At 45.8% G+C, this 71,331-nt stretch overlaps 2 protein-coding genes and 1 long non-coding RNA gene across 3 annotated transcripts; all 3 read right to left on the bottom strand.

The window, feature by feature from the left end:
* Positions 1 to 588: 588 nt before the first annotated feature.
* Positions 589 to 1,885, bottom strand: LOC117893855 (cysteine and histidine-rich protein 1 homolog). The gene is made up of 2 exons (XM_034800622.1): positions 1,017 to 1,885; positions 589 to 953 (listed from the first exon to the last, which is right to left on the bottom strand). The coding sequence occupies exons 1-2, from the start codon at positions 1,776 to 1,778 to the stop codon at positions 630 to 632; spliced, it is 1,086 nt and encodes a 361-aa protein (XP_034656513.1). The 5' UTR covers positions 1,779 to 1,885; the 3' UTR covers positions 589 to 629.
* An 8,075-nt stretch (positions 1,886 to 9,960) lies between these two features.
* LOC117893666 lies at positions 9,961 to 28,603 on the bottom strand. Its single transcript, XR_004648810.1, has 5 exons — positions 28,593 to 28,603; positions 17,048 to 17,051; positions 15,881 to 16,386; positions 14,689 to 14,695; positions 9,961 to 9,971 (listed from the first exon to the last, which is right to left on the bottom strand). It is a non-coding gene; the product is annotated as an uncharacterized LOC117893666 (long non-coding RNA).
* A 23,552-nt stretch (positions 28,604 to 52,155) lies between these two features.
* Positions 52,156 to 70,976, bottom strand: LOC117893305 (UNC93-like protein). The gene is made up of 5 exons (XM_034799883.1): positions 70,728 to 70,976; positions 70,470 to 70,666; positions 70,202 to 70,410; positions 55,875 to 55,883; positions 52,156 to 52,193 (listed from the first exon to the last, which is right to left on the bottom strand). Exons 1-5 carry the CDS (start codon positions 70,929 to 70,931, stop codon positions 52,156 to 52,158), a joined length of 657 nt encoding a protein of 218 aa, XP_034655774.1. The 5' UTR covers positions 70,932 to 70,976.
* Positions 70,977 to 71,331: the final 355 nt, after the last annotated feature.

Here is a 71,331-nt window from a genome sequence, read left to right as displayed (position 1 = left end):
CGGACTCTCGGCTCGGCTTCAGCTCGGTTTCAGTTGCGACGCAAAACGAGGTGTAGTTGTGAGCAGTTTGGTCTAGCTCAATCAGTACTCAAGTCTACGTTCCTCCGTGAAGATCAACTTTGAAGCAGTAAAAACTAAAACTAAAAATGGCAAAGATTGCTTTGATTTTCTTCCTGTTCGCCCTTGTCGCCGTAAGTTGTGATAGGAACTGTAACTGTGACTATGGCTGATGGTTTCTGGTGCTTTATAGGTGTGCATGTGCGCTCGCGTGACTCGTGAGGAGCCAACCAAGTCGGAGTTTGAGGTTCAGATCAGCGATCTGCTGGCCAAGGCCAAGGAACTGTTCAACGAGGAGAGCGTTAAGGTAAGGCCTTGACCATGAGCTGTAACCAAAAAATGTGTGCCTAATGCACCCGCTTTTGCTTTTGCAGGACTTCCAGGAAAAGGCCAAGGCTGCCGCTGCCGATGGTATCGCTGCCTTCCAGAAATTCTCCAACTCCCTGAACGAGCAGATCCAGAAGTCGCCCAGCCCCTAAGAAGGTAGCCCAAACCATCAAGTCAACGAGAAAAGAAAATCAAGACAAAAGATGTTGTGCCCAATAAAGGTTTAAACTACAATTTAAAAGCGATTAATAATGCAAAAACATCCACAAACGGAGCTGGATCTCGCTCATGGCAAACAGCCGGTACAGGGATTGCGGTCCCTCCAGGGGCAGTTCTCGACGCCCTTCGCCATGGTTATTAGCATCAAAGAGTTGGCGGTAAAGCTGCAAGCGTATGTCGTGCTGCTGCTTGACACTGCCCACACCCTGCGGCATCCGGATCATGTGGTCGACCATCAGAGCCCCTCGCGGGGTACTCAACAGCAGCAGCTGGCAGCTGAGAGCGCGTCTCTCACCAGCTGTCGTCAGATGCAGACGCAGCACCCACTGCTCCTCAAAGGCGGTGATCGTCTGTGGGGAGAGAGGGTCAACAGTTGACTTTGCGACTGGTTATGGTTCTCCCCGAAAACTCACCTCAGATTCGAGAAGCACGAACTCTCTCAAAAGTTCCGAGCTGATTGAGTCCCTGTTGGGTATCCTACTCATTTTCACGTTCCTAAAGTTGATGCGACTGGCACTCAACTCCCGGTGGAGTTTCATCAGGGGCACATTGGACAAACGCACCTTGTCACTGGCGAGCTGCAGAAACTTCAGAATATCTTTGCCATTCCTCTGGGGAAACCCACAGGCGGCGTCATGCGACAACTCTCTGTCCTTGAGAGTGCCCTCCCAGGAGCAGCCCAGGCATTGGTACTTACAGCGCACCACACGCAGCTCACAATCGAACTTCAAGTGTTTTGGGAGCTCTTTCGCTACCGACAGTTCGACAGCGCAGCTCGCACATTCGATGGGCAGCTCCCAGAGGGCCTGGCGCACCACAAGATTCTGCTCCAGATCGTGGCAGTTAATGAAAACCCGACAGGAGGGGCAATGGGCATCCTTGTCCGTGATCATGGCATCAGCCAGTATGTGGTTCGTGCAGTCTTCGCACATAATGTGCCCATGTTTGCACTGATAGCTCTCCTCCGGATGTGGCACCTCCCGGCACACAACGCAGAGCAGTAGATTATACAGCCGCTTGTGAAGATCAGAGGCGCCACCTCTTACACTGCTTTCCATGGTACTCAAAGTCCCATTTGGTTCATTTTCATTTGTATTTTTAACATCGGATAATCGCGGCCTCTTGGCGGCTGGTGGCTCGTCGTTGTTGTTGGGATTGGCGCTGGCATTCGACATTATGCATTGGCTTTACAAAAATTACTATCTATATATTTGAGTTTTATTCAACAATTTTCATTGCCTGAGAGATTGCACAAAGTGTAAAGAGTGAGTGAGAATGTTGCTTGCTAGGCGTTTACTTTCGAAAACGGTTATTCCAAGGCCAAGCTGATCCCACAAAAAACGCAAACCAAATGTAAATCAAATGCTCCCCTGACATTAATCTAGCCAGCCTGCCTGCCGATGGGGGCATTAAAAATGTACAAAATTCCGTACAGGAAATACCAACTCATTTGGCAATTATTGGAGGAGGCACAACGCGATTTGTGGGGCCAAACAAACGGCTGTGACATCTGTGAAATATTTGTCAGTTATTTTGCACACCTGTCTGAGCAGCAGCAAGAGAGGGTGTGGGACTAACATGAATAATGTATGGATTTTGCTCCATGCCAGCGGAGCGAAGGATAATGCCAAATTGTTGCTTAGACACTTTCGATACACGGAATACTGACAAACACTCGTGCAGAACTCTTCCACACTCAATGTGTAAATACTTACGAAAATATATACGTGGATACACAGGATGGATTGGCATTTTTCTGTGCAATTCCGTATGGCATTGTTGTGTGAAATTTGCTGCTCTCTTCGGGGGGCTTTTCTTATGCAAACGCTTCGAGTGGAGCCTCTTACTCATCCTGCTACGAGCTTTGATGTTTGCTCGGTGCTTGTAGCAGGTGTAGTAAAATTTGTCACACGAACGGGCAAATAAATTGGCCTCCTCTGAGCTCGAAACAGAACCCAGAGAGAGGGAGTAAATATATGTGTAGGGAAATGTCGATGCGAGTTTCATTGCCCAAATGATTTATGTATTAAAATTGTGTGTGAAAATCCTATTTAAGTTCCTATTTAAGCGGCACTTTGAGTGTCAGCTTTAAACTGGCTACCAAACAATTGCCAACAAAAAAGTGGCTACAATTGAAATAAGAGGCAGGCAAAAATCACGCAGACGACATGTGCAAATCCATTGAAAGCCATTTGATTTCATTTTTACTTCACCCTTTTGCTTGTCAATCCGTTGGCCAAAGCAATTCGAATTTAATTAAAAATTTATTAAATTCTGCGACAGAATCACAAAGGAAAGGCAAAAAATAAGGCACACAGAGTGAGAGAGGGAGATAGAGAGATGCGAAACTAGTTCCACATTGAACAATTCCCAAAAGCAGCAATATGGTTGCCCCTTTCTCAGTGTGTGTGTGTGAGTGCATTTAAATGCTAATTTAAAAACCGATAAGCTCAGCAACAATCGCAACAAATATGAAAACAATTTGGCATTCAGTGATTTTGTCATCTTTTCACAACGCTGTTGCTGTTATTTTTAGAGTTCTAACCGGGTCCATTCGCCAAGCAGTGTAGTTCCAGCTCCTCTAAGGAGTAGAAATCAAATATGGAAGAGGCAGACATCCCTTTATTGCGGTGGGATTCCGAAATGTATCAGAAATATCAAAGCTCCCCATTCCTATCCGTATTTTCTGTTTCCATCAGCTCCAAATCGAACAAAAGTCCTTCTGTTTTCAGTAGCATTTTATGCTATTTATTTTCTACTTTAAGCTGCAAGGAGGAAAAACATTTGTCTTCTGATTTTATTCCAAAGAGTATTAAGTCTTCATCGGGGATCAGAAATAAGTTTATTTCCTAGTAGTTTCCCTCCCCACACACTCACAGTTACACACACACACAAAAATAAGCTGCATTAGCGTGCGAGAGAGAAGGGAAAAAACAAATAATAAAGCCACATAAAGAAGGAAACACACACAAAACCATAAAAAAAACTACAACAAAGTAAAAAAAAAGTTGCGCATTCTGCGTATGCAAGCATGGAAGCGGTTCGGAAGGGGGTCGCACTAGCTAGCTGCTGGCATTATCCTTTCTATCACTTGTCACATTTTCGCATAATGGCGTCATTGCTGTTGTTGCTGCCTGCCGCCTGTTGCCTGTTGGCGTTGCTGCAGTTCGCGAACAATGAATACATTTGTAATGTTAATGGAATGCAGCGGGAACAACATGGAAGCCAGAACGAGAACAACGCCAACCATTTTCCGCTTGCCATTGTTGTTGCTGCTGCTGCTGCTGCTGTCGCCTATATTTGTTTGTGTGTTTATCAGCCATTCGCTTTGCTCTATAAAAGCAGAGCGAGCGAGCTCTCTCCTTTGCCTACAAAGGATCAACAATGTTCTGGTTTGCCGGATTCATAGCGATGGCAGCGTGAGTCGTTAGATACTAGAGGAAAAAGGAGAAGAATTACGAGAGCGTTAGGTAAAGGTTCCAAGAACTAAAACAACTCTAGGGATGAAAGAAAGCGACAAAGGAGAAGCAGAGTGATACCAAAAATATCATAAATATCCATTGGCATAAAAGGGTTCCATAAACTGAATCTATCAACTGTATAGACTGTCATCTCTGGAATTTCCGATCTCTTATACTCATGTGCCTAGTGCAGTGCATCGAAGCATAAAATAACGTAGAAATTTTTATTAGAAATATAAACAGCAAAAAGCAAATGCAAATGCACAGGCACACACACACACACGCGACGCACAATGTGGCAGCCACAAAAAGAAATAAAAGGCTCAGCAGCATAAAGGGGCAGGAGCAGGAGCGGCAGCAACATAAGCCTCATCGTCGTCGGTGTTGTCGTTGCGACATCAACAAAAAGCACAAAAGCATTTGCATTGCAAATGCAACATAATGCACAGCAACAACATTTCACAGACAGACAGACAGACACATTTGCTTGCCACTTCCGAAGGATGTTGCTCCGTGCAGCAGTAGCAACACCAGCCAAAGTATATGCCAGGACGAGCATTTAAGTTCCTCCCCAGAAATGCATAAAAATACGAATGAAGATGTAGCTGTGTGTATGCGTGTGTAATTTTTGTGTGCATTTTAATGCATTTGAAAATGCTGGGACGCCGATATGTAAGTCCATATATCGAGCAATAAAGGAGAAAGCTTTCGTGCAGGTGCAGCAAATAAATTTGAATATTATTGCCACAAAGAGGCAGAGGACCACCCAACTATGATTATCAATAAGTGCGAAAAAAGATGAAGATGCAGATGCAGAATGCAGAGATGCTTTTTATGCAAATAAATACACGGAGAACCTTAAGCATTCATTGAGATATGGGCCCGTGTCGCTGCGTCTTGGCCCTTGATTGCCTTTTTCGCCAAGAGCAAAAGAAGAAGCAAAACCAAAAACCTTTTGTCTCATCAAGTGAAGTTAGTTAAGTTTGGAGGAGTCGCGACTTGCATTGGCCTTTTGCATATTCATGTATTCCAACAGCGGAAAAATTGATGGCAACATCTGCCTTAACTCTAAGACTGCAATGGCACAGACAGCTCCCTGCTCTCCCTTCCTGTCGTGCTAGAAGCAGGAAGTTCTCGACGACATCGTTGGAAGCACTCAACTGTAGCCGCGTTGATTTGCAGTCAAGACCGAGCCCTTCGCCACAGCAATCCCCAATGGTTCGTTTGTTCTGGCTGCCGTTTTGCATGAATATGCATGAGCAGTTGAGCAGTTACAAGCCATCAAAACATGCCACACACTCCGAACACTCGCAAACACTGGGCAACACACTCGCAGCAGAAATGGAAGGGGGGCGAAAATGGAGGAAAGACAGAGGGAAGGCGAGAGCTTTAAGGCTAAAAAGATGCTCCAGCGTTTGGCATTCGCTTGCCATATGAAATTTAAACGCGAGACTAACGAGTATATCGTTAGAAGCGCGATCCAGCCAAGCCCAGTATGAGCCAGCCAGTATGCAACCCCTCCATCAGCATCAGCAGCAGCACCAGCACCAGCACTAGAGGCATTGCCAATGCCACCACCACCAACACCGACAACATGGCGAATACTTGATGTCCGCTTCTGTTGTTTGACGTGTTGCGTTTAATTGGAACACTCTACGACGTCGACGAGCGACGAGCGACGATAGCGACTCTGACGATGCAAGGGCCAGTGTGGATGGAGTCCCCCCTGTGCCTTTTGATGTTGCAAGCTCCCCTGACATGGCCCCTGCCATGTGGCATTAATTCATGCAGCTTCAGCTTCAAAGCTGCCAGCGCACAAGCAACGAATATTCATTTAGTTGTTTTTTTCCAGCTTCACCTTTTTTTCGCACACACACACACGCACACAAAAGGAGATGCTTTTCAGTGTTAGTTAGCGCCCAGACGCGTATGCAGTTTGGTCATCCTTTTTTTTACCGCTCCATCATTAAGGCAGGGCAACGGCTGGCTGGCTGGCAGGCCTGAGTTTGAATAGGAGGGGGAGCTCTTTATTAAAATCTAAAGTTCATCGCAGAGTTTCTGCGAGAAGATAGAGAGAAGTCGAGGAGGAGCGGATATCAAGTTTATAACATGAACAATTTTATTAATCTAAGTGTTAAAGGTGAAGTTAAACCAGAGAAAGATTCAACCCATTTTACTAGTATGGTAAAAATAAACAACCAACACTCGGCACAAATCTGTTGTCATAAATGTTTAAACCAAAGTGAAACTATTTAATTTTTAGTTAATTTAATTTTACTTTCCACCTTTTAAATTCGCATTGAACTGAATCGCAGGATGTTTCTACCCACACAATCAAGATGAATTAATTTGTCAGCAAAGGGAAGAAGTGAAATACAAATTGGCACTGGATATTATTATGTGGAGTAACCGGCATCGACGACAAAGTGACGACAATGCGACCAGACAGGCCATAAAAAGGACCTCGACGGCCCTGCGGCTGCCTGCAGCAATAACTCAGCCGATAATCATAATAAAAGAAGAGCGGAAGGGAAGTCACACGTAAGTATGCAGCAGAAAAAATAAGAATAGCGAAAAGAAAAAGAAAGCCCAGGCTGGCGCTCCTCGACCGGAGAAAGTCAATTTGTTAAGCTGCAGTCAGGCCTGGGAACAGGACCCAGAGACAGAGCCACAGCCAGAGGCGGAGGCGGAGCAGACCCATGCCACGGCAGGGAACAGTGGAAGGACAATAGAAAGTGTGCAAAGTGGGACGCACAAATATGCTCCAGGAAAAGAGCAAAAGAAAGAGCAAAAGCGAAGCAAGAGCCTTGCATGCGATAAAGATGAAGAGGACGCCGCAACTTTTCCCTCACTTATTTTATTAGAATTAAATTGATTTCTTGCGGCAGCGTAAGGAGATCCACGGGGCAGGACGTCGCCGACGACGACGCCGAGCGAAGACAGGCGTTGGCTGGCATCAAAATTAATATAAAATGAAAAGTTTTGAAATTTATTACAAATTGAATTGATTTATGCAGCCAGCGAGCTGCGAATGAGCGCGAAGAGGGGAAGGTGACAAAGTGGAAAGTTCTGCCTTGCGCGAGAAAACTAAAGAGAAATGGCGGGAATTTTTTATGCAGCCGCCAGAGCGCGCGTTAATCAGATAAAAAGGTTCAACCTCAGCCGGAGGAGCAGTCGCCGAAGCATTCCCAGTCGGAGTAGCAGTCTCAGTAGCAGTCGCAGTTTCAGCCTAAAAGTTATGCGAACTCACGCAGCACACGATCCGATCCGATGGCGTGCGAGTACTTAAATTAGTGCGATGCACACACCTTCATGCCACACACGACCACAAGCAGCGAGATATGCGTGTGTGTGTGCATTACATCAGCAACAACAACAACAGTCAAAGGGAAATAACAGCAGCAGCAATAACAACACAACACAACAACACACACGGGTGGAAATGTTTTGGGCACGTTGCAGTTGCACGCAATTAAAATAACACTTGTTAAAATATTTATTTTATGTAGCGTGGCAAGTGTGGCAGGCCAAAAAAACCATTGAGAAAAATATTTGCGAGCATGTAAACGCGGAGAACGACGGGTATTTAAAACGCTGACTATGACAGGTCAAAGTTGAAATGCCCAGCACCTGGCCGGGTCCGGCCGCGGGACACGCAGCCCAACGCCCGATGGCATGAATTTAATGAATTCTGATAAGGAATTTAAGGGGAATTTAAGGAGGTGACTCGGGATTGCACTCGAAATGGTTTTAAATCGTATTTAAGTATTACAATAATTGCAAGAATGTTTAGTATCAATAATTTAATATTTATTAACATTTTCTCTGGAAGAAAGGATGTTTCCCACATCGAAAATATTACATGAGCGTTAATAAAGTGAGCGGCAGACAGTCTTTGGCAGCCCATTGACCATTGGTAATTTCCATCACTTTCCATCACATTCCTTTATAGTAATGATGGACAGCAGCAGAGTAGAAGCGCAAAAAAAACAAAGCCGGAACTGTGTGTAAAAAGTCGGAGCAAAAGCCATAGTGTTTAATTGGCTGAACCCAATGAAAATGAAAAATGCAAAAAATGTGAACAAAATTGATTTCGTTGGAATAAATAACAGGCCTTTGTGCTGGGCAGTAGAGCATGCCTCAATGATAATAGTAAAATAGTAATAAAGGACACAAAGGGAATCTGAAATTCATTAAAATAAAATTTGTTCGGCCTGCTGACATTCTTGCCCCAAACCGAAGAAAATCAGGCACACAAAAAAGGACACTTGGGAAGGTAGATAAATGAAAATGAATTGCATTTAATTAATTGATTTTAAACATGCATAAAGCAATTTAACGTATTTGCATTTAGGTTTTTCGAGTGCATATTTAAGTGCATCTGCCAGCTGCTGTTTGCCCATCTAATGGTTATGACTCTCTGTGTTGTTTCTGCTTAAAGATTGGCCCAACTCAATAACGCAGAAGGACGTCCCTTTGCTCCAGAGATTTTCCCGAACGATTCCCGACCGTAACAAACAGGAAATGGACGGAGCATAGCGGCCACGTTGATGGAGAGAGGAAAAAGCGGCAAGAAAAAAAGAGAAGAAGTATATTTCAAACGGAAATGTGTTCAATTTTAAAAATAGCACAAATACACAAAAAACACTCAATTCAATACTGTTGAGGGGCACGGAACACACACACACACACCTATGCCACAGGAAGCTGAAATGGAGAAGACGACCGACCCCATTGGACTCATAAGCGAATCGAAAATACACTACAAAAAACCGTAAGTAGCTCCAGAATTTATTGAATCTTTTGTAAGACTTCTAAAGCTGATAGCCAAATTAAAATTAAAATCATTTACCATGGAATTCTCTTGCTAAAACGAGTAACTGGACCTTAGTTCTCTGTAGTGTGTGGCAGGGAATGGCAGCAGGTAACATCAGCGGCTAAAACGGGACAGGCAGTGGCAGCCAACAAAGCGCAAAACAAACTGCAACAAAATGAAACCAGCAGAAAACAAACCGAGGCCAACACGCTGAGCACGTAGACTGGCCAAAAGAGCCAGCGAACCGAGCTTGAAAAGTTAACAAAAACAGAGCAAAAAGAGAGGAAAGAGACCAGACAGACAGACAGACAGGCAGACAGACAGAGAGAGAGAGAGCGAGAAAGAGAGAGAGAGGGAGTGAGAGTGAGGGACAGCGCTTCAGTCGAGACATTTGCGACCATTGTTGGCCATGACAGAGACCAGCCAAGTGGCGGTCCATTGTGTGGCCTGAACTGGATGACTGGACGGCACTGTAGAGGGAAGAGCACTGGAAAGATGACTGGAACGAGTTGGTATGGTAGCCGGCAAACGGACGTTCACATGAACGCCATCGTCGAGCATCCGCTTGGCTCCCTTCCATGCACTCCCATGTATGTCGCCCCCGCACTTGGTATGTCAATTGAATCATCTTGGCCCGGAATGGAATGCTTTATGCAGCTTTTTCCCAATTGAACTTTTGAAAGTCTGTTTCGGCAAACGCAATTAGAATGCCACAGGTCAACAGAACAGGACACACGTGCCAATGCCACCGTGGGGAGCTCTCCACAATGAGAAACTATGAACTATGACCCATGGCATTGGGGGTGTCTGCGTCTACCATCTGCCATCTGGAAAAGTGTCGGGGCACAGCGCAGATTGTCATTCATTATGCAATCAATATTGATTGCTTCACGGCTCGCGGAAAATGCTGAAAAGTGACTTGCCAATTTTCACAACGCATCGCATCGCATCGCCTCGCCTCGAAGAGGAAAAGTTATTCAAGTGTCCCGATGGAGGTGGTGGGAAAGAGCTTACAGTGAGCTTACCCTTTACTGCATACATCATTCGATGGATTGATGGAGATGGAGAATATTCCTGGGTATCTCTTGGGTCTGTACAACCTTCAGTATGGGGGTGCCGGCACTTTGATGCCGCACTCCACTGACATTTTTCATGCTGTGTCGCGTACGCTGATTGATGAATGAATAAACGAATCAGCGAATGAAGGAATGAACGAGCGAATGGCACGGCATGGCACAACTTTTCAACCGTAAAAATATGTCAAGTGGACAGGCAGAAGAAGTTAACGCCTCTCCCCCCAACCATCTACCACAGAAGATCCAGCGCAGAGCCACATACTGGGCTTCAAAATAAATGACTTTTCGATTCGTTTTCTCCAATCAAATCACATGTGCGTTCCCTCCCATCCCGTTCAGCAACACACACAACTTGCCTCAAAAACTAATTTCCAAACAAGTGACAAAGGAAAACAAAATTCATTTTCCTGTTTTATATATTTCCCCCCCACGCAGCTGTGACGCCTTCGCAGATGTGGCCATGACCAGGAGGAGACCATAAATCAATCCTGAACTACATCAAACTGTGGGATTCTGGGCATCTGCAGATGCGCCTCCTCTACCACTAAACCGAATCTAAATTGTCTTCATGATCCTGTTATCTCCGTTTTCTCCGGGAGATCCCACCAGAGTTTGCTTATATTTTTCCTAGAACTTCCATTCAATCTCCTCTATTGGTCTTGCAATTTCTGCTTTGAAGAGATCAAAATCCTTTTATATAAACTAATAAGATAATCCAACGTCGTTCAATTATGTTTGTTTTAATTTTACCGATTTTTCCACCAGATTAATACCGTGAGATGTGTTCAGAGCAAATGTGTTCAAAGAAATTATGTCCCAGGCGAATCTTCTGAATCATTTATATTCATTTGAAAATATATAAGTAGCCGAGTAAAAGGCCGAAGGGTATCGTCAGCAGCTTATCATTGCACGGTGCTGACCTCATGAAGATTCTTAGAAATGCACTCATTAATAGGATAGGACTTCCTCTATGAACTTGTGTATACTATAATTAAAAGAAGAAGTGACTCAAAGCCAGATTAAAAATATGCATTGACTACGGCTAGCAACTGGTACGAAATCTGCAAAGACCGCAGTACATATATCATGATTATGTTGAAGGCAGAAGGCAATGGCCGAGGTTGTGGTGGGGTTTATGGAAAGGGAATATCAAAATACATATGGAAACGGAAAATGTATCCCACGCATTGAATGCATGGGGGGAAAGGCCAGAATTCAATTTGACAGTTGACAAGACAAGAGAATGCCACACAATGCAATACAAGTACAGACTCGATGGGGACTCGACCTGAGCCATGTGTCTCATGGGGTCCCCGGAGAGTTTACGCTTAATTGGATTAAGCCTGGTCTCATGGTGTTGGCCGAAAGCGTTTAATGGAGGATGGCGGGAGGATTATGGAATATTAAACTGTTGTCTCTCCATTATGGCTGTGGCTGCGAGTCTCTGCTGTGAGGTTTACTCAATTAATGTATTGTATTCCCTCTCTAAATCAACCACGGATGACAATTGCCGTAACGCAACGTGAGGAGGGACTGAGGGCTAAGCCCCGAGATGTTTCCTGCTGCTGGAAAACTTTAACTTGAGATGGTTTTTCCCTTAGCCAAGTCACATGCTGTGAGGGCCGCCCCGCTCCTTCCTTGCACTGCCACTTCTGACATCCTGCATCCTGACTTGCAGCTTATCATTGCACTGCTGCCTGGTCACTTTTCCGTTCCGTTCCGTTCTGTTCCGTTCTGCTCCGCCTGTCCGTCCGGTGCTGTCGTGTCTTCGGCGTCCGTTGAGTGCATTAATACGCTTGCATAATACTTTAATGTTGGTGCTGTCCCTCCCCTCACTCCCCTCTACCACTCACTCTTCCTTCTACGGCTTACTCTGACAAACGGAAAAGCTTCTGCTTCTGCTTCTACTGCTGCTGCTGCTGTTGATGATGATTCTAGCTAGAAGGAGCTGCGAAAACTTTTGCTGGGCTGCAGGAAGTGCAAGAAAATTAAGAAAATACTCATCGTTTTTCCCTCCCTCCAACTCACCATCTCTCTCCCTCTCTCTCTATCTCTTTCTCTCTCTCTAAGGCAGTGCTTATGCTATTTACGACAGTGAACATTGAAATTATACACACAGCCCAGCCTCTAGTGCGCTCTTCACTGCCAAAGTAAAAGTCAACATCCAGAGAGCCGAGGCTAAGCCGAGAAACAGCTGGAGAAAAAAGAGAAAAGAGAGCGAATGTCCAAAAGAAATTTCAAGTGTTGTAAAATGGCAACATGGATTGTTGGGCAATTTGTCGGTGTGTTTGTGTGTGGGTGTGTGTGAGAGCACCAAAAAAGTTTGAGCCCCACACACAAATGGCCAAAATGCAAACTTTGGCTCAAGCAGCGAATCACCGAAGCGATCCAGAAGAGTTCTTGAGATATGAGCACAATTAAAACTTGGCGCAAAGGGCCAGTTGGCAATGGCAATGGCAGTGGCAGTAGCGGTTCTGGCGGGATATCAGAAGTGTTAGCTTTGAATGATAAGCCAAAATGAGCCTTGACTTGTCCAAAGGCGATAGGGATAGGCGGGCGTTTGGCATAGGGGATTTTCGTGGTTCCGCTGCGGAAACAGTTGGTTTCCGATTTTAGCTAAAGAATCCTTGAATTTGTAATCGGGATTAGATGGGCTTCAACTTGCATCAAACTTATAAAGGGAAGACACAATTCAGGAATGGAGGATTGACAATTGAGATTCAATTCCCACACAAAATACAAAAAAGTAATTTTTTAGCTGAAAGGTAAACTCAAGGTAAACTTAATTGTTTGAAAGCATTCCAGTTAATACAATTGTTTTTAATTAGAATTTATTTGTTTAATTATTTTATGTATGTATTTAAGAATATAATACAGCGATTAAACGGCTGTTGATACTGGGACTGGCACAAAATAAGACTGATGCAAATTTCGACTTACGAAAATGACGACTGCAACGGAATGGCGAAAGCTCTCTGACGGGCGCGCTGCGGCGTCTGCCGACCCTTCGTGCCTCTCGTTCTCGCGATCTCCTCTTCGTTCTGCTACCTGCTGTCCGGCCCTCTACCTGCTCTCTCGGAGAGGTTCGCGCTTGTGTAATCGCTTAACATGAAAGCGGATCCGTAAAATACAAACACACTGCAACAGTCCAAGTGCTAACATTGCTGCAAAGCTGAGATGAAAGCTGTGCCATTGATCAAGCATGACTTATCAGCAAGCTGATTAAACTTCGCTTCCAGCTACAGTGGGTGCGTTCCATAAGTTCAGTGGAAGTCTGCGAATAATAAATATTTCTTAGGTTTTGTACGCACTTCCGTACTCCGTACGTTTCATATTCAATTCAAAGGCATCGACTCTTTCTCACATCGTTAAAGACACGACCAAAGCTATCATTGCTGTCCACAAGGCAGCCCCTCCCTCAGACTCCCTTCTTCTTGGGGTAAAATCAAAACTTTTCAAAATGCCCAGCTGTCAGGAGGGGGAGGTAGATGCGAAGCAAACAAAAAGAACTGACGAAATCATGGCCATAAACAGAATCAATGAGCAGTAAAGCGGCAATAGATTTGAGTTATGGTTATTAATAATGCCTGGACTGCCTGCCTGCCAGACCGCCTCGTCCCCCTGGTCAGACAATGAGATAACCTCGGGGCGATCCGAGACAGGACATGGTACATGGTGCGAGTACATGCAGCAATGCAGACTTGTCTGGCTCCGTAATACAATAATAATACGAATATGAGGGGGGTCTGTCGACTGGACCTGAAACTGAACCTGGAAGAAGGGCTGACTGGCTGGCTCCCTGGCTGGTTGGCTGGCAGTCAAACAGCAAAGGGCAATGAACAAGAATTAAGCTGTGCCTGGCATCCTTCATAAAACATTGCATCGTGTGAATCCAATATTGGATGGTGGAGAGCTCTTGCCTCGTCTCGTCCCGTTGTAACGGACACGGGAAGTGTCGTCTCGTCAGCACTCTCTGTCTACTAAAGGTTGGCCGGCTAGGCTCAGGGAAAATGGGGTGGGTGTTGTGCTGCGAAAACGAACTCCGTCACCTAACAAAATCGTAGACAGATTTACGGGAACTGGGATCGGAATTAAAAACCCGGACGGAACTTAAGGTCCACTACCTACTGTGAAGAGCAAGGTGGTTGTGCTCTTCCCTCTTGACCCACCCTCCATGTAGAATAACATAAGAATATGCCGTTATGGTTCTACCCAAAACCTTCTGCTGCTGCGCTATGTGCCTTAGGAACCCCTCCCAAAAATCAGATTAGAAATGCATGTTAATCGTTAAAATTTTACTTTGACTGGTATGACTTCATGTTGTTTGTAACCCCCATTATTTATACCCTAACCCTTAAACTATTTTTACTGCATGTGTATATATATGTGGGACTAATTTAAGACATAGGAATTCAAGAGAATGATCAAATATGAATAAAAATAATATAATCAAAATATAAAGTAAGAATGAATTAATTAAAGGAATTAAGTGGCATAATTGTAGTGATTGTAGTTAATAATAATTCACTTTATATATGGTTAAGCATGCATGTCTCACTGTGTAGACGCTATTCTCCTGACCCGGAGTGTATGTGTATATATGTGTGTCTACTTACAGACTTTTAAACAGCTGCTGGTGTCGTTGGGCCCAATTTCACGTTTGCAATAAAAACTGTTAAAGAAATGTAGAAATATGCAAAATAACAAGAAGCGTTATGAAGAGGTATTTTACCAATACCCTTCCATGGACACAATGAGACCGATGATGCACCTTTTAAAATCTATTCTTAACTAGGCATAAATTTCATTTTTTTCTTCTTCTATTTCTAAGTTAACGTCTAGGAATATTTAATATTATTAAACAATTTTCTTTTCTATTTTTTTTCTTCTATCCATAATTTTTCATTAAATTTTCTTTTCTAGATTTTGTGATTTATTTTTTCTTCCCTTAAGTGGCTTTTAGAATGTCGGCATCGAACAATTTTAATAACCTGAGAGAAGACGAGAATAGGTGACATACGGTCAGGTGGGTCTAGTTAAATGCGCATAGGTGTATGGTCAGCCGCAAGGGCAATGACCGCTGAGCTAATTTTTCCACACCCTACATGTGCAAGCACCAACATTTTCTTTACACAAGGCGCGGTGATATAATATTTTAGATGGTTTTATATTGTCGTTGTTGTTGAGCGGCTTAATTGCGCGTGAGATATATGTATATAAATAAACGGCTCGGTCCCGATCGCCAAGTCCCTCCGTTTCTATGCCTGCAGGCAAGGTCCGGTGGCACCAAGAAGAAGGACTGATGATCGTCATGAAGCGGACCCCCCCTCCTTGAGGGGTGGTCAGGCCAGGTCAGCAATTTTCTGCCACACGTGGATCATAACCTTATCCAGGGTTTGGTTTTAGTTTTTGTTCTTTGCAGCCACAACACTTTTCAAATGGTTTTTATTGGGTTTATGTTCCCTTTTATGGTTTTGCAGAATTTTCACCACGTTTTTTTTTTTTATATGTTCTGTACGCACATTAATTAAGTCTTCCAACTTTGAATGCACTTTTTGTTCTGTGCAGCATGCACTTAGCCTAACTATTTTACCCCTCCAAAAGCTGGGTATGAGAGAGCTAAGAAGGTTCTCGAAGGGCTAGCCGTAAGCTATGCTTGCGGAGAGAAAAGCTCACATGTGAACGGCGCTCGCACGTGCAATTTCGAAAGAGAGAGCTTTTCAAGATAAAAGCTTCTGATCTTGCATTTGGGCTCTCTATGGAATGCATGTACAGTGGGGAAGGTTCAATATTTTTGCGATAAAATAAGAAGACTGTTCCCAAAAAAAAATCTTAATACAATTTTTGTCCAGACATTCTAAATTTTGTATTTTTGGTCTGCAACCTTCACACCCCCCCGCCAGATTTTATCTTAGGGTTTTGACCCAAGATAAAACTGAAAACAACAACAAGGAAGGGTGCAGACTTTTGTCTCTAGCTACCAAATATCCTTAATGTTAAATTTCCCCAGCTCTTTACAGTTCAATTGAGATTGTGAACGCAACGGTAACGAACAAATCGGGCATGTCTCATTGGATGTCAACCAATCCGATAAACACGACCGGTGGTATTTGTGTTTGCAATGGGTTTCTACAATGTCGGTGTCCTGGCTGGTATCATTGCATATAGTGCAGTGTACGACTACCTCGCCGAGATTAACATTTATATTGTCAATGCTTCGCCTTACCGCCATTGTAACAAATTATGATTAAGGAAAAACGATATAGTCTTTAAGACTATGAAAGATTTTTTTTTTTTCTAAATTCGAAAATATGGGCAATGATTGTGAGGGTCTCCTATCAGGCACCAGCACAGCAGAAGGAATGTCTGCGGTTGTTATAACCTTAAGTCCGTAAGCAGAAAGAAAGAAAACAAAATGTTGTTGTTGATCCTTTCGAGAAAAAAAAGAGGAACAGGACCGAATTTTCCAGTCTGAACAAGTCTCAATTAATCTCGAGAGAATAAAGGTCATTCATCTTCGCTACTAGGTATAGAACCAATTTACTCAGAACTATCGTTCCTAGTATCCTGATGAAATGATATAATGAAGTCTACTGTGATCTTCTTCTATGCAATATATCCACTGGTCTGGGTCCGACAATGATCAGATTCCCAGCTGTTCCGAGCTGGATATATAACACAAAAACTGAACTACTTTAAAATTTGGATCAATATTGGGTTGCGGAAGGGATTGGGAAGGTTATTGGGGAAAACGTGAGGGAACCTATAACCATAGAATATATAGTTGGTAGGTACGGCCATTCGGGCCCCACGTTGGTAGATACGGACCATTTGGGCCCCACGTTGGTAGATACGGACCATTTGGGCCCCACGTTGGTAGATACGGACCATTTGGGCCCCACGTTGGGCGCCATTTATTATGTAACGGACACGGGAAGTGTCGTCTCGTCAGCACTCTCTGTCTACTAAAGGTTGGCCGGCTAGGCTCAGGGGAAAATGGGGTGGGTGTTGTGCTGCGAAAACGAACTCCGTCACCTAACAAAATCGTAGACAGATTTACGGGAACTGGGATCGGAATTAAAAACCCGGACGGAACTTAAGGTCCACTACCTACTGTGAAGAGCAAGGTGGTTGTGCTCTTCCCTCTTGACCCACCCTCCATGTAGAATAACATAAGAATATGCCGTTATGGTTCTACCCAAAACCTTCTGCTGCTGCGCTATGTGCCTTAGGAACCCCTCCCAAAAATCAGATTAGAAATGCATGTTAATCGTTAAAATTTTACTTTGACTGGTATGACTTCATGTTGTTTGTAACCCCCATTATTTATACCCTAACCCTTAAACTATTTTTACTGCATGTGTATATATATGTGGGACTAATTTAAGACATAGGAATTCAAGAGAATGATCAAATATGAATAAAAATAATATAATCAAAATATAAAGTAAGAATGAATTAATTAAAGGAATTAAATGGCATAATTGTAGTGATTGTAGTTAATAATAATTCACTTTATATATGGTTAAGCATGCATGTCTCACTGTGTAGACGCTATTCTCCTGACCCGGAGTGTATGTGTATATATGTGTGTCTACTTACAGACTTTTAAACAGCTGCTGGTGTCGTTGGGCCCAATTTCACGTTTGCAATAAAACTGTTAAAGAAATGTAGAAATATGCAAAATAACAAGAAGCGTTATGAAGAGGTATTTTACCAATACCCTTCCATGGACACAATGAGACCGATGATGCACCTTTTAAAATCTATTCTTAACTAGGCATAAATTTCATTTTTTTTTCTTCTTCTATTTCTAAGTTAACGTCTAGGAATATTTAATATTATTAAACAATTTTCTTTTCTATTTTTTTCTTCTATCCATAATTTTTCATTAAATTTTCTTTTCTAGATTTTGTGATTTATTTTTTCTTCCCTTAAGTGGCTTTTAGAATGTCGGCATCGAACAATTTTAATAACCTGAGAGAAGACGAGAATAGGTGACATACGGTCAGGTGGGTCTAGTTAAATGCGCATAGGTGTATGGTCAGCCGCAAGGGCAATGACCGCTGAGCTAATTTTTCCACACCCTACATGTGCAAGCACCAACATTTTTTTACACACAAGGCGCGGTGATATAATATTTTAGATGGTTTTATATTGTCGTTGTTGTTGAGCGGCTTAATTGCGCGTGAGATATATGTATATAAATAAACGGCTCGGTCCCGATCGCCAAGTCCCTCCGTTTCTATGCCTGCAGGCAAGGTCCGGTGGCACCAAGAAGAAGGACTGATGATCGTCATGGGCTCTCTATGGAATGCATGTACCGGCTGTTCCCCTTAATACAATTTTTGTCCGACATTCTAAATTTTGTAAACCTTCACACCTGTTGTCTGGCCTTTGTCGGCTTCGTAATATTTTGCTCGTTACTTTTTAATATGACTCACAAACAACATCCGAGTTCGCAGACACACAAACAGGGGAAGGACAATGGAAGGGATACCGACAGGACGCACACACAACAACATGCCGAGAGGACACACTCGTGTATTATGTGCTCTAAGCGGGGACAATGCTAAAATCTATCTGGAAGTGAAAATTGTATTACCTCTTGCCCAGGGACAAGGGGCCGACAGGGCACTGTAATCAGTGCATGTCCTTGTCAGGAGTGTCAGAGGATTACTCATAAAATTGCGATATCTTTTGTCACCTTTGCGAGGGTGAAACTTCAAGTGTGGAAGGGTAGCTCCAGCTCCAGCTCCTGTCTGGGGTAGAGATTTGCGGTTGCCCCCGGGCACCCCCCTTGACCGACATTAAGCTCATCCATTAGCGTTTATTGCTTATGATAAGCTGCTGCCCCTGCCACCCTTCACCCACTTGAAAATTGTTTCATAAATTCTACTTGAACTACCCCGAAAACTTTGCATTTGATGTGATGGCTTGTGGGTGCTTGGCGCTCCCTCCTCCAACACTGGCCATTGAATCTCCCCCTGGGAATACACATACAAAATATTCGTACACTCGTATGCTTACTCAACAGAATAAGAATCGGAATCGGCATTGAAATCGGATTCGAAATCAGCATAAATATTATTACAAAATGCTTGACCGCACTTCAGAGTGCCAGTCAACGGGGGGGACAGGATTTGCTGAGCTCTACAAAAGCAAATGCTTACTCGAGTTCTTGTTATTTATTTCACTCTTCCTCAGATGTCACACAGGCTTCAATCACACCTGCTGCAGCCAGGCAAGCCAGTTGGAATAATTCCTACAATACAAGAAACATTTGACAGTTCCATATTCCTTATTGAAAACTTCTCATCAAAATGGATTGCAAGTTGACGTGTATTAAAATGTAAAGGGCCATGGGACATGCCATGACTGTAGAGTGGAAACTAAGGTGACATTTTAAAACTAATCAAAGACTTAAAGACTGTATCTATCTTAGCAGAGAGCATTCTTTTGGCCCCTGTATCTCGCTCATTAGTCAAGGGGCTATTTCAACTACCCTCACTATCCGCTTTGTTGCACCTCTCCCTCCTGTATGCCCCTTTTCGCGCTACGCAACATATGAGCTTTCAGTGTCCTTTGATGTGTTGCCTGCCACCACAGCTCAGGGGCATTTCCGCTTTTGACGCCGCCATTACTGTCGCCATTTGGCGTTTGACTAAAAAAAAAAAAAATGAGAAGCGGACGAAGCCTCATAAACCTTCACTACCCCCTATCTCTCTCTCTCTCTCCCTTGCTGCCTGTGTGTGGGTGTGCGCTTTTTCCTATGTAAATAAATATAAATATGAAACTCTTTTTCTTTGCTCTATGCCACACATACATATAATATACTTACATAATATTTTTTTGTAGCTGGCGCTTTATGCATGCAGCAAGAGGAGAAACATTTCATATTGCACGCACACAAACACACATTACACACACATATATTTTTCATAAACTGTGAAATTTAGGTCACAACCAGGGGGTATACGAGCACGAGCATTATCCGTGCAGCAGGCAAGATGGCAGCCAAGGCAGCAGGCAGGCAGCAGGACACTCCCGGGACAACGTCGTCTGCTATTAAACGCTAATGCAGGCGTCCCCCCCTCACGCTCTGCAGCACCCAGCCAGCGAATCCCCAGCGGTCAACGGACGGACGCCGTCAAAGCTTCGTCAAAAATGAATATGCGCATAGGATGCGGCGGAAATATTAAGCATACGCCGCGTGTTCTGGAGGTGGTGGTAGTGCCGAGTCCTGGTGTGTATGCCGCATAGTGAAAATTACGAAAACTCAAGGTGCAGCGGTGCAGGCTACTTTATCCAAGATGGTGTTCTGGAAAGAGAGTTCCCGAAGAGATTGTTCAGGGAAATTTACCTACCAGAGAGATCCAATCTTATGTACGTATATTTAATTGAAATAATCAATTTTTCAATGAGATTTTACAACGTAATCAAATGAGTGGGAAGTCGTTTCGCAGAACACTCCATTGGAGGCACACATGAGGTGGCTCCCCACCGCGAAGCTCCCGCTCCACGTATAGCCAGCGGGTCTCTAAGGTTCCAAAGTATGATTGCGTGCCTAAGCGCCATCTTACGGTTGATAGCTTCATTATAGTGCCGTGTTTGGCGTAGCCAAAGTTGCATATGGCAGATTACCCCTTCAGCTGCCGCTGCCGCTGCTGCTGCTGCCACTTGTGTTTGTTGCAAGTGCTGATTATGGCTTGGAGCGGGAAGTCTTGGACGTTGACTGCTGCCGTCTCGCTCGTTTACGTTTTTCTAATTTTAGTTAAAGTGTTTTGCTTGCACCCCTGCCCTTCTCTGCTCCTCGCTATCGCTTTCGTGCTGCTTAATTTTAAAATTGCAAGCAGAGGTTCCCGTCATGGCCTCCTTTCCGCTGTTGGCCAAGTGAAAGTTCCTACAACGTATGTATATGGGCTTGGTGGTGGCTCCTTAAGATCTAGGCACAGGGAGTGCCTTTTAAACCTGAAACGGAAGCCTGAAGTGTGTTCAATTAGGGAGCCACCATCAGAGAACTGATTTCTGGTGGAAGTTTGGCCAAAACTCCATTTGAATTGTGTAGATGATCCGGGGGAACCCAAACCAATTTATCAACTTCCTTTGGCAGCCGATACTCAACCCAAAATCAAACCAAAAGAATCCATTAACAAGCACTTTCCATAAACTAGAGACAAGGCAAAAAGTGGCTCAACCTCTTCCTGCAGCAAGTAAATAAAACAAAACAAAAAAAGAGTTCGCATCCCTTGGCCAGACACTCATCCTCCCATGTGCATAAATTCCACTGGCAAATCCATGGCTGCTCCATGGAGGCTGTTCCGCACACAGACAGCGGATATTGTTGAGATTTATGGCGACTACTATGTTGGAAAAGGCTTTGCCATATTTATTTGAAAATAAGTTGCATCCCAATCAGGCATGCCCCTCTCCGTCTGCCACTCCCTGAGTGGGAAGAACAACAACACAAAAATGAGGATTCCCAGTTGCTGCTGGTTTTAAAAACCCCAAAAGGATATTACATATCCTGTTCCTAGTCGTGTAAACGCCATTTCAGATTGAATATTTGCTTAAGTCGAGTCCTGCGATTTTGGCCTTGCTGCCATTTGATTTATGTTCCGGCTGCTTCCGCATTCGATTTTGTTTTTCTGAGCCGAGCACACGTACTTGCACATACTCGGGACACTTTTTGTTTGCTGATTTTCATAATTTACGGTTGAATTACTGAGCCCCCACAGACATTAGCTTCATTTCTTTCATCTTTTGCTGTGACATTTGAGAGCTGCTGGAAAAGGATATCGTATCTTCGTATAATAATTGTTCTTCTTTTGTTTCTAGGGAATTGGCCTTGGTCTTGGCCTGTCGTTACCCCAGCCCCTCTCTGTTTTTCTACACTTCCTTCCGGCCTCCCCAGTGAGTTATGTATTGGAGTGCAAAATATGAGGCTATTAGAGGCTTTAGGGGTGCTGTTCATACGTGCAAGCTGCGCTTTTTCACACACACATCGGGAACATGCTCTGCCATCGCAGACAAGAGCACCATCATCATTATTATTATCCAACAGCTCATGATTATTGCCATTATATGTACGAGAGTACAAGAGCAGGGAGCGAAAGAGCAGCTGGAAAATGAAACTGAAAGGCGTTCAAGTCTGATGCTGATGGTGCTCCAGCTCCTGCTGCTGTTGTGGTTCCTTCTCCCTCTCCAATTTCCCGTCTCAAGTGACTATTCACAGTTGAAGATTTATTGAATGTGCGCCAGCGATGTGCTGGCTGTCTGTCTGCTCCTTCGACTGCTGCTGCTGCAGTCCTGCCCACCGAGTGTCTGTGACTGAAAGTTTGCGCTGTCTGCTCTTTGGCATTGGTATTGAGTGTTTATTTATTTTCAAGCATCATAAAAAATACACACAGCCATCCGTACACAGAAACCAGCATCCAGCAGCAGCACCAGACGAAAAGACTCTTTGGAGAAAATAAGCAGAGGGCTTGGCGAGCCTCCTCCTCCAGTCGGTTCCCACTTACGTTTTCACGTGGAAAATGCTCACAAACTCGCAGTAAATTCTTTTGGTGATGTCCGGAAACTGGGAACACCCCCGACAGGACACAAGGACATTCAATTCAATAATTTTTGCCCGTATTCGACTGGCAGAAGCAGCTGCAATTTTTACGCCAAACCAAAGTGTAATTTGTGGCCTGGGAACTTTGTCTATTGCCTCGGTGTGGAGCGAGAGAGAGAGTGCCAGAGTCCCTTCTCCTTGTTGTTGCTGTTAAATGAAGCATTCGCTGGCAGAGTTGAAGATGTTTGCAATTTTTATTTCATTTGCCGGTCAATGAACATTGGAAATGTGTTAAGTGCTACCCTCTACAAGACACTCCCCAGTCCCCCCCTTCAGTGACTTGTCTCTAATTGTCTACAAGTTGTCGGAATGGCTCTTAATGAAGTGTTAAACGATACCCCCGTACCCGCACCCGCAGTCGTCCTGTAGTCCTGTAGTTCTGTAGGCTTACTTCGGGTATTTGGCACGCCCTGAAATATTAATTTTACTCTTGCCACAGCTGACACTTTCCCAGCTTTTCCACATTGAATAATTTGCTATTCTAGGAATTTTTCCAGCACTGCTGACAGCACTAATTACGGATCGATTCAGCTCAGCAAAACCGAGCAAAAGGGAATGGGATTGCATTCCTTTGGTCTGGAAACTTTGGCTTAGATTGAATGATTAATTTTGAACAATTTGTGACTTTGATGTATGAAAATATTCAGTGAGTCGAACAAATATCACATTTATGGCAGCGCCAGCTCACAAAATATCGCCACGTCAGCTGCTGCAGAGCCCAAATTGAGGCACTCAGCGTCGCCTCTTTCTAACTCTTTCCATGTGGCAATCTCTCTCTCTCTCTCTCTATCCTTATCGCTGCTCCTCTGTCACATTATATGGACAATCACTAACCACCAAAGTGACAAACAAACAAAACGAGCCGAAGGCACACACCCACACAAACCCTCTCTTTTCTCTGTCTTTTCCTGCAAAATGGAACTGCAAAATTTGCAACCAAATCCTATTTTCGTATAAAGGAAGCGAACTCAACGAGGAGACGGAGACCACGAACCACTTTTGTGTGCTGCAGGCTGTTCAATAATTTTTCTTTCTCTTTTTTGTTGTACCAGTCGTACGAGGAGGAGTGTGTGCGAGTTCCCAGTGCCAGCCACAGTTCCCAGTTACAGCCCCCGCCCGTGCACACATCAATCTCGCTTCCAACTTTTGTTAGATACGAATCTTTCATTTTCGTATTTCCGCTCAAAATTTCGTGTAACTGAGCTGGAACCTTAGAAAAATGCGAGCAAAATAAAGGAATTCTACTACCCTCTCCCAGACAGATAGTGTGGGAGTGCGAAGAGAGTGCTGATGCTGTCTGTTCCTATGTTCCTCATGTTAATGCCAGCCTACAGGACCTCCTGTGTCCTGCGTGGGTGTAAATGGAGAGTCGTCGACTTGGTGTTTACCCAAGGATGAACAGAATCTTGTACAAATCCATTCGTGGGTCATTTGTGCTGTCGTTCCCATCATATCCCTTGTAACTTACCTACTCCTCCAGGGTAAGTATCTTACAGCCAGGGCATCATTCTCAACGTCTGATTGCCTTGGATGGTATCAAATTTAAATTTCTTCATTTGCTTTTTGGTCCGTGTGCAAGTTCAAGTTTTTTGCTATGCTCCAGCTCCAACTCTCTACTACTCCCTGCCGCTCTCTCCACCCACTCTCTCTCTCTGAAGAGGGTAAAATTCAGGTCATGTGCGACCAAAAGTAAGTGGATGCGTTCTTATCAGCGCATACAAATGTTTTATCTCGCTCAGCGCGTGTGCAAGGACCAGGACGCGGACCGAGCACCAGGACGAGAACGAGGACGAGGCATGAGGGTTGCCTGCGGTTGGGCCATGTCTCTGCCTCGCCCCTTCTCCTCTATCTGGCCATGTGCCTGGCTGTGTCTGTGTGTGTTTTGTTTTGCCAATTGTCGGAAGTGCCTTTAGGGGGAGCCTTGCATAAGTCACACACACCGACACACACACACAGCCACAGCCAGTTAGACACTTTCTTTTTGCTACTTGAGCTTCCGTTTCCGCTTGCCTGCTCTGCTCTTCGCTGTTCCTCTTGTGTCTGTCTGCCTTATTTACTTATGCATAGCATATAACCTTAAACATAATTTTGTTTGCCTTTCTGTTGTGTCCTCCACATGCAATTCTATATTCTATTTGCTCCTGCCCCTGCCCCATTGCCCCACCCCTTTCCTTATCTTTTTGTCTTCTCTGTGCCGTTTTTTCTATCAAGCGCCACATTTTATCGCTTTGGCTCGTGCCGAGCGTTGCTGTAAAATTAAATCCTAAAAAATCCGAAAATTAACAGAAGCAGAAATTAAAGCTGGGCGGGGGAGAACATTAATCCTCCAAAGACTCCTGCTTGAGCTCCACTTAACCCATTGTTGGCTTCGCAATTTCCCTACCAACAATTCAAGTGTCAAAATTTGCACTTGAAAGTATAATGGCCCAAGCCCCTGAGCTCATTGGCCATAACAATGGAATTTTTGGGGCTGGATAGCAACACCCACTAGCCCAGCACACCTCCACTACCCCGTGCTAACCTAATGCTATCCTGGTGAAAACCGGAGCTTAGCCCCCGGGGGTCAAACATTCGCACAATGTCAGTCGAGTCGGATTTCGTGAGGCATAAAAACAACAACAGCAAAAAACTGCATGCCCCATTGACATATGAGTGGGTGTGGCACTGCACCCACACATAAATGGAGCGAACTCTCTGGGGCGGGGATGGTGAGAACGGAGGATGGAGGAGGCATAGAATGATGACGAAATGGCAAATGCATGCAACCACACCGCATGAGAGAGGGAGAGCGAGAGTGAGTGAGTCGCTCCCTGCCTCCTCTCTTTCTTCTTCTGATTCTCTGGCTGTGCGTTTGATTGTTGGATTCAAACATTTTGGCATGTTTTGGGCATTTGAACTAGTTTCCATTTCCATTTCCATTGCAACCCAAAGCCAAAGCCATGGCACAGTGGGAACTGTAGATGCTGCTCAATCTGCACAACGTATTCCCACAGACATATTCCCCATAATTATTTGCATATCTCTGAGCAATTTTAATCGCTCTCATTCTCATGGCGTTTCATGCCACTGTGCCTGGACAGGGACTGGGGACTGGCACTGGGGCTGAAATGTGTTAAATCCGCTATAAAAGCGGTTAACCGAGTAAACTGCAAATGCAAAATGCGGTTCACTTCAGTCCGGTCCAGTCGAGTCCAGTCCGGTTGGGTTGCTTTAGTTGGGTTCCACTCTGGTTAGACTCGGCTCGATTTGGTCCCGGCTCTAACACTGCAAATGGGCTGCTGGGCTACTGGGCTACTGCTGGGCTTTCATATTCACAACTCAGGCCAGGCCAAAGTGTTGATGGTTCAGTTTCGACCACATGCTGTGTCCTGCTAGGCCATGCAAAAATCATTTTTGTGTTTCCGTTCTTTGTTCCCTGTGTGGGCTCTGGCTGTGGGACACACAGAAAATATACAAAACAATTATCAAAAAAAAATAGTAATAAAAAATGCAAATGCAGAGGCTAGTATTGAATCATCAACTAAGAAAATAATTTATATAACTTATTTGTTTACATTTACCTGCCAGTAGGAAAGCTTCCGAGCTTACCATGTGAAAGCTGCGGCTTGTCCTGAACTACTTCCACATGCTTAACGGGACCAGCAGCACTCACGAACAGCAGGTAGACAGCCGGGCCTCATTGCCCGCGCACTAGAGCGAGCGAGAGGGCGAAAGATTGAGAGCGCGATAACGAAAGCAGAGGTTGCGAAAGCGAAGGCAAAGAAGAAGGGTGAGCTCGAGACATAGACTGGTGCCATGCGGGATCAGGTAGTAAGTAGGTAGGTAGAAATGTAGATGACAATGTGCGATTAAAGTGGGAACTTTAAGAGACAAACCATAATTAGGATTTATTCTACTGCTGCACCAGTCACTCTAACCCATAGATTAAAGGCTAATTTTTGGCCGTGTGACCAAACAGTTGTCTAACCAGTAAACTTGTGTCTCTCATTTAAAATATCATCAGTTTAAAGGTTGTGCTTTCATTATAGATAAATAAATGCAAATTCGCTGTAAGAAAGCGCATCCATTTAAAGGGCATCAGCAGCAGCATCACCTCCTGGTACGAATATATTCGCTGTACATTTGCTGGGAGTCCTCATCGAGTTGGACGATTTTTAATTGTCAAACGCAGTCGAGTGACAAATGAAGGCGAAAAAGGAGCTGGGAGCAGGAGAGCCTTAATGACAGCTGATAATTTATTCAGCAGACGCAACAGCTGAGAGACTTGTTCCAGGTCCTGCTCCTGGCCAGGACAAGGACTCACGAATTGTTTTCCAGCAGCCATGAAAAATTTACAAGAAATAAAGGAAACGAAGGAGGAGGCGGAGCACCGAATCCTGCACTTTTGAGATGAAATACATCCGCTTGTCATTGTCAGAGCAGAGTGTCCAGATCTGCTATAAAATGCAAATGAATTCCCCAACAGTTTCCACCCTCCTGCAGAGCTAGGGATAGGGGCGTGGAGAGGAAAGACTTGCATTTAATTAGGCATTAATATGGGCAAGGTTGAGGAGCGGGCACTCTGCGGTTAAGTGAAAGTTGGGGCTTATGCCTAAGCCCTGCCCTAAGCCGCGACTAAGTTTAATGTCCCGCCAAGACACGCTCGATTTGCATTTTGCATTTTCCCCGCTCTCTACCAGCTTTTCCCAGCTTTCCCGCTCACACTGGCAGAGGTTGACAACCCTCGAGGGCTCTCCAATTTTGCAACCCTCCTCGCGATTCTTTGAAATTTATTGTTTCAAACGGATATACCCAGCACTGGCAGCCACCCCAATTCGATTACTGGCCCCGACCGAGTAATTGCCTATTTCCAACCTCTGCAAGGGAATTGCTAACTGGTGAGTGCACGGGGGTGTGGGGGTGTGGCACAAAAGCCGAGCTTAATTGAATTAAAAGGCGTTGCAAAGCTCAAAAGCAACGCAACCCGAGCCGTGCACACTGCACTGATGAAGCTTTTTAAACCGTAAACTGATTCATCGCCGGGATTTTCCCTGCAGCAGCAGCAGCAGTTTGAGTGTTGATTAAGCGGATGATTGTGATTGTCGTTTGGTGTTGGATTGGGGGATACAGTACCATTTCAGGATTCACAGAGTGAGCAAAGGGGAGCAGATGATTTGAAGAATAAATTGATACAGCAACAAATCAAATAGGTAACCAAATACAATTCAAAATAGATTTCAAAAAATGCCACGTAGAGTAATTCAAATGGAGATTAATAAACCCAGATATAATCACGATGGAGTTTCAAATTGCCAACCATTGTGAGCAGACCGCAGACATGTAATAACAAATACATACGAACACACCCACACATACACCCACTCAACGCTCATTTAGGCCTCGACAATGGGCCTGGCCTGGTTGTACGTATGGGGGGTAAGAGTTACAACCCATTTGATGGGTTTATTATTGGGTAAATAAATTAAAATTGTTTACCTTTCAGCGGCGCCAGCTTTAGCCAGACTGAGAAGGCCATATGCCGCCTGCCCTCTTTCTATCTCTCTCTCTCTCTCTCTCTGAATGTTTATTTTCCGTCTCTGTCTGCGTGTTTCTCTGGTTTTTTATTATTATTTTTGCCCGTTTCAATTGCGGTTACGTGAGTACACGGCGCCGTATGCTGCGGCAACTTTATTTGCACAAATTAATGGATAAATGCTCGCATGCACGATAATGGAAGCAGCAGGGGGGGAAGCCAGGAATGGGTTGCCATCAGCATATGAAAATAAATAGAATTATGGCAAATGAAAATATCGGTGCACCCATCCGCGTCTACGCAGACGTTTGAGCAGGTTCAAACTGGCATGGAGTGCAAATATTTGGTTTAAATTAGTTTTGCAAAAATAACCAAAATTAGTTGTTGAAAATCCATCAATCCATTTAGCAGAGTTCCACAGCTTAAAGAAGAGAAAAAAGGAACATTTAAAGGCATTTAAATGGGTTTTTCTGGCCATTTCTTTGCCATAAACTTGGCCAAATCAAACGAGCGTCGAGTGAAAAAAACGTGTTGAGTCCAGCAACTGAGCCTCAGTTAACATTTGGCAAAGAGCAAAAAAAGAAGTGGTGGGAAGGAGGGAGGGAGGAGCGATACGTACATACTCGTACACATAGGAATGATGGCAAACAGTTGCATAAACTATGCCAGCTATAGATATAGATATGTGGAGGGTTAAACTCTGCTACACTTGCCCCACTCTGCCCATCCCGAGTGTCCAATCAGAGTGGCAAGTTCTTTATTCAAGTTCTTGGCACTTTTTCCCCTCTATTGATTCTGCTTTCGAATGAAGTTTCTTTCTCAATGGTCCAGAGTGAGCTTTGATTGAAATAGTTTAGTTTGTTTTGATAGTCATGCATATCTATGCAGGAATCTATTCCGAAAAAACTTTTGCCCAAGCTGAAAGCAAAATTTGTGTGTGTTTGCTTTGAGGTGCATTTCAAGTGGTGGCCGGAGAAAGAGCAAAATAAACTATTATTGATAACAAAACGATGCAACCAGCTGGAATTTAGGCACTGAAAGAGGATCGATATGATCTCATTAAATAGTTTTGAACAATTTCCAGCCAGCATTTGAATATCAGTATCCCACTTCAATGGCCAAATATCCCCTCCCAAAACTCTCAAGCTTTGTACTTTGCCAGGGAAAAACTTCTGCGACACCCTTCCTGTAGTACAAATGCCATAAATGTCAATAGACCAAAAACCATTATGCATAATAATACCAGAGTACCCCAAACACCAACCCCAACCCCAACCCCAAGCGAAGCCAATCCGCAGGCGACTGCAGCTGCTGCAACTTACCCGCCATCGTCCCTGCCCCAGTCCCTTGTCCCCAAGTCCCTCCGTTGTCTGCTGGCCGCATGCTAAACAATATTTCTCCATTACAAAACAATGGAGCGAGTCTCCGTCTCCATCTCCGTCTCCGTCTCCTGTTCCTGTCTCTGTCCCTGTCGAGGACAAGTAGCACCTTTTACTTGTGGCATCAGTTAAAACTTTTGCTTTTTGTGTTAGCGCGTTGCAGTGGCAACATCCCTCGCGCACCTCCATTGCCTGTCCTTGCCAATCTGCCCCTGCAACTATCTCAAGTCGTTGCGGCAACTTTTGTTGCCTACTTTTGTGGGTCTCCCTCCGAGTCCTTCTCGCTGCGCAGTCACTCTCGCCCTCTCTGTGACTGCTGTGTGCGACTGCTGTGTTTGTGGCAAGTTTCTTCGCTTTCGCTTATTGTCCAGCGTGGAAAAAACTTTGGTTTGTTGCTAAATTGAATGCGACTTGCGTTTGCTTTACTGCCATGCCATCCCGTGTCCTTCCACGTCCCCTCCCATCTCTGTGTCCAACGTCATGTCGACGTCGTGCTAAAAGTCCTTGAAGGTGCAAATTGTAAAACAAACAAAGGAACTTCTGCGAGACCTTCCCCGAAAGCGGAGATGAAGCCACAAAGTTGACAGATAAGGTGTTGAAACCGATTCGAGGACCTTGAGAGTCTTTAGATCTGTTGAGTCGACAAAGGAGGATATAATCTGGAAAGGTTCCTGTGAATCAGAAGAGAACAAAACCAATTATGATGAAAACCCCTTTCCGCTGTCCATTCCATTCCAATCCATCAATCCAGGGGACACACACAAATTGGTTTTACAGTTTTCGGAATCATTTTTAGTTGCCAATTACGCTGGTCCAAACCGTGTGCCGTAGTATAAATCGCAGTCATTAGATTTAACGGCTTAATTCCGGGGACAGGCATAAACCAACAAATAATGGCCAGGACACAAACACATGACATCCACGCGAATCGTTTGGCATCTAAAATGTTGCGGCCATTGCACTATCATGGAATATTTATTCAATTTAAATTTACCAATTAACTTGGACTGGTCTAGTTCTGGTCTGCACTGGACAAACAGTGGGAAAAAAGTGACCCTAAATGCTGACAGCGTTTAGAGTTCTCAGGCCTGGGCCGGGCCGGCTCCTGTTCCGCTTTGTTCGCTTTTGAATAATAAATGCATAATTCGTAGATGGAAAAGCGCGTGCCATAAATATTGCATGATAAATTATAGAAAAGCTATTAGGACAACAAACGACACGACCAGGGGACTAGGGGACTCTCCGGCCTAGAGTCCAGCTCTTTGTTTGGAGACGAGACCCATTAAATGGCTGTCTGGTGGTGGTCTGGCTTATGCAGTGTGGGAGTGGAGGCAGTTCGTGGCAGTGAAGTCCTTCTGTGTTTGACATTTTTCAAATGAGGTTAAGCCCCGACGAGGGGCCGCTTCCCGTTGCCTTTGCCGCCTACTTATTTATGTAAATTTGCGTAAATTACTATGAAAATATTTACGGTAAATAGAGCATTTGAAATTTTTATAATTTAAATAGACAGAGGCAGGCTTTTTCCCTGTTCTGCTCTGAATGAGAATGTGAATGTGAATGTGTGGGGGGAGGACGTGTGTGGAAATGGGCTTCGGTTACCACCAGCTGTGCACGTAGTAAGTTTTCAAAGAAACTTGTCGAGCTACAACTTTTGCATTTAACACGAAATGCAAACTGCTGGAAACTGAGAGAATGAGAGAGAAAGAGTGAGCGAGAGGTAGAGGAAGAGAGAGAGAGAGAGAGAGAAAGAAAGAAAAAGAGGAAGTAAAAGAGCTGGAACGGAAACGGAAGCTAAGCATTCGAATGAAACCCAAAATGGCATTGACGAGCGAGAGAAGTGTAGGCAGAGATGCAAAAAGCGCACTGGGAAGGAGAAATTTGGTCCATACATGACTCTTTTATTGCACATTAGGTATCCATAAAAACCTTCTAAAACACACTCCATAGAGATGACTCTCTACCACGACTAGTCTTTCAATTAGTTCCCATTTAATGGTAACATCTTTCACTGCTATTCTAATATACCCAAGCCCACACACTGGGAGAACTATAAGTAAGACATGAACAGTGTACACTCCAGGCCCAAATCAAATGTAAATGCTCGACATGTGTGCCTCGGTTGGTGCTGTGTTTTCCCGTGCCATGGCTTGTCGCATCAGTTAAATTAAATATTCTTGTCAACTGCAGTCATCGAGTCAGCAGGAGAAGCAGCTAGCTGCAAGCAGCAGAAATGTTTCCTCAACAATTCTCAAATATTTGCACCGCACTTTATAGATTTTAGGCTTTTAAATAATAAAATACAGAAGCAGTAACAGAGCAACCAAAGGAGGAGGAGGAGCTGCCTGGCTGGCTCAGCGAAGGAAACCCCAAAGTGCTCGGGCAGCACAAGAGGACGAAGCATGGAGGATGCTTCCTTCTTCAACTGAGAAAAGTGTCTTCTTCCCTTACGTTTTTTCTTCGTTGTATTTTTGTATTTTTGGGTGAGAATACTGTAAGTGCTCTCCAGCACTCCATGTACTGGGGGGAAAGTGAGTAAATGTGTGTCTGTCGGTCTCTATAAAACATTCGCATCTGAAGTACGTACTTAAATTGCATTCAAGCTAAGCATTCCTCGCTGCTAAATAAATGTACAAAGATCCATAAGAGTAGTCTATGTTTCTGTTTCTGTTTCTGTTTCTACTTCTACTTCCATATCTGTTCAGTTTTCCTTCCATGCTCTGCCTCTGAGTTGTTAAATAAGTTGGCCAAAACGTGTGAATGAGTGTCCAAATATGTGTCGAGTTTTTGTACTGAAGCAGCCAGAGACAAAGTGCTTGAAAATTCAATTGAGAAATTGAAGGCAAACATTGAGTAGGGAATATGTAAGGATTAATGTTCTTCTCCTCCTCAGCTAAACACAAAATATCCTTTATTTTAGTAGGACTTCTGATCAATATCTCTGCCAAAACTAACCATTAATTTCATTGTATATTATGATATATAAAGGCCATAAAAATGTATATTCTGCTCTTTTCGATATTTGTATAAATCACGTTATAATGACATTAACATAATACTCCTACAAAGGAGCAAGGGAAAGGCCAGGAAAATGCTTGGCCCGCGCCGCATGTGGCGCTTTCATTAGCGATAAGCCCAGAACCCACACACACAGAAAGCAAGATGATTTGATAGGCCAAAAAGGCAATTAGCCCCGTACCCCCGGTTCCAAAATACCCAACCAACTGCATTACATTAGCCAGCCCCAAGCCCACAGGCATTAAGCGATAAAAACTGATGCGCCCATTAAAAAAATGGCAGCCCCTGAATGAGGTGGAGACTAAGGCTAGAGGGGGACGGGGGAGCGTGTTTATTTAATTAAGAAAAAGAACAAGAGAGCCTTCCGAAATAAAACTAAATGCCTTGTGTACATTAAAGTTAACCAAGCAAGAGAATGATAAACATAAAAATAGGAATACGAATACGGGATCCGAATAGTATTATTTTGGGCGACAAACCCTTTCAGCTGCCATGGCAGTGAATAATATATGCCAGGGGCCAAGACACAATTAGCCTCTGGTTCGATACAGAGGAAGAACAAAGGCGCTGCCCGGATCCTGCGAGTACAACAATTTCTCGCATTACTTCCGCTAAATTAATACAGACTGCGGCTGGACAAGCGAGAGCGTCGGAGCGTCGCCAAGTTGACCCCGGACTGGCAAACAAAAAACTGAGCAAATTTCCCACAGCAAATACAGTGGAACCCATCTGGGATCCATCTGCAAAGAAAGCCAAAAGTACAGCAAGTAAATATTTTAATCGATTAGTGCCCACTGTGTGAATTCGGGGACACCCCACTGTGTCCTGTACGTATAAAAATTACTTATACGACTTGCGAGTATTTTACTTAAATTTCGTCTCTGGGTTATGCGCGTTGCGTGTTTCCCAGTGCCCCAGTGCCACAGAGCCTTGCCCTGCTGCAAGTGTCGTCGAATTAAAATACATGGCAGCGTATTTAACACAAAAAAGAAAGCACAAAAAAAGCGACAAAGAAACGCACCCAAAGCACTCACACATCCAACTCTCTTACGTTCGTTGTCGTCCTGCGTCCGCTGTCCAGCTTGGCCTGCACATAATTTCTGTTATTTATGCGAACCATAAAAAATGAGGTCAGATGCGATGAAGTCGATGCCAGGGCGTCAGCGGCAGCGGCGGCGGCTTTGCCTTAATTAAAGTCGTTAAATCGCATCGGCCAGCGGAGGCATGGCGTCGGAGGTGGGTGGTAGGGAGAGCTGTTTGAGGTGAGTTTCAAATCAAATTAATGAACAACAAAGGTTGCTAATGGGTCATCAGCTCATAGATTTAAATGGCCGAGCAACGAACCCCATGGAGAAAACAGCTTGACCGCAGTCGGGCCATAAACAGGCAGTGCAGCGACCTGCCCTGTCTTGTCCATCTTCCATCCTTTCAAAAGTCCATTTCACGTACTCTTCGCCAATTCAAAGCAAACCGTGCCGTGCCGAGCCGTGCCCCGTCGACCATTCCGGAGGCGTTAATCGGCTTATAAACAATTACTTAACATTATAACACAATTTGCAACTCAAGGTCTGCACAATTGCAGGAAAGTCAAAGGTTAAGCGACTGCAGCTATTACCCAGCAGGGTTCAAGGGGGCAAGGGGGCATGTAACGGGCAGGGAGAGCTGAGCAGAACAGTTCAAATAATATCAATTAACTGCATCTTTACGTGCTTCGGCTAATTATCTCGCTTAATAAAGCGCCTAATGAGTGGAAACAGCTGCCAACGCCCAGAAGAAGGAGACAGACAGACGAACAGACGGACACACGGAGAGGGCAAGAAGAGACAAATAATGAGAGAGAGGCAAAGAGAGGAGAGAGAATAAAGACAGAGAGAGAACTTCCCCACTTTACAGGCGTATTTCGCACTTTGCTGCTCAGTTTCTTGTTTTCTCTGTTTGTTTTTTCTGTGTGTTCCATTCGCTTGGGTGTAAAAAATAATTATGTTTGAATTGCTCGGCGGTTTATGAATTTTAATTGTTATATCTTTTCGGGACAAAGCACCCTCACCTCCCCTCCCACCCTACCAGAAGGTGGAAAATCCCTTTCTAATTTCTTATTTCAGCAAAATTTTCTTCTTTATGCAGAAAAAAACAAGCACATTTTTAAAATGTAAAATGGGTCAGTGACGGCTTCCGAGTAAAGGGGCGAAATTCTCGCGGTCGCTTTGGCAACTATTCCAGTATTAAGGCGAGGGACTGAAGCTGCCATGGACGTGGCATAGTTGTAGACCACGGGGGATCCCTAAAAAGGAGTTTATTTGTTCCTTAATGTTATTTTATTATTATACCAGCTGCTACTTATTTTCCATTAAGTTACGAGCGTCTCCCCTTTAAGCCACTTCTCTGTTTTCATTTTCTGCCCCCCTTCAAAATGAATTTTCGCACACATTTGCAGAGTGTTTTTTTTTTCTTTTAGCTAAACAAAACGCATGTGAACTGTGCATAATTATGCACAAAATATACTTACAAAGTGCGCACACACCGCACGCAGAGTACATACATTTATACTCCTATATGCCCCATAAATATTTGCATCAAGCTTACACAAATATGCAGAGAGAAAGAAAACGAAACAGAGAGGGAGAGGGAGATGTATGTACAATGGCTAGGTATATTTGCTTGGGTAAGAGCAAAGTAAACACTTGAATTAATTTATTAAACATAGCAAAAGGTTGACTCAAGTACATCACAAAACTGAAAGATGGCAGCAGCAATTTTGGGTATTTGAATGTATTAATGCTCGTAAAAGGTGGATTGAGGGAGTGGAAGATTTGACTGGATATTAGGTGCACAATTTGCATAAAGCTAATTCGAAATATTAACAGGGAAATTCTAGTTTTCGCTTTGGCAACTATTAGCCCCAACAGCCACAACCTTAACCTCATTTTCCACTCTTTTGACAGGTACTGCCTGCCTGCTGCCTGGGAACTTGGTTTGTTTGTTATTCCGCATTCATCTCCGGCAGCTCCTCGTCCTCCTCCTGCCCCTCCTTCACTATCATTCTTTTTGCAAGCAAGTTGTTCTCTTACTTTGTGTCTGTGTATGTTTTGGGCTGCACTTGCATGTTCGATGGTGTTCGGCGGGCGGGGAGGAGGCCACGAGAAAACTCGTATGACAAATAGCCTGCGGCTTTATACACAATGTTGAGAAGCTGTCATTGTCTAGACTCTAGATTCATGTTGCTTCTGCTGCTGCTGCCGCTGCTTCTTGTTCTGCTTTTTCTCTCTCCCCTTTTCTCCCTTTCATGTGTTGTTTCTCCAATGTTGCCTGCAGTTCGGCCCCCCCTCCTACCCACTTTCTTTTCTCTGTTTTTTCTTGTTTCGTTCTGTGTTTTTTTCCCCCTGTTTTCACTAACTACTTGCGTTTACTTCTCTCCGGGGTTTGTTGTGGCTTGGGTTCTTTCTCTGCATCTGTGGTTCCCACCCACGTCCTCTCTCTCTCTCTCTCTTACCGCACCCCTCAAGGACACGCAGCAACTGCAGCGTTGAAGGACTCGACTCGCTTCGAGTGCCATTAAAATGCACCCAAGGCTGTTGATTGGTAAAAGAAAAATGTAACATGTGGCTTACCCAAACTTTTACTGTGCCACGGAGATGAGAGATGGTGGGAGAAGGAGGGAAAGTGGAGGTAGGTGGAAACCACTTGATGGGGGCTTTGTTTTAAAGACCTGACACCTTTAGCCTCAGCTCGAAGATAAATGACCGAGAGGAACGGACGATCCAGTGCGGTTAAGTGGTCTGGATTGATGTTGCAGCACTGCCGCTTAGCTCAAGGATTTCCCAGCTCCATCTGATAGCTGCTGATAATTTGTTGCTGCACACAGAGCTGAAATGGAGAGCTAAAGTGTAAAAATACACTCAAACCCAACCATTCTTAATGGGAAATATTTAAGAAAACACACCAGAGAGATGCCAACAATTTGAGTAGATTTAAAACCATTTATGAATAGTTTAATACTTTTAAGAATTAAGCGTAGAATATCTTCGAAAAAATTAAAATCGTTTGACCACTTTTGTGGTCATGTGCGGTTTTTGGTTGGTTGCCATCGATGGATGGCTGTGCTGTGTCTCATTTTCACAGACAGACACTTTTTGGCAGGCATTTATTATTAAATGCCTGGCCTGGGCTGGGCTGGGCTGGGAATGCAGATGGTTAAATGTAAAATGTCAAAGTGTCGGAATATGCATAAAGAAAGCAATTTTGAAGTTGCCTTAAGCGTGAAAAGAAAATTGACAGGAAGAATGGTGTGTAACCAGAGGAAAATAATTTACACATTTTCATTCATCTTTCGGTTATTAGGAATCTCCACATGGCAGCAGCAGCAGCAGCAGAACCAAGATGCTGATAGATTTAGCAGACTCAACCACAAAAACTGCTCAACTTGCTGGAGCTCGAGGCGGAACTTTGAGATGTGATAGACGCTAGAGCCGCCTGTCAATGGCAGGCCAACAAATTACATTAATTTGCAGCATGGCTACAAAACAAGTCAACCAATACCCCAACTCCACTCAACCCTATCCTCCGAATGCCACATGCCAGGCCCCCACTGCGCTGCTCTGCTTCAAGGCTTCGAGGATGACGATGACGCATTGCGTATGCATCTGTCATGTGTATGACAGCGACGCGTTTAAATAAATTCCATACACCAGGCCCAACATTTAAGAAATGCCCACCAGATAGCGGGATAGGATGGGTTGGCAGCCTGTCAACCAGACGGCCCAGCCAGCCGAGTCCCGACGACAGAGCCAGGCCAGTGAGTTTTGGGCCAGTTGGCCAGTAAATGACAGCGTTGATGGACAGTTCTGTGCAATTGCACTGCATATGGTTAGGCGCTGTGTCAGTGACAGCCCCGACAGTGCCGCGGCCTCCTCATCATCATCACCATCACCATCATCAGCAGACGCACAGACAGAGGGGCGCGGGGTACGACAGATACGTAGAATAAAACCCGCTACAAAATTATATGCAAATGCTGCTAACCAGCGTGGGGAGAAAAATCTTGGCTGCAATTAAAAGCTAAATGCAGTAGTGGGCGATAGCGTCAAGCCATTAACCCATTGAGTGCGGGTTTGTGGGTCTACGATGGAGAAGAAAATTGAAATATAGTTTTATTTATTTAAGAATTAACTTCAAAGAGTTTTGAAATTGTGAATCTCTTGGTATGCTTTTTCGGATATAATATTCTAAATATATTATTCTAAATATAATATAATAAAATATTTGCATTGGTATGCATTTCATACTATGTAAGGTGGGGTTTGAGTTAATAGTTGCAAGTAAAGTTTAATAAGTGATGAAATATAAATGAAGTGGTACAAGAAATAGAATTTGATCTTCGTTCGTCGTCTAGTTCCTCGCACAAGCTTTTACATCGCAGGCCGGATTGAACCTCTCTCGGAGTTTCTCTCGCCGATCTGCTGCACGCCCTCGTCTGGGAGTTTGCGTTGCAGTGACTTCGCCCTTGATCGTTGTCTAGGGATCGCAGTTGGCAAAGCCCAACCCACACATGCACAATGTACAGGGTACAGAGGTACAAACATATATTCGTAAAACAATTTAAAACATTCTGTAGAAATATTTGCGCTTCGCTGAACCAAATTCAGTCTCAACTCCCATTACGCCAAACTTGAAAATAATGTCCACATTTTGGCAGCTTTCATTACTGGCTTTCTACCGAGGATACTGAATGTTGGATACTGGATGCTGGGGCAGTAATGGGTTAATTAGCTCAGTTGCAGCAATGTGCAGTGGCAAACGCAACGGCAAAAACCGCGAGATATCAGACCAATTTAGTGTTATTGCAGTCGCATAACTCCAGTCCAGAGATTGCCCACAGGACGCTGAGCGACGCTGGACAGAGAAAAAGAGAGTGAGAGAGAGAGAGCGCTGGAGCTCTGGGCTCACAGGACGCAGGACTCAAACAAAAGGCAAATGCGACAACGGCAACTGCACAATTAGCACTCGGAAACAACTCTGCTGGGAGGGCGGTGGAGGACGGGGAGGACGTGGAGGCAAAGAAGTTGCAGTAGAGGGAAATAATATTGTCGACGCAACGGAAATGTAACTGGGAATTATTTAATTTGCAAACTACAATGCTCAGAGCAATCCTGGGAGCTCCTGCTCCTGCTCCTGTGCCGTTATGCTGCGTTCCGTTCCGCCACTCTCCCCCGATGCTTCATTGTTTTATGGCATTGTTTGAGCGTAGCTCCTGCTCCTCCTGCTCCACCATATCGTTGGGCTCTTTTCCCATTTCGGAGTGCACTCTGGATTGCCATTGTCTATGCTACATAATTGTTATGATAACTGCGCCGCTTTATGGCTGCATCTGGGGAGTAGCTTAAGTAAATGTCAGTCCTGCCACTCCGTCATGACACACAGACATCTCAAAGGCCGTAAATTGAGACTCTTGCCAGGAGTCCCTGTCTCTCTCTCTCTTCACTTTTCCCACCTGCAAGCATTTATCAGATGTAGACAGCCAGCCAGCCACCACCCAGCCAAAAAAATGGTATTGACTTTCCCCAAAAAAAACGAGAGCTAAATTCCGTGCTCAGTCAGGTGAGCTTTTGTTTTGTCTGCCGCCGTTGCTGCTTGACATTTTTCGGCAAAACCCCAATGACAAGTTAATGAAAGTCTGCAGGCGCTGTGATAGTCGGCAACTGCCAGAGGTGCCAATGGATGTGGACACCACTCACGAAAACGAAGACGGAATGCTCTGCAGAAGTATAGATTTTGTGTAGCTGATGATGGAAAGAAGTAAGTGTATCCTCTTGAGGATGTTTCAAGAGAGACTTTGAATAACTCCGCTGATTGCACTCCACTGCTAATGGAACCAACATACGCATTTCCATATTCATTCTGATTACCTATGCAAACTGTTTAACTGCCATGATGGCATCAGCTTCAGCATCATCATCAGATTCTGCCACCTTCTTTCTACTTTACATAATTTCCCAGCCACACCGCACCAGACCATATCCCATCCCATGGCGGCAGGGCCAATGGCAATGCCGCGGGCGAAATGAAAAGCCATTTACCAAAAAACACAGACATGCTAATTAATGTTAACGGAAATTGTAATTAGAATTGGTTCTGTCAAGGCAGAGCAGGGAGCAGCAGATGCAGGATCCCAAGTGAGAGCAGAGTCGTAACGAAGCAGGATTCAGGGCAAGGTCTTGGCGCTGATATGATTATAACTTCTAGCCACAGATTCAACAAAACTTTCAGGCTAAGTCGCCACAGTCTGCCACTCCTGCCACCTCTGCCACTCTGCTCAGACATATGTTAATAGGGAAACAGGACGGGGCGGGACGGGGACGGACGGTGGGTGGTGCCAAAGTTTCAGGGCAAACTCGTATGCTCTACGAGATAGTTTATAATTTAGGACGGCGACGGTGGCGCCGTGTTAAGCTCACAAATCATTATGGCCCTCGCGGTTCTCGTTTTTAAAACAGGGCCCATGGCCCTGAAACAGAGACAAAAATCCGAAACAAACCGAAACCGAGTAGAACAGGCGGCAGGGGGCGGGCACAGTCAAATCCTTTTTAGCGCCATAAATTAACTTCATTTCCGTGCCAGACGCAACACGACAGGCAACAAACGTCTATGGTGGTGAGGTTAAAGGATGTGCGGCAAGAGTCAGAGTGTGATGCAGAGCTCTGGGATGGGACTTACACATGAGCTGGAATCTGGCAAGTTTAAAACAAAGAATAAAGAGGATACCACACAAATGGTGAGTTTTTATTTTTGATTATTAATTTATTCCTGGAATACTTGCTTATTGACTTCACTCTTTTTCCACTCGTTATCTTAATAAACTAGACATCAAATCACATCTCGAATTTTCATAGTCTTATCCACAGTTGCAATCAGTGCGTAGAAGGGAGAGCCAAATGAAATTTCTCTCCCTTTTTGGAGCTCCAGGCACGTACACGTACCTCATACGCACAGACACAGACACAAAGGCACATTGCGGGGGGACTGCGGATTGCGGAGGTAAATGCCTTCACACATATTTGCATGCTATAAATGCGACAACAGACACACAGGCAGACAGACAGGCACGCACACTCGCACACTCGCACACGCCTACATATTACACAAATTCCATGCTCAATTTCAGATTTGAGCAAACGGCATACCTGAGCAGGGGAGCAGGGGCGCAGGAGCTGGCCGCAGGGATGTACTGGGACACATAGCAGCACATTCACAGGACACCCAGGATACGACACCCAGCAGCAGACGCACCACAGAAATCAACTCTGCTTACGTGGCGCAATGATAACGTGTACTTGGATGAGGATGAGCTGCCGAATAATTCGAGTCTCTCGTGGCGTTTCCTAGGGCTCTAGCCCAGAGTTTCTCTTGAAAGCAAATTATCCTGATGACAAAAGCAACAACAACAATTGCTAGTAGATAGTTCTGCCTTCGGCAGCCGAAGATGCTGTTACTCTTCAGGTTTGCTTATGGCCATGGATGCAGTCTTATAAATTCCTCAGCTTTCAATCAGTCAATATCGAAGGAGTTGGAATATTTTCAGTAAGTAATAAGCATGCCAAGCATGAACTGATTGAAAGTATCAGTTTATCAATGCTGCTTGTGTTTTTTTCATTCTCCCCAGTTGTCCAATAAAGAGTCTGCCAGCAACAAAGAAGTTCGCCTCCTGAATCCTCTAAAAATGTATTCCTATTAACTTCAGAGTTGTCAGGGCAAGTTCCACAAGGATGCGCAAGTCGGCCTATCTGTTCAAGATCTTCAAAGATGCCGCCGACGAGAGGGTCTGCGATAACTATTTGTTACTGCTGCTGGGCTGCGATGGCTTTGACTTCCTACAGCAGCGTCAGCTAAAGTCAGCTGCGAGATGATCCTCTACCGGACCCTGCGGTCCTCGGCTCCAGATGGAAACCTTTTTTAACATCATGGCGCTGGAGGATAAGGTTCGTGCGTATCCTTTGCAGCTCTCCGAGATACAGATGTATGATGGTAGATCCTAAAATTGGCCTCAAAAATATGGTGGTCCAGCGGAAGTGCAAGCTTCTTCCGTGCCACCGTGTACTACATGGCTCCCACTTGGGCTGCAATCAGGAGTACAAAATATGCATAGATTTGACCGTATTCCAATTGGATCAGAAAAGCGAGTGGGATAGGGAGCTAATTAAGATATACACAAAACATGCACATAAACAAATACCCATTTTGTAAGCATAGTTAATACGTACCTCACGGTTTTTTTTACACATAAACAAAGTATAGCATTATTTTTGGCTGCTCACAAATAAGTGCATCCAATTTTAGGAAGTAATCTTTTGGGGGGTGTGTTTTCCTGACAAAAACGTGTGGCATTATCTAAGACCGAATTGTTCAATATCTCAAAAAAACGTAACACAACCATTTCCTGATGTCCCTGACTTCAAGAATGTTCACGAGGGGGCGTGGGACTTCCTTATCCGAAAGGAGACAGCAATTATTTCTTATGAAAATAATTGAATTCAAGAAAAAAATGTGCAGCATACGTTCTATCGATTTTTGAGAATTAAAAAAAGCGGGACAACTTCATAGCAAACAGCTCTTGTCACAGTGAAAACCATAAATTCCAGCAACGGCCTGTTCATTTTTGTTCGCCTGGTATTCGGTTTGAAACTTATCCAGTTTTCGGTCAAAAGTTGTGGCTGTAGAACAATTTTACAACAATTGCAATAACCACATTTGTTGTACAACAACAGGACCAAATTATTTTGTTGTTTTATCCTTGATTTGTTGCCTGATCAGGCCATGCCATGCTTCCTCGTGATCGAAACAAAGTCCCCAATGGCATTGTGTGCGAGGACATAAGGGATAATTCCATTTTAATGTTGTTTTAATCTACACATCGCTTAAGCTCGTCCGTTTCCTGTCGGATCAGGCGTTCCACGCCATCCATAAAGGATCTCAAGGTTTGCAGGATGTGGCTGTTTTACGCTTTTTAATATACAACTTCAACCTGAAAGTATGCCGTATTTTTGATCTTAGAAAAACCCACCCTAAGAGATACTCAACCAATTCGATCACAATAATATCTGTACGTGTACTTCATTTTCTCCAGCTCAAGTGGGAGTACCTCATGTGGTCATGGTTTCAACTGGACACATAGTTAAGCTCAATGCTGCATAGCAGAAAAGTCGGCGAAAGCCACTCATTCGTGCTATAAACATTGTAAGGTAGTCTTTTTCATAGGCTGAGGTAAGCTCAGCCTCTCCAGGGCCACCTTACAAAGAAATTTGTATAGTGCCGGGACCCGAGATTGCGGAATGGGGACGCCGTGTGTGGAGGGGTGGGATTATGGGCGAAAAGGGAACCTGATCGGTGGTTAGCGGAGGCGCCTTCTGGCAGTGTAGCCGCCCCTGTCCGCTCCGGATCGAGTGCCCCTGGTAGTACCTAGGCAGCACCCGTCTCGGAGACAGACACGCGCCGTTTGAGAGCCCGCGGTCTGGCGCGGTAGTGACCTGCGAACAGCCCAGCGGAGCCCCCAACGGTGGGCGACCACACTTACCGTCTTGCACTTGCACTTTGAGGGAGGGGAAAGGGGTGTTAAATTTACATTAATTTATTCCACGAGCACATTGTTAAGTTTTATTTTCATTTATTTAACTTCCTATTGTTGGTTCTTTGCCCTGTGCTTAAATATCCTATATTCCTGCCTACTCGCACCAAACTAAGTCTTAAAAAGGGATTCAGCACGCAGCCTCGCTCACCCGCTCCGCTAGATGTTTCTTGGTTTTCCTGGTTGCTCCTCGGGCGTCTTCTCCTCCTGCGATCCTTGTCCTTTGGTCCGAGCGGGGTGTGTCCCACGTGTTTCCAGCACTGCCCACTGACTTGGGGACTTCTCACATTGTTGAACTGCTCCGCTTGCTGGTCAAAAACTAACTCCTCGAGGCGGGCTCCGCGTGGCGATCGCGAGCCCTTAGCTGCGGTCCCTTGTCCGGGCTGCGCTGCCGCTGATGCCGTCGCTGCCCACGCCCGGAGCTTTCGTGCGGTTGGCCGCTCTCGGGCTGCTGCCGGCGCCCTTGCTCTCTCGCTCTCTGGGCTGGGGTTCGCTTCTGCTGCTGGCTCACGTCGTCGCTTTGTTCTGCTGCTCTGCTGCTGGCTCTCGGCGCTGATCTCGGGCTCTGCTGTTCTCTGTACGTTCTGCTGCTCTGCTGCTGGCTCTCGGCGCTGATCCCGGGCTCTGCTTCTCTGCTGTTGGCTCTCGGCGTCGTTCTCTTTGCTCTGCTTCTCTGCTGTTGGCTCTCGGCGTCGTTCTCTTTGCTCTGCTGTGGGCCACCGTGGGCCGCGAACTTAAATTATCGCTTCAAAATATACCCTTATAATATAACTTAGGAACTAGAAAAAATGGAAATAAAAATATACAAATGAGGTACTTCCCTAGTACAAACTTAAACATCTATTTAACGAAAACTTCATAATGATTCCCTTATAATATAACTTATATAACTACCAATTATAACTACTTACATACTACAAAATTGTGCGTCGTCACACCCCCCCCTTTCTTCCCGGGTGATATTTAATGTGGACGCCGCCGGACGGGGTGATCGAAATCTTAAAAGTGCTCTCCGGCCACTCCAAGGTAAATCGTCGCCTCCAGGTCCCCTGTTGTTGGCTCGTCCGGACCATTTCCACGAGGCTCCGGGGAATGAGTCGGCGTGGGGTATTCGCCCGCCATTCGGCAGGTGCCTCAACCCATTTTTCCTCCTCCTGTAGCAGCTCCGCTGTCAGGGCCTTGATGTTCACCTCCGGTCCTAGGAGAGTCTGGAGGTCGCTGCTGCCGAATGATAAGTCCAGCTCCTCGGTGTCTTGTGCTGGCGACCGCCCGAGCGAAGCAGTCGAGACAGTTGCTGTGGCTGCGGTTCGCGAGGTTGATACCCCCACCTCGTCGCTGATGATGGCCACCCGGGCCACTCTCTCCACCCCCTCTTCGTCCTCTGGCTGCAGCCACGAATCCGGTTCCGGGTAGAGGTAGCGGTGCATGGCGCTATCGGTGCTCGGGAACAGCTCCGTGCTGATGTCATCGAATTGCGACATTCCTCGGGCGGGTTCGGCCTCATTTCCCTCGTCGTTGACCCCCTCGAACCCCTCGAACCGGCGTTGATACTGGGGAACCCAGCCCCAGTCGTTTTGGCGTTCTTCTGCCCAATGTCGCCGCGGCTCCTCGATCTCCTCGTCGTCCATGGTCGTGCTAAGTGCTGTGGGATATAAACGAGGTTATATCCCTGGGCCTATGGGCAGACTATGCTCTACAGGACAATAGTCTGGTGCGATATTTGAAACTTGAAAATACCCTAACGAAATATTACTACCGATGTTATACAATGTCTTATACTAATCCGCTTGGTGAGCGGCCCCAAATTTACTTGCTAGCCTGGCTGGTCGTCTGTGTTGCGGCCGAGCGGGTGCTCGCCGTCTTCGCTGTCCTGCTGTTCCTCGTCGTCGTGTTGCTGGAAGGCCTTTAGGTCGGCTACCCCGGCGGTGCGCCGTTGTCCAGTCTCCGTGTGGCGAACTCTGGCTATGTTGGGTGAAACGAATTTGGTTACCTTATACGGGCCCTCGTACCGTGGGGCTAACTTGGCGGCGAATCCGTCGTTGGCTTTGGATAGCACGTGTTGCTTCACTAGCACCAAGCTGCCAATGGTTGGTCTCCAATCGCGTCGTCTTAGGTTGTAGTGGCGGCCCTGTTCCGCCGATGCTCGCTGTGTGTTGTCCCTTGCCGCCTGGAAAACCTCGTACAGCTGTTTCGCCCTGGTTTCGGGATCGGTCGCGACTATTCCGGATCCTGGCGTGACTTCCTCGTACAATGCTCCTGGTAGTCTCGGTTCTCGTCCTTGGACCAGGAACGCCGGACTGAATCCTGTTGTGTCGGACACGCTGCTATTGATTGCCAATGAAATCTCCGGTAGCAGGGTGTCCCATGTACTATGCGGTCCCTCGATGTACTGTGCGATCATGGTCTTGATTGTCCGGTTAGCCCTCTCCGTCGGGTTTTGCTGTGGATTGTACGGCGCAGTATACTCCAGTGTCATACCTGCCCGCTTACAAAACGCTTTAAAGCAACGACTGGTAAATTGAGTCCCGTTGTCGCAGATGAACTTCCGGGGTATCCCAAATCGGCTGAGGATCCTGTCGCGAAAAGCTTTCTCCAAGGATGTTGCAGTGGCACGGCGCAGAGGTATCAGCTCCACCCATTTGGAAAACATATCTAAGAAGACTAGTAACACTGTGTTTCCTTGTTTGGATCTCGGCAGTGGTCCAACGAACTCGGCGCAAATGGTCGCGAAAGGCTCGCTTGCCTGTCGTGTTAGCATCTTCCCTGCTGGCTTGGCTTGTTGCGTCTTGAACTTTTGACACACAGCACACTTCCTTACGTAGCGAGCGACGTCTCTGAAGATTCCGGGCCAGTAATATCTTTGACATACCCTTGTCGTTGTCTTGCGTATTCCCAGGTGTCCCGCGCTTGGTTGGTCGTGGCATTCTTGCAGCACACGCTGCCGTTGTTCCTTGCCTACGCACAGCTTCCATGGTATGAAATCTTCCTCCAGGGGCCGTTGTCCTACGTTCCTGTACAATTGTCCGTTCTCCAGGGTATAATCCGGGTACTTCTCTGGTCGCTCCAGTGTCTCTTGTGTACGTCGTCGTATCCATGCGCATGTGTTCTGCTCCTCGATGATTGTCTGTAGGGCCTCGAGTGGCTGCCGTGACAAGGCGTCTGCGACAACGTTCTGTCGCCCTTTCCGGTAGTGAATGTCGAACTGGAACTGTTGGAGTTCCAGGGCCCATCGTGCAATTCGTCCCGTGGGATTTTCGATCGTGTTGAGCCACTTGAGGGCCAAGTGGTCCGTCACGACGTCGAACCTGTATCCTTCAAAGTAGCAACGCAGCTTCCTGATGGCCCAGACGATTGCTAAGCATTCCTTCTCGGTGGCGGAGTAATTCTCCTCGGCCCTCGAGAGTCTTCGGCTCACATATGCAATGACCCTCTCGCCGTCGGCACTCGGCTGGGTTAGTACTCCTCCTAGTCCGTAGTCGCTGGCGTCAGTCTGTAAAGAGAACTTACTGGTAAAATCTGGGCACGCGAGGACTGGCGCCTCGGTCAGTAGTTCCTTGAGTTGTGCGAACGCTTGCTGTTGTGGTGTTTCCCACGTCCATTTCTTGCCTTTCCGAAGTAGTTGTGACATCGGTTGTACCACGGCTGCAAAGTTTGGGACAAATCGCCTGTACCAGGAGGCGAGACCCAGGCATCGGCGTAGTTCTCGTACACTGGTTGGAGCTGCGAGCTTCTGTACCGCGGCGATCTTCTCGGGATCGGTGTGAATTCCTTCCTTGCTAACGACGTGCCCCAGGTACACCAACCTGCGCTGGAAGAAGAGGCACTTCTTCCGGTTAAGCCTGAGGTTCGCTTGTCGTAAGCGCCTCAACACTTCTCTGAGATTCCTGACGTGTTCCTCCAATGTTGTTCCAATGATGATGATGTCATCGAGATATGCGAACGCGTGGGGTTCCATATCTGCCCCGATGACGCTGTCGAGTGCTCTCTGGAATGTTGCGGGTGCCGAGTGGAGTCCAAATGGCATAACACGCCATTGGAAAAGGCCTCGTCCTGGTACTGTGAACGCGGTGCATTCACGGCTTGCCTTGGCCATGGGTATCTGCCAATACCCGCTTTTCAAGTCCAATGTGCTAATATACTTGGCGTTCCGTAATCTTTCCAAGATTGAATTTATCCTTGGCAGGGGGTATGCGTCCGGTACCGATCGTGCATTGAGTTGACGAAAGTCCACACACATGCGGGTTTCTCCAGTCTTCTTGCCCACCAACACAATAGGGGCACTGTGTGGGCTTTTGGAAGGCTCGATGCATCCATCCCGTAGTAACTCGTCTACTTGCGCGTGAATTATCCCTTGCATGGCTGGATTCCGTGGATAGTATCGCTGTTTGATCGGGCGATCGTCGCGCATCACTATCACGTGCTCGGCGATGTTGGACACGCCGGTCAGGCCGTCGAATTTCGCCAATTCTTCCTCCAGGAATTCCTGTACCCATGATGCTATCGGTTCTGTTGAGCTAGGTCCGAGCTTGCTTGTGACAGCTGGTTGGGCCTCTGACCCCATCGTTGCTGCGTCGTCGGGCTGTGCGTCTCCTCCTGCTAACGTTGCGTCTGTTATGCTGGCCAGTACCCCAAGTGGTACTGGTAAGTCTTCTGGCCTGCTGCGAAACGGGTTCCGTTGGGTGGCTTTCAGTCGTGCGGGGCCAAGAGCGCCTCTCCAAGTTCGGTCTCGTTCGGTGCCGGGGCCTTCTCGTACCATTGTTGTCTCTGCTGACGGGACGACCGCCTCGCGGATGCAGGCGTCGTCCGGGTTGGTCCTAGCCGTTGATGATGGCCCGCCGGTCACCTCGCGGTTGCAGGTGCCGGGGTCATCTCGAACACTCATTGTCCTCCATGCTGCTGTGGCGACCGCCTCGCGGATGCAGGCGTCGTCCTGTGTAGTCCTCGTTCTCACTGCTAAGGTGACGACCGCCTCGCGGATGCAGGCGTCGTCGTTCCTTTCCTTCGTCGTTGATGCTGACCCGCCGGTCACCTCGCGGTTGCAGGTGCCGGGGTCATCTCGAACACTCCTTGTCGTCCATGCTGCTGTGGCGACCGCCTCGCGGATGCAGGCGTCGTCCTGTGTGGTCCTCGTCCTCACTGCTAAGGTGACGACCGCCTCGCGGATGCAGGCGTCGTCGTTCCTTTCCTTCGTCGTTGATGCTGACCCGCCGGTCACCTCGCGGTTGCAGGTGCCGGGGTCATCTCGAACCCTCGTGGTCGTCCATGCCGATGTGGCGACCGCCTCGCGGATGCAGGCGTCGCCTTGTCTTGTCCTTCCTGGTGATATAACGACCGCCTCGCGGATGCAGGCGTCGTCCTGGTTGGTCCTTGCTGGTGATATGACGACCGCCTCGCGGATGCAGGCGTCGTCCTGGTTGGTCCTTGCTGGTGATATGACGACCGCCTCGCGGATGCAGGCGTCGTCCCGTCTTGTCTTTGCTGGAGATATGGCGACCGCCTCGCGGATGCAGGCGTCGTCCCGTCTTGTCTTTGCTGGTGATATGGCGACCGCCTCGCGGATGCAGGCGTCGTCCCGTCTTGTCTTTGCTGGTCGATGACCCTCCGTGGTTCCGTGGTGAGATCTGCTCAAGGGGATGAGCAACCCTCCTACCTGCAGCTTGGCATCTATGGCGGCAAAGAAATCCAATCCGAGCAGCACGTCGTCGAGAGCCGTTGGCAGGACCAGCATCAGGATGCTAGCCCGTGATTGTCCGAGTCGTACATCTGCTTGAATTGCCCGCGTTAATTCCATCCTTGTCCCATTTGCCAAAGCTATGGTCGTCTTCACTGTTCGTCTGTTAGCCGGGGTCTCGATGAGTCGTGCCTTCTGCTCGCTGAGGAAACTCCGCGTGGCCCCCGTGTCCAGCGTCGCTATCATCACCTCAGCCTCGATGCTTGCCTCGGCGGCAAGCCTGCCATCTCGCGGACGGATGACACCCGCTAGTCCCAGGACTCGCTCGTCTACCCTCTCATCTGTCCTGGGTTTGATGAGGGGCGCTGGGCGTTTCCCGTCTCCTTGGCCTGGCAGCAGTCGATGGTCCTTACTCCTCGGCGACCACAGTTCCAGCAGAATAGTGTCCGAGTTCCACGGCATTCCCTGGCAAAGTGTCCTAGCACCCCGCAGTTCCTGCACGCATTACGCGTGTCCACTGGTTGCTCGCTGCTGGTATTGCCCATCGTTCCTGGATCCTTTCCCTCTTTGGGCACCACTGCTGCGTTCGAAGTCGCCCACGGTGATCCTGGTTTGGGGCTTGTTGTCCCGGTTCCCCGCTTTGGCATCGCTGCTGATCCTGTCCTGCTTCTGGCTTGTCGTTGATGCTCGCGTTCCCGGGTGACCTCAAAGTTGATCACCAGTTGTGTTAGCTGCTTGAATGTGCGGAAGTCCAGGCGTCTCACGTACAACTGGTATTCGGGCAGCAGATTTTCGTACACCCGCTCCAGTTCCTGAGCTTCCGAGTAACCAGCGCGGTTCATCATTAGGCGAATGTCCACTAGATACTGCTTGTATCCCTCGTTTTCCCTCTGGTATCGCATCCTGATCTCGTCCTCCAGTCTCTGAAAGTACCGCGGGGGTAGGAAGAATTCCAAAAATTCCCGGCGAAACACGTTCCATGGTTCTCCCTGTAGATGACTCGTACGGAACCAGTCCTCGGCAGTACCTTTTAAAAGTTCCGGTACTCCTTGGGCCAAACTTCTGGTGTCCACTCGGTGTGATACGGCTCGTTCCTCCAAACGCTCGATGAATCGCAAGGGATCGCTGGCGCCGTCAAAAGTGACTCCCCAGCGTTGCATGCGCTCCACTCCCCGAGTTCCAGAGACGTCGCGTTGATTTGTTAGCATCGCCCTCTCGCTTGCTCGTGTCACGCGCTGTTGCTGTCCGGGCACCGGTATGCTTAGGTAATGCATACCCGGTCTGGTTGGTTCTTCTTGGGGGACTTCCTTCGTTTGGGTTCCATGTCCACTCGTAGTAGGCGAAAGGCTCCGAGATCGCTGCTGTGTTTCTGGCTTGGTGTCGGGAGTCCGTGCTCGTCCAAAGGTGTCTTCAAGTTCTTCTAGGCGGGCCTGGATGGTAGCCGAGTGTCCCCCACGACTCACAAAGGCAGATATGCGGCCTCTGAGTTCCTCCACGGTGCCTTCTCGTTCGAGTCCGAATTCCTTGGCGAGTGCCTCGAGCTCCGCCTTGCGCCGGTACGAGATCCATCCTACTCCTACCATGCTGATATATGGAGTCTGCTTCCGTGTCCTGGTTCCTGTGCCTTGATTTCTGTGTCGCTTGTGTCCTAGTTGTATTCCAGTTGTGTCCTGTGCAATGCCTGTTCTATGTATCCTTGGTGTATCCTCAGTGTTATCCTGTGCGATGTCCTTGTTGCTAGTATCCTTGCTGTGTCCTTGTTGTATACCCGTAGTATCCCTGGTAAATCCTTTTGTTTTCACTTGGTCAGAATGTTTATGATTAGGAACGATGTGCACTCTTGAATGACTCTGGGTCGACTGTCCCCTTTTATGCTCTGCCAGCTTAATTTATGGGGGATTCATGTGCGGCCGAACGATCGTGACCGAGAGTTCACGAGCGCTGCGTGGCCCGCCTCTCTCTCTTCCGACCTTCGTAGATGCGATCACCCAAAAAATATAACCTCTTTTCTGTTCGATCTCTCTGCTCCTCGTGGCTCCGCAATGTGTACTCTGTATACCCTGAGAACCTCGTGTATGCTTATTCCCGCATGCCTCTCACTGGACCGTATAAGTGCCTTGAAAACTGGGCATTTTCCCGAACAGCGTGTAAACCGGAAACAAACAAAACCTTGACCAATGCTTTTCTAACTGTTCTCGTGTGTTTTTGGCTGCCCCAGTGTCCGTAAAACTGTGCAATTTGCAAACGTGCCGAAACGCGTGCAAAATAAACTCCTGACCATCTACTTTAAAACTGTGCATGTGTGTTCTTGGGTGCCCCAGTGTTCATAAACTGGGCAATGTTCTTGGGTGCCACAGTATCTGTGAAACTGTACCCACGTGAAGATGTTTGCCAAATGCACTCGTGTGCCTGCAAACCGGCCTATGTTAAGGGAAACCAAAATTTCAAATACAAATGAAACGCACCCCCCCCTCTGTGTGCAAATGCGCTGTGCTTGTAAACGGTACCTACATATGTATGTACATATGTATGCCTGAGCCAGCGCGTGTCGCTGCGTAGTAAACAACAGCAGAAAACCTAACGGCGCTATGAGCGCGCGTATATAAGTACAGTTGTATGTACATACATAAGCGCACCGCGCGGCCACGCTATGCTGACGCTCTGTCGGATAACGGCTTACTGCCGTTATGCGCGTACCCAAGCAGAATTCCCCCTACTGAACTTCCCCCTGAAATACCCTAACCTCTCCTCACTCTAGCTCTTTACACTATTTCAGCGCCACCGTCCGAAAAATCTAGCGATGAAAATGCTAACAATGCCGGAGTCCCTGCTCGGGCGCCATCTGTAAGGTAGTCTTTTTCATAGGCTGAGGTAAGCTCAGCCTCTCCAGGGCCACCTTACAAAGAAATTTGTATAGTGCCGGGACCCGAGATTGCGGAATGGGGACGCCGTGTGTGGAGGGGTGGGATTATGGGCGAAAAGGGAACCTGATCGGTGGTTAGCGGAGGCGCCTTCTGGCAGTGTAGCCGCCCCTGTCCGCTCCGGATCGAGTGCCCCTGGTAGTACCTAGGCAGCACCCGTCTCGGAGACAGACACGCGCCGTTTGAGAGCCCGCGGTCTGGCGCGGTAGTGACCTGCGAACAGCCCAGCGGAGCCCCCAACGGTGGGCGACCACACTTACCGTCTTGCACTTGCACTTTGAGGGAGGGGAAAGGGGTGTTAAATTTACATTAATTCATTCCACGAGCACATTGTTAAGTTCTATTTGCATTTATTTAACTTCTTATTGTTGGTTCTTTGCCCTGTGCTTAAATATCCTATATTCCTGCCTACTCGCACCAAACTAAGTCTTAAAAAGGGATTCAGCACGCAGCCTCGCTCACCCGCTCCGCTAGATGTTTCTTGGTTTTCCTGGTTGCTCCTCGGGCGTCTTCTCCTCCTGCGATCCTTGTCCTTTGGTCCTAGCGGGGTGTGTCCCACGTGTTTCCAGCACTGCCCACTGACTTGGGGACTTCTCACATTGTTGAACTGCTCCGCTTGCTGGTCAAAAACTAACTCCTCGAGGCGGGCTCCGCGTGGCGATCGCGAGCCCTTAGCTGCGGTCCCTTGTCCGGGCTGCGCTGCCGCTGATGCCGTCGCTGCCCACGCCCGGAGCTTTCGTGCGGTTGGCCGCTCTCGGGCTGCTGCCGGCGCCCTTGCTCTCTCGCTCTCTGGGCTGGGGTTCGCTTCTGCTGCTGGCTCACGTCGTCGCTTTGTTCTGCTGCTCTGCTGCTGGCTCTCGGCGCTGATCTCGGGCTCTGCTGTTCTCTGTACGTTCTGCTGCTCTGCTGCTGGCTCTCGGCGCTGATCCCGGGCTCTGCTTCTCTGCTGTTGGCTCTCGGCGTCGTTCTCTTTGCTCTGCTTCTCTGCTGTTGGCTCTCGGCGTCGTTCTCTTTGCTCTGCTGTGGGCCACCGTGGGCCGCGAACTTAAATTATCGCTTCAAAATATACCCTTATAATATAACTTAGGAACTAGAAAATGGAAATAAAAATATACAAATGAGGTACTTCCCTAGTACAAACTTAAACATCTATTTAACGAAAACTTCATAATGATTCCCTTATAATATAACTTATATAACTACCAATTATAACTACTTACATACTACAAAATTGTGCGTCGTCACAACATGCACACAGTTATTCCGTGACAAACCTTTTCTTAAAATACAAGGAGCTAATGGATGGGCAAGGGTATAGAGACGGCCTTGGCAATTGTGACGGAGAACGTGCCAGGCGCTGTCAACTTTTGTGGGAGGGGAAACACAAAACCTATCGGATCACACCTTTATGGGGCCATTGATGAATTTTGCATGATTTTGCCTATAAATCGCAGCAGCAGCACAGATTGGCACGATAAAATAGCATGAGAATTTGCTGTTCATTTTGGGAGTCTACTTTCATCGATGAAACATCATAATTTTCCACATATTCTCCTTGGGATTCAATAACCTACTGGCACAGCAATCTTATCTGCAAACCGTATAGATTTCCCTCCAGCTGCGAGCGAGCTGAGGCATATTGCAAGTGATTTATGGCATCCCACATTTGAATTACTTCTAGGCCCAGCGAGAACCGAGTCTCCCTTCTTTGGGTAATTGTGTCGCCAAGCCAGACCATATATCATCGTGTAGTGGTCTTGCATATGCCAGCGGCAGTTTAAACAACAAGGAACCAGCACAGGGACAGGGACGGCAACTGGGCTGGCTCAGGCTCAGGCTTAGGCTCTGTCTTTGTCAGTGACATATATGTATGACACGCCTAGTGGCAGACACGCGAAGCAGCCGCCACCAAAATGTATCCATAAGATACTCCTACACGGCTCAGCGAGGCAACTACTTGAGCTGAACAGATTCTCATATCTATCACACTTGTGATAACAAAAACTTTCGCATGGCACATAGATATTTCTCGTTGTATTTTGTTTCGAGTGGCAAAAACGCAGCAGAGACAGAAAATTGACTAAGCAAAATGGAATCAGAAAAGTATATATTCCAATAAAATCACTCACACAGCTCATAAATTTGCCCCAACACCAGCAGCACGTCAATCACACGCTCAGCAGGAGAGCAAAAAGAACAACTTTGGCAAGTAACGAAAACTTTTGCTCTTTATTCGAAAATTCGAACAAACGCTCGAATGAAAAGAAAGCAAAGAGGGCTCTCGAATCAAATAATTAAAATAAACACATTCTCAGTGATAACAAACTACTGGCAAAACTGCTGCTCGTATTCGTATTCGTTCGAGTTGCACACTTGATTAAAACACATCATCAATAAATTGCTTTTGCATTATGAACAATTCTCTTTGCCGCCCTGTTAATGTGCAAATGAATTGAAAACATACTCCTATATGGCAAAAAAATACATATATATATTTTGTATTTGTATGCACAATATTTTTGGATGGGTTAAAAGCATGCGGAGCTTAATGGGTTACACAAACGAGTACAAGTATTGGTACGAGAGTGCTTTTTCTTTGAAGAGCTCTTTACGGGGCTGGCGCTTGCCCTTTTATGGGGCCTCGCCTCGGCAATTGTGTGTAGAGACCCAGAGGCGTTGACGACCTCTGGGTCAAGCAGCTGGGTAGATATTCTTATCGTCTTTTGGATAGTCCATAACAGGATAGGGACAGAGGATAACTTCACGCGAGTTTAATAACAAAAAAAGTAATGTTCACAAATTTAAATACAAAGATTCAACTTAAGAAGGAAGTTGCATAAGTGGCTGCCTGTTCTATCATTTCAATTAAACATAAATAATTATCAAAGCTTTGAAGCCTTCTCCAGTCACAAAGTATAACTTTTGCAATGAAAACCATATGAAATTGGCTCAATTGTTGCTTTACAGGGTGCGCGCTTCGACTCATCCGATGCTTTTCTGTGCGAGAGGACACTCTTTTGCTGGGAATCGTAAAAAAAGTGTTTACATTTCATTCATAAAATATCAATTACGGACATGTGTGACAAATATGGGTGTATGCGTGTGCCTGCGTGTGTGTTTGTGTTTGTGTGCTCGGGTGTATGCGTTTTGTAAGTCAAATCGATATTATACAAATACGTGAGGACATCAGAGTTCATTGCCGGAGTTTCAGTTTGGCTTTTTCCCCGCTGTGTGACATTTAAGGCCAATATGGTGCACAACACGCACACTGATGGAAATTTAACGAGTTGCGCGACAGCAGCAGGAGCAGCAGCAACAGCAGCAGCAAGGACACCCCCAGAGGACACTCCTGTAATGCATAGCAGCACATTATAATCAGCTGTCAGTGGTGCAGAGCAACGGGAGAGTAGTGAAGGAGCAACTCATAAACAACTCGTTGGAAAGTTCAGGACTTTATGCTGCACAAATGTGTATAAAATAATAAAATAGTTTAAAATTAAAATATTTGTAGATTCACATTATGATATTAAGCTTAACTTTTGACAATAAAATAGTTTGGAGAAGTGCAACAAACGTCAGAGATAATTAATTTGCATAAATATCTGAGGCTGTCTCGCACTTTCGCTTCTTTCTTTTCTCTCCCTGTACTGTATTTAATTCAAAGGGAATCTCTTCTCTCTCTATCTCTCTTTGATATCACTTACGATGATTTATCTTCTTAATGCCCATGCATTAAACCTTTCAATTGTAGTCTGCATCGAGCCTTGCTCTCAAGTAAATGCTCTCAAGTAAAATGTTCCCGATTTTTAAACCACTTTCGAAAGTGGCAAAAAACACGATGGGAAATATTTAGCCACTATCCATCCAGGATCCAATTCCATTAGCAGCGGGAGCTAATACAGCTCTAAATGCAGTAACTATCTTTAAACGAATCGAGTGAGGCCAAACAGCAGGCATGCCCATTCGCTTTGGCCTTGCGGCCGGGCCATTTAAGTAAATGCAAACCCCCAGAGCTGGCATAACTAAGCAGCACAGAGGCTGGCAGGGACCACCCCTCCGCCCAACAACCCACCATCACTGCACCGCTTCACCCCTACTTAAAATCCGCTGGCAGCACCTGCAGTCTTTGGCCTGATGTCTGCAGCACTTTGCTGCCTACTTTGGGGCGCCACTCAATTATTTATGTGCCCCTGCAGTGTGGCGCGCTCATATGAGCGGGCGAACTTTTTTGCGCCTCCTCCTGCTCCACCTTCACGGCAAACCGCTAACATGGACTGCCTTTAATGTTAATGACTCGAGTGCAGCAGCCGAAGCAGCAGCAGAACTTTCGCAAACGCTTAAGGCGGCTTTGTGGCAAGACGGCAAGAGTTGCTCATTGTGTGAGTGCGAGTATGCGGGAATCTCAAATCTCTGGTGACAAGTTTCCGCTGCAGCAGTAGCAAGGGGAAATAACTTTTTATTATAATATGCTGCCTCTCATTAAAAACGCATTAAGTATGCATTGTAAATCATGATTGTGCCATAAGTAGCACTCAGACTCATAGTAGCAGACTCCCTAGGGGCTTCGGCAGCGGCATCAGCTGGTGTCTCACCCGATAAGTGAAAAGATACGAGAATATTATGTGAATGTCAGAATTTCAATTGACCTAAAGACAAACTACAGTTGTAAATAAAAACTCAATGTTCCACGAAGCCTTGGCTACAGAACATTCTCGTGGAGTATTTAGTGGGAGAATTCTATTTAAAGAAAACATTTTTCCCATTTAGCCATTTAACATGTTAATAGCCCCGCCCCGACAGAGTGCGACAGACCTTTTTGTGGGCTATAAGAGAAGAGAAGAGCAAAGCTCTCTCTCTCTAGCTCTCTCGTTCTGTAATAAATATTTGATGAAGGCCAGACACACAGACAGCACACAGCCAGAGCGCAGCAGGACGGAGACAGGCCGTCTCTACAGGTAGCCTTTCGTACCGTCATAAAAAGGTGGAAAGAACTTTGTAGAAAAGATTGCGCTGATGTGCTGAAAATTTCTTCCTTCCGTTTTGTCAACAAACAGCCGCACAATTGGCTGGCAAATGGCTAAGCGTAAGCGTCTGGCAGCGACGACCCAATGGAGAGCTAAGATTGTCCCTTCCACTTCCTTATGTGTGTGTGAGTGCCCTCGGGGTCTCTGGGCATTTCTCTATTCATTAGCATACCGTCAGGATTCTCCACGAGAGACGAGTGAGGGGAAATCCAAACATTAATATTAAATTTGGGTTTGCTTTCAGTCTGCTTTTGGAGGCCGCCTTTTTAGACTCATTTGCTGGAGCGCCAAATGCTTAACAAATTTAATCAGTAAACCGGCAAATTAGTTTCTCTATGCCAAACAAACAAATCTATTCTAAAGACCGTTTCCGCTTTTGTTGTTGTTGTTATTGGTGCTGTTTGGGGCCAATTTAACATTCATTCTAGTTGCTGTTACGGGGCTTTGGGATTTTATTTAAACATATTTTAGGCTTTGCGTTCAATGAAATTTATGGGCCCAATGCAAAAAGGCAAAATCTGTGCTAAAACGTTTTTAATTGCATTTCGTGGAGGGAAATCGATGCCAAATTAATTCAATTTCAACTAATTTACTCTCATTATGTTTTACAAATTCTTTTGTAGTATTTTAACACCTATTTCCGCTTACGGGAAACTCTGTTGTTTTATTTTAAATATTTATTTCCACTTTTTAAAGGCTAAACCCTCCATCGTAAAACATATACGGAGCTCGAGTAATCGGTAGAAATTTAATAGGAACCACAAAAAGCGGCAAAACGGCACCCCGGTGACCCCTAAAAAAATTACCTATCACCGCTTAGAGCCCTCACAAAAACGGGGCAAACCCATTAAACATAACGCTGGGGCCAATAAAAATAACAAGCCGCATCAAATTTTTAAGTAACATTCAGCCAGGGGAAAAAATAATACAAGCAAATGTAATTGCCGCATCGAAGAGGCTGCTGTCCTGTCTAAGGCATTGCCTTTTTATGTTCCTGGCCTCACTTTTTATGGCTTCACACTTTCCGGGGGACAGTCAGCAGAGATAGAACTTTCTTTGGTCGCCACACAAGTTGTCGCCTGGGAAATAATTTCGAGGGGAACTGCACAATCGAGCAATAGAATTTGGAAAGTGAAACAAACCAGCAAGTAATACAATTTGGAGTTGCTTTAGTCTAACAAATCATTCGAATTCCATTTCCCATCGAAATGCTGCTCAAGTGGTTTATTTTGATACTCTGCGAGAGGTCCGAATATCGATTACTCTTCACCCCAGGAGCTGTGATAAAGTAATCACAAGCCCACTCTTTCGCTGTCTTATCGGATGAGAAAACAATTTATTAGATGAACCAAAGCGCATGGGCATGCCCACAAGTCTTTGATTACTTCAAAGTGTTTTCAATAAAAATTAAACACCAAAATGTAATCCACCACGAAAGAGAGGGCAGCTGCAAAAATAAAATAAAATATAATCTTAAGGCCAAAGGCTTGTACAAATAAATGTAGTTCGTGTTGTGTTTAAATCAAATGGAACCATTACATTGACATACATATGACCAAATCTATAGGAAATAGTGTGAAATATATGTAGATACATGCAGACATACAATATGTCCGTCCAGTCAAGAGGCTTTGACAAATGACGTGTGATTATGCTCGATCCTCCTCCTCCTCCCGTTTTCTGCTCCTCCTCTTTCACTCAAGTCCTGGCTGGAGTGAAGTTGAGCCTGGCAATGCAATCAATTTTCTCGAAAATTTTTGTCATTTGTTAAATTGGAAATTGTTAGCTGCAGGTCATCAAGTCAGAGGAAAACCGGGAGGAGAGTGCAGAGAGAGAGAGCTGAGAAATTCTTTTGGACATTTCGAGAATTCTCTTTGTCCTGGGCCTACGCACCAACAGATGGCCAGGCCGAGTCCTTTGCACATTTTGTTGATTGGTCGCCTTCAGGGGCGATGCGGAGCTGTGCAAAGCTTTTGTTGATTTTTAATTGCGTCGATTTCTCGTCTTGCACTCAAATGAAATAATTTATAACCCAGCCAAAAAGACCACAAAACATCCTCAAGCCTCTTTCGAGCTCATTTCGGATGCAATAGCAAAATAAAATAAAATCCTTTTGTGTCTGTTCAGGCGCCAAAATAGAGTCCAGTGTCAGCGTTTAGCTGCGGCGTTAATCCTTCGAAGAGCTCAAGTAAGAGCTCTCCAGTAATTGCGATATCATTATAATAGCTAATTTCTTCGGGTGTAGCTGCTCTCTCGCTTTGTCTGAAAATGGTTTTTAATTCTTTTTATTACCCTCTGAGGCAGACACTTGAAAATTTCGACAGTCTGCGCCATCGTGGCGTATGTGCAATATAAGTGTGTGCGAATATGGCGCAGACAGTGTGGAGGACAATTGCTTTATCATCCTGCACGCACTCACACATGCTCACATTTTATTGAAGTGTTTAACTCATGACCAGACATTAAGAACGTCGCTCCCTCTGTGTCTCTGCCTCTCTTGTTTATCTCCTGCTGGGCAATCAAAGCGTTGTCCTTTTACGGTGTCTCTTCGGCTTCCTTTGATGGCGACTGCAGTGCAGGCGGTGGCAGCACTTGGCCGCATCTTGCCGCATCATCAACGCCAAGTTAATGCCATTGCAGCACTCGTTGCTCGATGCTGTGGCATTTATGGTGCACTTTTGGCATCCTTCTGCAACTCTAGGATGTGTCATGGCCCGGCAAGACAATTAATTAAACGCTCAGCAAACACACACACACACACACACACACACACACAGAGCGAAGCGGAGAGAGGGGACGGTCCTGGAAAACCCTGAAGATTAAGATGCTGGTGGAAACAAAGATGCCTTAAGACAAAGGGCGTCATTTTCCAGTGTTACATTTATTATATCGACACAATTTCGAGGGCTCTCTATGCCTTTGGCTGGTCCTCGTTCACAGTCACGTCCTGCTCAAGCTCGTCGTCCTCCCCGTCCGACTCATGATCGGCTGCCTCCTCGATCTGCTTGGCATAGTAGTCGGCCTTGTTCTTGGCGAGCTCCGCATCCCGCATCAGACGGGCAGCCCTCAGATCATTGGCCAGCGTCGCGTATTTCTCCTGCTCCCGGTAGTTGCCTTGCTGCAGGTATTGAGGGGGGTAAAAGGGAATCGATATTAGATCTTAATAGATTAAAAAGAGGGGAGGCTTAAGTTATAAAAGAGGAAACTCAAATGTGACAAGAGAATATCTAAAGAATCTGCAAAGAAATCTGTACAAAAATTAACAATATAAATTAATTATATTTTAAGCTGTAAAAGGGACTATAAATATTATTATAAGAACTTGTATAACTATTTATGAGTGTGTTTTAATGTGGTGTGAAGCATATTCTCACGACTGCAGCTAAAGGAATATGTTAGGAAAATTATTAGTTGTAACAAATCTGTCTGCGTCTCAGCTGTAAATAAAAATAATAAAAATAATAGTAATAATTATAAAATGAATCTACACATAAACGCAAAAATTCTTTAGCATTACGTAGCTAAATCTGCAGTCAACTCAACTAAGCCTCGACACACCCATAACCCAATGCCCAACCCAACCTCCATCTGTCCTCAGTTTTCCTACTTCTAATCCTGGCTCTTCGCTGTCGCTGTCTCTGTCTCTATCTCTTCTATCTCTTCTTCCACCTCCACTCCCCTTCAGTTCAATTCATTTAACTGTGTTAAATTAAATCACAAATCAAAAATCAATTACAGTTATTACGACGACGACTGCGACGATGTCTACGATTTCCAATCTCTAAACGAGCCCGCGCTGTCTGCAACAACAGCTGCAACCCAAAGTGGGGAGCCCCCACCCCATCCGAGAGCGGAAGTGCCGGGCGACCTCTATCTCTGGCTCTGACTGTGACTCTGACAGTGGCTGCTCTCCTTGGGAGCAGAGCGGAGCACATTCCTGCAATCTGTTCGGGGTGCCTTTCTGCCATTTGCTGGCTGGTTGCCTGCCTGACTGGTTGCCTGCCTGGCTGCGACTTCCACCCGGAGCTTCATCAATAATGATGTTATCGGTTACACGGGCACACACAGCTCTGGAGAGAATGAGGATGGGTGGGAAGAGGTAGAGGCCACAGGCAGAGCACACGCTGCATATTTATTTAAAGTTTTATGGGTCCAGGCCGAGTCCGGGCCAGGCAGGGCCAGGCCAAGGGGTGCTCCAGCCAGATGAAAGTTTAGTTGTTGCCAGAGGTGGATGCTGGAAGTGGGAATGGCAATGGGCAGGCGACATGGAGGAAGCAATTCCAACTGGTTTTTAATTTCGATTTGATAAAGATTTTAATATTGTTAGCCGGAGATGAAGGAGCGCAGGAGTTGGCAACATCAAATTAATGTAACGGATGTTGATTGCTCGTCGAGCTAAAAGTGATTGCCGATTGCCAGAGGTCGGTAGAGCGGTAGAGCGGGGTGGAGGGCAAACCCTGATTGAGTTTTTTCGAATGTCAGTGGATCAATATAGATGAAATTTCGAGAGGGTTATAATATTTCAGAATAAATGTAATCTTTGAAAATTTAATTTCTTTAATTCACTCACAGAAAAAAGCGATGAAAACTAAATAAATTTAAGACCCGAATATTTAATTTACTTATGGGTGTGCCTAATTTTTTTCCGAGTGTTATTTCTGCTTTTCTTTAAGCATCTCCCATGGGAGACTGCGATCTTTTGATACCTTTTTGAAGTGTCCCACAGACAAACCTTTCTTGAAACCCCTTTTTATTCCTCTGAATCCATCCTGTCCCTGTCTGACTTCTGTTTTTGGCCCTACCCTTCTGGTGTTCAGGCATTGCTTTGTCATTTTGTTGGAAATTAATTCCCATTCATGTACAATCTGACAGACACTGATACTTTTTATTTCGGTGGTTGCAAAATTTCATTAGGGAGCAGAAGCTTCCCCCAGTTGAAAACAACCCCCACAGGGCTCCCACAACTCCGGGCAACTTCATTTGTCCAACGACATGGGGCAGAGGCAGAGGCAGTAGCAACTCTCGAGTACATTTTATGAGTTCTGGCTCAAATAGAAATGGCTGCAATAACACTAAAGAACTTCCCGAGTCCCCAGCAGATGCTGGCCAATTACGAGTGGCATAGATTGAAAAGTTTCCCAGGGAGGGATAACCATTTACTCCTTGGAGTTGCCTGGTCCTGATTAATTCTGGAAGGAACACCCAAACTGCATTGTCATTTGCATATCCAGATCCAGGCACACCAAAAGTGTGTGTGAGAGAGAAGGGGAGAGGGGGGCGGGAGAGAGCAAATGGCAATTTATGTCGGGGCTCAGATTTTGTGGTTTTACTTTTCCGCATCATCAAATCGAAGCATGGGATGGGTCTCCATCCCCATCCACAACATGGGAAACATCATGACTGGCGTAGTTTACACACCAATGACTTTCCAATCCACAAACACACACCCATACACAGATACACACAGATACATTACATGTATGGATATGGATATGGATATGGATAAAGACTTGGGTCTCATCGCGTGCTAATCTTATCGGGCGTGGCACAGCTCATATAGCTTCGCAAAATCGCTTTAACATTGAAATTGCCAATTTCGATATTCATTAAATGTTGCGATGTTGAAAGAGGAACGCATCAATGGCAAGCAGGTTGCTGGGTGCAGAGGAGGGATGCCAGAGGAATGGCCTTCCCCTGTGCAGGAAAGCGTGCTTATCCCGACATCAGTTTGGCCCCCAGCCCCAAAGTGCGATGGAGCGGGCGGGCGGGCAGGCAATCAAAATCCATAAACATCAATGTCGCTAAGCAGCAACTCAATGCACTGAGAGAAATCAAATTTAAATCTAGACAAGAAAAAAAGAATCACTCATAGAAAAATGAAATTAACACATTTTAAAACAAACTTAAACTTAATCGGACATTTTGTGTATTATATAATTAGACTATGAAATTACTAAAAATTTCTTTAATCTGTTAGTCTCCATCTATGCAAGTGTAAAATTGTAATATTAAATGCTCATTTCTCCTAGTGTAATTTTTCAATTTGTTGTAGATGGAAAGCGTTTTTTTTTGTGCATGTTTTTGCACAGGGATCTATGTATCTCATTTCCGCTTTTCGCCTCAGTCACCAAAGAAAAAATGTTGTTCTCACGCATTTTATATTTAATTTCTTATCGAGGCATCATCGAAATTGCGGTTCATTATAAAGAGAACAAAAATTGTTGTGTGCCACCCCACTACGACGACTTGACGCTTTAACATCCTAGGGCGGTAGAGGCAGAGGGATACTAGTAGAAACGAGCAGAAGGACAAGGACAAGGACGAGGACGAGTACATGTATTTGTATGCATATATGGATTCATGGCGGCTCGGTTCGGTTCGGTTCGTTTATGCCTTGCGTAAATTTTATCAAAATAAATACAATTTATAGCGCAATAAGCCAATTTATGCCTCGTGTCCTACGAGGCGGGGGTTCCTCTCCCACTCCCACGCAACGCACAATTTACATAAATTTAGCAAGTCAAGTAGGGGGGAGAAGGAAATGTTATATGTGTAAACAGCGAATAAATAATATTTGATTACCCCGTGGGAGGGGATCGTAATAATTCAGCACCAACTGAATTATTGTTTAACTTGCTGTTTGGAATTCTAATGGTTGCTGTTACGTTTTTCCTAAAAGCATCACAAATACACATATTCCAGCCAGCTCTTGTTTGCTGTACATTTTTGGTGTTTGAAAAACTAATCATTCGATCCGAAAAAATAGACAGAGCATCCACTGATTGATCTGACATTGTGTGCCGGGAAATGGCAAAAACCAATTCTAGAATAAACGAGAAGGGACGTGTGAGACGCTTCTTACGCGTCACAACTTTTATACCCGGCACTCAGTACTACATCTGCAACTTAGCGGTTATTTGTCAAATTTTACATTTTTTCTTCATCTGTCATCTACATCAACAACACTACTCACGCCAACACGCTCCTTTAGCTCGCCACCCTCCCCTATAGACACACACTGCAGAGTCGCGGCAGAGTCAGCGGCAGAGGAAGCGGCAGAGGCAGCGGCAGAGGCAGAGGCAGTGACGTGTCAGGGGCCAGGCCATAAACAGCGCGAAGCAGAGTGTGAATGCTGCGGGACGGGGTGGGTTTGGCTACTGCAAATTAATTTCTTCATTGTGGCTATAATAATGATCCAATCGTATCCCAATTTGGTGATCTGATAGATATGGTCATTCCCTACGGAATGGCGTTTTTAGTTTTCTGCTATCTTGCTAAATTGTAGATTTGGGAGGTTTTCGCCCTTTTGCGGAGGCGGAAGGGGGCGTGGCTCATTTTTGAAATACACTTGTAACAGTGTGAGCATACAGAAGTCTGGATGCAAAATTTGGTGGCTCTAGCTCTTATAGTCTCTGAGTACTAGGCGCTCATCAGGACGGACAGACGGACAGACGGACAGACAGACAGACAGACAGAGACTCGGCTATTGATGCTGATCAAGAATATATATACTTTATGGGGTCGGAAACGTTTCCTTCTGTGCGTTACATACAACCGTTATGTGCACAAATACAATATACCCTATTTACTCTTCGAGTACCGGGTATAAAAAAAACATAGTTAGAAGAGTGAGAAAACAAATGAACGAGAAGAAACGCAATTAAAGCGGCAGCACATGGCAGCAGCAGCGAGGGACCCACCGACAGACTGACCGAGCGACCACACCAAAGCGAAACGAGAAAAGAAAAATGTGCCCGGGAAAGCAAAGAGTGAGAAAAAGTGTCGCACAGTGCGTATGTGGAACATTTTTTAATTGCTGAACATATGTTCAAGTAATTGCTGCAACAGTTTATACGGGTCGTGGCGGGGCAGCAGAAAGCAGCAGCAGTAGGAAGCAGGAGGAGAGCTGCGGCAAGAAAAACTCTTTTGTGAAAATGATACAGTTTCTGTGGCTTTCTTTGCCACTCATTACTCTCGTTGGTTAAACTCTTTTCTTTTCTCTTTGGTTTGGTTATTTTACTGTTCTTTGCAGTACTGTGGTATTTTAGTTGAGAAAAGGATAACAATCACCTTCAACCAGATAACGAGAGTGAATTTATGCACCTAGAAAAAATATACGAAAGAATTTTTAGCTTGGTTTCCTAAAACAAAAGCCCTTCCTTTATGTTTAGTTCTTTGTAGACGCATCTGCTGTAAGTTGTGGCTAAGACTGCTTGGCATTTGAACCTAAGCCACGCAGATCCTCCTATGGCACTCCCACCGGCTCGGCATGTCCCACTCATAATCCTTTCAGAACCAATTCCTGCGCCTCTTGTACACTGTACACGGCAGAGCAATAAATTTCCGAGGCACGGTGCCTCGGTGGCTCCGACTAGGCTCAACACCGAGTGTAACAAGCTCTAAGTGAAAAATAGAGAAAAATGACGTACACACACACAAGATAAACAACACAACCGAGGGAGGGCAGGGGCAGGGGCTGGGATCCGAGAGCTACATAAAGTAAAACTGTATTTAATTAACCGACATTGCAATTACAAATTCTGTGCAACGCGGCGGAGCACTGGACCCAGGGCTGGGACCAGGAGGCACGGCCAGGACTGGGACCAGGACATAGCCTCTCTCTGCCTCCCCTGTGGCCAAGTGAATCAGAGGCAGTTGCAGCAGCAGCTGCTGTTCGGCATACTAAAAAGAAGCTGAGTAAAAACCCAAAGCGACGGCACGGGGCAGTGCAAAACAATTTCATTTTGTGCACAGCCCGGCAGGAACTTACAGCGGAGATGGTTAGGAGGTGGGCGGGCCGCCATAAACATGGCCACAGTGGTGTGGCAACTACAAGAAATGGAAACCCAATCTATGTTGCAAGTTTTCTCAAACTAAAAGTTGAATTAGGAGCCACTGTGCTGGACAGTGGGGTCTAACTTCTGCACACAATGCAGCAGTTTCCGAGGCGTGCAAACAAAAGCGCAGCAGAAGCAGCTGACGGAACTAGCAGGAGGCAGAAGATATAGAAACAGAATAAGAATAAAGCGGGGCAGGCCAAGACGAAGGAGCAGCAGCTAAAGGACAAAGGGAAGTGGCAAAGGCAAAGCTGCCTTTTGTTTATGGCTTCCAGAATTTACACCTTAAAGAACTGACAAGAACTCCTCCACGGCAGGGGCTGGAAGCAAAAGAAAAATTAACGGTAGCCAGTTATCATCCTGAAACAGAAGGGAAGTCCTCTCCTCCTCACTTCGCCCTTCAGCTCTTATCGGTTTTGTCCCCAGGCAGCAGACAGAGTTGTTAAAAAAAAAGAAACAATAAAAACGAACTGAAAGCAGGCAAGGAAGAAATGTAAAAAGTTGTGCATAACTCAAAAAAGTCTTAATGAATTATGAGTCCAATGTTGCAGGGGGGCCCTGGTGTGTCTCGTCTGCGATTCCTGGAAGTGGCAGCCACTGTCGGAGCCCTTTAAGACGGATCTGTGTCTGGGCTGTGGCTGCTTATGATGATGGGCAGGGATGAGGTGGCTGTGTGGGGTTTCAGGTGTATGTCTATATTACTGAGAAAAAAGTGTCCGCTTTAATGGGAAATTGTTGATTTAAGTTGGTCTGAGTGTCGCTCACTTATGGAAAAATGGCAAGCAGAAACATCAAAACCAAACTGTTTTTAGGAGGGGGGATTGGTGGCGCTGAAGTAAGATCCAAATGTAAGAACCGCCAAAGAAATAGTACAATGCAAAGCTAAGGGGGGTTCGAGCGTCGCTTTATTCTAGCTTACGAGCTTAGGCAGCTCGCGAGCGCGTGGATCGTGAGAGCGCTGCCACAGAGCGCTAACAGAGCTGTGACCGGTGCGCTAACAGCACTGTAGACGGGCTGTGCTACTAGCTGTTAGTGGGAAACAAGAACAGACTGTTAAGCTGGGCTGTTTACAGTGCTGCCGCCCCGCTCTGCTAGTCTGAACAAAAACAAACAACAGAAAAAAACGCACACACATTTCAATGAGAAAATATTTCGGTTTTAAACATAATCAAACCTAATGGTACAAGCTTCGTTTTGAAAGTAAATCCATTGAAATATTTAAACTTAATACAAAGCACTTTAAAGTATATATTTTAGCAATAGTTCCAGGATTAAGTGTTAGTTTTTTTCTCTGGTTTTAGATTTGTTCCCCCTACGAGTTTGCATCCCCAAGCAAATCTCTGTAGTTCCTTCCTGGCTCTTTCTCTCATAAACACTCTGGGGACCACATGACACCGAGTAACAGTCCATTTATTTTAGTTATTATTGCTACTATTGCCACACTGAGCAACTACCAAGCAACAATAACCAACAGCAGCAGCAGCAGCAGCAGCAGCAGCAACAATGAAGCTGAGAATGAGAGCAGGGAATGAGAGGCACTCTACATGCAGGAATACTCGTATAAAGAGACTTATCTCTCGGAGAGGAAAGTCTACAATAAATAAAATTGCAGAGCATAAAATCTAAACAACTGAAATGAATGTTGCCAGGCGACTGGAACAGGGACAGGGAGAATGAGAGGGAGAGGGAGAAGCAAGCAAACAAATACATAATTCCATGTCACACAATGATGAAAGTTTTGTAATGTTTGATGTTCCCTTTTGCTCCATGTCCTCTGGCAGTCCTCTAGCGCCGTTTGCCTGTCCCTCTCCTCCTGCTTGCAGTTGCAGAAAATTAAGCAATTTAATTTAATAGATACAGGAAAGGGTGGGAGAATGTAGCTGTGCATAACTGGAGCATATCCTCGCCATATTCTGGTGCTGGTGCTGCTCCTGCTGCTGCAGGACAATAATTCAACACGTATTTAAATGCATATCCCTCCCTGCCGCTCGGGGAACACTGGCAAACCGTCTTGCAAATGAAAATTTACTGTGCATGTACCCCAGTGCCCAGCCCCAATCCGCCAGAAACAGAACCAGAAACGGAACCCAGAATCACAGCCAGAGACAGACAGAGACAGAGCTCTACTCTGGGCGGGGCACCGTTTTGAAATATTGTTTGTGCCAGTTGTGTGTGTGTGAAAAAGTTGGGCCAACAAAGCCAAACTACAATTGCAGACATAGAGAGAGAGAGAGAGAGAGAGTCCAATCGAAAAGCTAAATCAGAAATGTTTTTGCCCACCACGAAGTCCGAGTCTAAACAACTAATTTCAGCTTAACCCAGTTTGGCCGCATTTCCAAAGCAATTACCGTGCTCGGGGGCTTGATCTCTGATTTATGAGCACAACAATACAGCTCGTACCGAGAGCACAATACATTTTTGTCATTTAATGCAAGTTGAAGATAAATTATGGCCGATAATCTGTGCAGGGGGAAGGGAAGGAATCCCCTTCCTGTAGGGTGATTCTGTCAATGGGTCGGAAATCAGGCAACATCCGTTCCATAAACGGATATCCGGTTTGTTCGCACGTTCACGCCGTACTGCGTTCCACCCACACCCACACGAGGGCGGAGGGGAAATCAGCTTCGTTATTGAGGAACGAGTTTTACGATCTGTTCATGCTTTCGTAATTTGTTCAATGAGTTAACGATTGGAATGGTGGAATGGGTCGAAGCCTCAATGGGTACCAGTAACGAGTAGAAAAGTCAGCGAGTGCAAGCAACGATTGGCACTCACACAGCAGGCAGCAGGCAGACCACTTTCCTTTCACTCTCGCGTGTTTAATTCAATTCCATATCAATTTCTGTTAAGTCCCAACATGCTTGAGACACTCATTGAAGTCAGCATTCATTCAGGCAGTCAGTCAGTCATTCAGCCACGACATCAGTCAGTCAGGGGAGGGACACGCCCACTCTCAGCACTTCAATTTGGATATTTTCCTTTCCTTTTCACCCAACCAAAATGGCAAACAAGCGCGAATTGCAAAGCGAAAGTAGATACACACTGGGACAGGGACCGAGACGGGGAGCTGGGTGCTGGGTGCTGAGGGGAGGGTTGAGTTATTACGCAAATTTAGCATTTGAATAGAAAATCGAATATTTCAAGTGGCTGGTAATGACATTTCTGCTGCTCGAGCATTCAGGAATTCCAGCAGCAGCTCCTCCAGTTGTCAGTCAACTGAATTTTTGAGGTAAGCAGTCGCGCTGGGCCATTGGGCTGTGGCTGTAATTGAAGCTGGCATGTGATTTATTAACTCAATAATGGCACAGATAGCTCTCAGCACAATCCCATCCCATGCCAGTCCATCCATCCCTTCCTTTTGCTCTCAGCGATCTCATTGCCAGCTCATCCTGTTGTTAATGCCAAGAAAAATTGATGCAAATTTTCGTTGAATTTCTCGCTCACGCCCCTCGAACCTCGAACGAATTCCACTTAAATTCCGCGCATAATTCGATTTCGCATTCAAAATGATGGGGAGGCAAGCAAATTTGTATTAATCGAAATGTATTCAACTTGAAGGCAACGCGACACGACACGACACGACCCCCAGGCATATGCCAGGGAATGTTTTGTGCTGCTGATTTCTTTTGTGGTGGTTCGTAATTGAAAGATCTACAAGGGGTAGTTGCTGCTGACTCTCCTCCTCGGTGGAGATTAGCATAGGAAATCCCTCGCCCCATCAACGGATAAGTCCCTGGACTTCCTGGACTTCTGATAATTTATGGAGCCTCGCATTGGACACGCTTTTGTCGCTGCCATTAGACAATTACGCCATAAGCTTTTGCATTTCTCTTTCTGACTCTCTGCCAGGATTTTTCTGGCCATTTCTGGGTTAATTATTTCTCGTTTCCGTTTGTCAGCTGGCGATGTCGCCATCATCAATCTATATAAATATATCCCTACCACACTCGTTCCCTCTCCCATTCCCATTGCCATGCCCATGCCCATGCCTTAATATTGCAAATGGAAAGGCTTTTAAGTAGCTGCTGGCATTTTCGTCATGTCTGTACATGCTGGGCCCCATCTTGGGGCCTCTCTCTCTATATTGTATTAGCTGCAATAACAACCATAGCTAAGCACTTCCGAATGTACACGAGTGGAGGAGGCGTACGAGAAATGTAAAGTGGAGGAGGAAGCAGCCCAAGTGCACGGTGAACAAGGACCAACTAGGACAACAACGAGAGCTGCACTTGCCTGCTCTTGGGCAAACAAATTACAAATAATTACATGGGAAAGGCCATGCAGGTGCAGGTGCAGGTGCAGGTGAAGCTCCCTGCCTGCCCCCTTTGCCACACTAACTGCAGGTGTAAACTGGCCCGCTTTGTTGTTGCATGTGCCGCTTGTTGTTAAGGTCTGCGGTCTGCCTATTGGTGATGCTGGTGATGATGATGATGGTGGCTGCTCTTGCGGCTAACTGGAACTGACTAACTGCCCCATTGGTCAAAGGGTAGCCCAGTACCCTTCCCCCTCCCTAAACCACACCTCACCACCTCTTTTGCTGAATCTCATTATGGGGTGCACTGCTCTGACTAGTCCCCCAACTAATCAGAAATGCAATTAAGCAGGCGGGCTGCCAGTTGTAATGAGATCTTGGGATTTAGCAGCCAAAAACTCACCCAAACTGGACATCAGATTGCCAATGGTGTCCGCATTCTGCCAGGCAAAGAAGAAGATCCCAAAGAACAGCGTGATCACGGCATCCATCTCCGATGAGGTTATAATCGCATAAATCTGACTGATCTGCGTGAGATACGTGGCATGGGCGGCCCACATGGGGGCAGCAGCCACGCCCAGCAGAATGCCCGCCGGAATGAGTGTGTAGAAGCTGCACGCAAAAGATGCCTCAAAGAGTGTCATGGTGAATGTTATTCTGGGACCACATACCGCGAGTACAGCTGCAGGGCTATGTAGGGTATGAAGGCGGCCATGCCAATGACCAATGTCCACTTGCAGGTCAGCATGCGTATCATGATGGTGGGCAGGATCAGGCAGGAGACGCCCATCGAGAGGTAGATGCAGGAGAGTGCAATGGTGCCCAGACCATCTTTCGCATTCAGCGAGGACTGCAGGTTCAGGGTGCCCTTAAGATAATATGTCCGTTGATGCTGGTGGCTCTTGGTCAGTTTTAGTCTTCGAACTCACCTGATAGGCCACGTACTGCGTCATCATGGCCACGGAGATGATGGCCACATTTTTGAGTATGCGCCACCTCTCGCCAGAACTAACGATAATTTTGCCACGATCGGACTGCTCTTGAGGATGCTTTACTTTATAATATTTCTTGGGCCGCACCACAACCTCCAGGAATTCTGTTGCCGCAGAGGAGCGACGCCGCTCGTTATTCATTTCCAAAAATGTTTTTAGACTCTCCGTTTTCGTATGCTTATAATAGAATTTCCAGACTGTTTAGAAGGTAAACTCCAAGCCACTTTGTTCGTAACGAAAATCTTAGAAATCGTTCCTTGATTTAATCTCAAATTTCTCACATGCAATCGTACTCGGATGGAGAGTTTAATGTCCTGCGCCTGTGACACATTTGCATTGTCTCCATGTGAGTTTCGCGCTCCTTCATTCGCTTTTATGTTTGATGATGATGATGCTGTCGTCCCCTTGCCAGTCCATTGTCTGGGGGAGCCATTGTGGAGGAGCCTTTGTTTTTGCGCCTCGCGTGTCTAATAAAAGCGCATCACAATGTGGGTCATTGTACGGGTCTACACACGGGGGCCAGTCGGCATCATATGCCTTT

The sequence above is a fragment of the Drosophila subobscura genome, chromosome J (assembly GCF_008121235.1).
Source record: "Drosophila subobscura isolate 14011-0131.10 chromosome J, UCBerk_Dsub_1.0, whole genome shotgun sequence".
Lineage (NCBI taxonomy): Eukaryota > Metazoa > Arthropoda > Insecta > Diptera > Drosophilidae > Drosophila > Drosophila subobscura.
Note: the sequence above shows the minus strand (reverse complement) of the source record. Positions and strands in the feature narration are given on the sequence as shown.

Bases quoted from the DNA above. Each gene is read 5' to 3' on its own strand.
- LOC117893855 (XM_034800622.1), bottom strand. From the start codon at position 1,778: ATGTCGAATGCCAGCGCCAATCCCAACAACAACGACGAGCCACCAGCC. The intron at 954-1,016 runs GTGAGTTTTCGG...CTCTCCCCACAG, and splicing joins TCGTGCTTCTCGAATCTGAG to ACGATCACCGCCTTTGAGGA.
- LOC117893305 (XM_034799883.1), bottom strand. From the start codon at position 70,931: ATGAATAACGAGCGGCGTCGCTCCTCTGCGGCAACAGAATTCCTGGAG. The intron at 70,667-70,727 runs GTGAGTTCGAAG...TATTATCTTAAG, and splicing joins CGCAGTACGTGGCCTATCAG to GGCACCCTGAACCTGCAGTC. The intron at 70,411-70,469 runs GTATGTGGTCCC...TTTTGCGTGCAG, and splicing joins GCCCTGCAGCTGTACTCGCG to CTTCTACACACTCATTCCGG.